The 72,089-nt window shown below is 35.8% G+C and overlaps 4 protein-coding genes and 1 pseudogene across 6 annotated transcripts; 1 reads left to right on the top strand and 4 right to left on the bottom strand.

Moving 5' to 3' along the window:
- Window positions 1-39,064: 39,064 nt before the first annotated feature.
- LOC143529328 (bax inhibitor 1-like) lies at window positions 39,065-40,952 on the bottom strand. 2 transcript variants are annotated; one of them, XM_077025150.1, is made up of 6 exons: window positions 40,853-40,952; window positions 40,049-40,192; window positions 39,877-39,968; window positions 39,566-39,752; window positions 39,320-39,475; window positions 39,065-39,221 (listed from the first exon to the last, which is right to left on the bottom strand). In XM_077025150.1, the coding sequence occupies exons 2-6, from the start codon at window positions 40,082-40,084 to the stop codon at window positions 39,171-39,173; spliced, it is 522 nt and encodes a 173-aa protein (XP_076881265.1). In that variant the 5' UTR covers window positions 40,085-40,192; window positions 40,853-40,952; the 3' UTR covers window positions 39,065-39,170. The 2 variants fall into 2 exon arrangements, with proteins under 2 accessions (XP_076881265.1, XP_076881270.1); XM_077025155.1 differs by lacking the exon at window positions 40,853-40,952 and having other exon boundaries at window positions 39,877-39,960; window positions 40,040-40,192.
- Window positions 40,953-45,329: 4,377 nt separating this feature from the next.
- Window positions 45,330-45,668, top strand: LOC143529657 (putative mitochondrial protein AtMg00860). The gene has a single exon (XM_077025403.1). The coding sequence runs from the start codon at window positions 45,330-45,332 to the stop codon at window positions 45,666-45,668; it is 339 nt and encodes a 112-aa protein (XP_076881518.1).
- A 6,204-nt stretch (window positions 45,669-51,872) lies between these two features.
- LOC143529636 (uncharacterized) lies at window positions 51,873-55,242 on the bottom strand (annotated as a pseudogene). The gene is made up of 10 exons (XR_013134700.1): window positions 55,161-55,242; window positions 54,994-55,087; window positions 54,821-54,904; window positions 54,653-54,742; window positions 54,505-54,532; window positions 53,263-53,712; window positions 53,119-53,180; window positions 52,440-52,549; window positions 52,241-52,328; window positions 51,873-52,158 (listed from the first exon to the last, which is right to left on the bottom strand). The product of XR_013134700.1 is annotated as an uncharacterized LOC143529636 (transcript).
- On the bottom strand, window positions 55,173-57,500 carry LOC143529627 (uncharacterized). Its single transcript, XM_077025382.1, has 5 exons — window positions 57,083-57,500; window positions 56,953-57,002; window positions 55,697-56,731; window positions 55,527-55,593; window positions 55,173-55,416 (listed from the first exon to the last, which is right to left on the bottom strand). Exons 1-5 carry the CDS (start codon window positions 57,498-57,500, stop codon window positions 55,304-55,306), a joined length of 1,683 nt encoding a protein of 560 aa, XP_076881497.1. The 3' UTR covers window positions 55,173-55,303.
- Window positions 57,501-59,136: 1,636 nt separating this feature from the next.
- LOC143529316 (vesicle-associated protein 2-1-like) lies at window positions 59,137-61,925 on the bottom strand. Its single transcript, XM_077025143.1, has 7 exons — window positions 61,871-61,925; window positions 61,366-61,436; window positions 61,188-61,269; window positions 60,848-60,963; window positions 60,632-60,745; window positions 60,360-60,434; window positions 59,137-59,484 (listed from the first exon to the last, which is right to left on the bottom strand). The coding sequence occupies exons 1-7, from the start codon at window positions 61,923-61,925 to the stop codon at window positions 59,320-59,322; spliced, it is 678 nt and encodes a 225-aa protein (XP_076881258.1). The 3' UTR covers window positions 59,137-59,319.
- Window positions 61,926-72,089: the final 10,164 nt, after the last annotated feature.

Genomic DNA, 72,089 nt, shown 5'->3' with positions numbered 1-72,089 from the left:
GTAATCTAATTTCAATAGATTTAAGGGATTTCATGTTCAATTGAATCAATTTTAATCTAGGGTTTATGTTAAGAACTAAATTGGGGTTTTTCGAATACACTACAAATTGACCTGAATTAGCTTATGACCTTTTTATGTTTTATGTTTGTAATTATGTTTTGGACATGTTGGTCCCGAATCTGAACTCATATTGACATTCGGACCAACTACGAACCTAACACTCATTTAAGTTGTAATTTCTTTATATTTCATGTTAGAACTCAATTTTGTTATTAATTCTTGTTCGTTTTAGTTTGATTTTGACTTTAGATTATTTACCTAAATTTTTGGGTGTTCTTGAGTTTGGTTCTGTCAATTTTCTTTTAATTATTCTGTTTCGCTCGCCGACTTTCTAAGGTGAGTAAATAACATCCCTTTTTTATTTTTATTGTTTTGGGGACACCATGTATTTTATAGACCTTATTGTTACCATTTCACATACTCAATTACAATTGTAATATATGTGTTTACGTACGTGTATTGCTCAATTATTTGTTACATGTAATGTGATTAATTGTTTTTGGTTTTATTGTTGGTGTCCTCAACCTCTCCTCATTCTCATTAGTAAGATCTTACGTCATATTAGTAGTTTGACTTAGTGTCATGATGACCAGACTTTAATTTTTAATTGTTATTGTTTCAAATTAATTGTTGTGATTACGCATCCGCATGAGAATTGAATTTTTATTATTATATATATCAAACTGTGAATTTGATTAGCAACCTTGTGTTGATCAAAACATCTATTTTCATACATGTTGCAGGTACTTACTTGAGATGAAGGAAGATCAAGCAATAAGATGTTGGACTTTAGGATATCAACATACTTAATAAATTATTGTTATGTTATTTTGAATTTTTTTTATTTGGATTATGTTTGTTTTGGATTTTGTGATGTACTTTGATTGTTTGAATTTAAATAATTAGATATTTTCACTTTAATATTAATAGTGTCTTGCGAGCTACTGTGTGATCAGTTGCACTCCGGCATTCTCGTCGTAGATTAAGGTGTGACAATACGCATATGTGTGAACGTATGGGATGCCCATTCGCTGGTGTCATATATTAGGTGTATGGTCTGCCTATAAATACACTAAACCCGGTGAATTGTCACACCTCAACCTAAGGTGGAAATTTCAGGGCGCGAACTATTGGTTCACAACTAACAAGACACTATCATACAATTTAAATGACAATATCTAAATTAATTTATTAAATTCAATCAAGTACACATCTTCTTAACTTGTTACCAATAAATCCAAAAACAAATAACCAAATTATCCAAACAAATTGTCTGTTTATTTAGATATCCTAAAGTATGTTCTAAATGATCATCACATTCATTTCAAACCATATGATAATCTGTAATATACGTACAAAATAGAATATATTTGTTAACAAAAGGTTGAGTAAGTAATCACCAGATTTTGACATTAAATATAATATATGATAAAAACTGCAAACCAATATTGTGAGTATCAACAATTAAACAATGAGAAAGTAATTGGTGTCAGTTGACTATTGCCTAGCAAAATAGGCTTTCGTACTATGACGGTATCATGGTAGAATGAGATTATGATTGACCTCTCTGAATGCGGTAAAGTAAATCAACTAGACAAGTAGCAAATAAGCATGTAAACATTTAATTGATCAATAACACAATAATCATGATTTGCTAGTTATGGATAATATATAATATGAAAATATTAATAAGCACACATAAAGTCCCGAAAACATTTTTAAAACGGTAAAAACAGGGAGTGATTACTCACCTTAAAGATAATAATAATAAAGAAAACCAGAACTTGAAACATTAACGTGTTGAGTGAGCTGACACGAATGAACCTGTAACTTGGAGATAATAAAGTAGAATTATAACCAAGAATAATGTCGATGGAATCAGATTAAACGGGCGTATAAAACTCAAGATATGAAGCTTTTAATATTTAAGCAAGCTGGTACTATTCAGAATCCGAACTTCAAATCCGGAGACGGGTTCTGACCAGTACACTCAAAACCTCATGACAAACGAAAGATTCTTCTGGTCCGAAAGCTAGTTTTTACCGGAAGATATGGTAATTGAAAAATCACAAAAGTTGACTTTTATGCTCCTTAACAGGCCATGGTCAAATTGAGTACCAAAACTCCCCTTATCACTGAAATTAATTGATGTATTTTGTTAAGTGAATGAAAACACACAAAAACGCATAAAACAACTTACCTAAACGATGATTAAAACTAGGAGATAATCGAGGTCAAAGGTGTCTGGAACACCAAAATCATACGAAAGCTTAAAGATCTTAAAGAAGCTAAAAGAAATTGCCAAGAGAGGAGAGGGAACTCATGATACAGAGATGGTGGCTGATGTTGCAGTAGTTTTTAGGGTTTTAATGACACGTTTTGATTAGATATTAAGGGTTAAAACTTGTATATTAGGTAAACAACTCAATTAGGAAACGAAATTACTAATTGATGATGAAATCGAGCCTAATAACCTAAAGATTTCGTTTTTAATAATAGGGGAACGAATTTGGACACATTATAACATCATATGACTTATCTTTGGGCTTAAATTTCTTGCTTTTTGGCAAAAAAAAAAAACTGTCCTTGTACTTCTATAAATGTAATGTTTAGCCGTTATAAGCGATTTTAAGGGTTGCTAGGAGTTTTTTGACGAGTTTAGAAGTTATAAAGAGATGAAATAAGTTAAACCAAGTTAAATACTATAAACTCAAGATTTTAATAATCCAAAAGATCCGATTTACATTCCCGAGTCGGGTTAAATGTAAACGAATACAAATACAAAAAATTTGAGATGTTACACGAATGAGGTAAAAATTCCGTGCATTTGCTTATCAATTTGTACCATTACCATCACGGATTCTCTCTAGGATGATAGGCCGCCTAAAGGTGCACATCTAGGAGAATCGAGCTTAGCCAAGTGTATGTGTGTGTGTGTGTATGACATCGTAATTATCCAGTTATCATCAATAAAATTTTCATAATTTCCATTTGCGATCTATTTCAGGGTTCCTAAAAGACCCTTCTGCTGCAAAACAAACGCGGTCGTCAACCCTCTATCCGCAAAACATCCACACAAGCCACAACCTATATTCACGACTTCTAGTGATCTTAATCGCATCTTATTTGCATCTCAGGCTTAAATTCTTCATTAGAATACAATATGAGACTTTGATCTAGTCCAAAGAATGTGACTTCTTCATTTTTTCCTCTTTGATTATGATTGTTGCATTATGTTAAGAACGAAATTACATATTCTTATAATTGTAAATTATACCGAGTTCTGATATCGAGACAAATTCAACCGATTCTGACCAACCAACGTTGGCACCGGTGTTATCAGAATAGCTATCCGTATTCATTTTTATGGTGTTCGATCAATGTAAAACACTTTTCGATATCCTTTGTGGAAAATCACAACTTTATTTTTTTGGGTTACGCTGGACAACTATGTGTAATTAAATTACTGTAACAAGTTATTTGTTTTCTAATACACATACTTTTTATCAAATCGAGATGAAACTATACCGCCTAAACATTATCGATACCATAACAATATTAAATTTTATAGCCTTTTGTTTTGATATGAGTCATTTTTTATATTTTTCACTATCAGTCCTATACCCATTATAACTCGCAATTTTACCATCAAGATTTTGTTTTATTAAAATGATAGGGATCACCGGTAGAAAGTTTCACTATTCGAATGAATCGATCACATTCTCAACACGTCATGTTAAAATAGTGTGCCTTTACAATTCTTTAATGTGTTACTATGTAAAGATAGTGAACTAGTACACTATGTCAAGGAGTTTTATCTCTAATAACAATAACTTTAATTCAAGACAGAGTTTCCAACCCAATACAATAACATTATATTTGCTAGGAACAAAGTAGTGCAATGGAACAACACACACGATTATCACCGAGTAAATAGAAATTAATAAACGGTTAACGACACAAGAATTTTAACGTGGTTCGGTCCCAATGGGGAACCTACATCTACGGGTTGTAACTAGATTGTTTTATCAATTAGGTGCAAAGATTACAATTATATAGCAAGGTTGTATATAGATATAAAACTATGATTAGTAACTTAATTAACAGGAAACAATTATGGGCCCGAGTTGTTCTCCTTGTCATCAATTTGAGCCCAAATCCAAACCTGGTTCAAAGCCTTCACAAACACAACAATATTGATGCTAGACTGTCGCAATCTAGTAACAATACTAAACAAGTGTCCTAATCACCTTAAGCTAGTTAGGGCAAGTATGGTTTCGAACCATGAGGAGTATGTGGTCAGTGTAACATGTAATCAATTTCTAACATTATGAAGTAGCAGTTAAAAGTGTTGATCACACTAACAATGATTTGAGTTTAGAATTAAGCGAACAAGTAATCAAGTTTTAAACAAATAACAAGAACAAATCACACCCGGGGTTCAAGCATGTAAAAAAAATAGTCTCATATCATTAACAGATTAATTGTCAATAATCAAATCAGGTTGGTTAGATAGTTGAACCTTAGGCATCAACAATCGGTAACACAGGGCACTGGTTATCAAACGGTCCATGTTATTGTGACCCAACTAAGGGCAACCGTATGCTTTATCACATTCAAACTGATAAAAAAAACCTATGAACAAGTATCACATCAACTGGAAAACTAATCGTTCTGATCGAAATATACCTAAGCTGACTGAACGCGCTATAATACCAAACATCAATGCTCATAGATTAATAACAAACAATTACAATTAGTTATTCATATACACATGAGAAAGACTATTAAAAATACACACTCTACATCCTGGGTATGACTAGAGAAGATTAGCCACTCATCGTCTTCATCTTCAATTATGATGAGGAAAGCCATTAGGATTGATCAAGATATGATTGGTAGCCCTAGAATTCACCCAAAACCACCTAACAGCGGCTGGAAACGTGATAATGGTTTAGGGTGTGTAAAATAGATTATATAGGTCAAAACCCCTTTTTTCAGTCGATCACGTATCGTGATGGCCATATACTCATGTGGTCGCGATACGCGACCAAAGATAACCTCATTTTTGGATTTTTTTTTCATCGAGAAACCCAAAATTAATATGTTATGGATCCCGTAACTCATTTTCCAGCCCAGAATATGCTCATTTTACTCCGTGGCCGTTTTTTGTCAACCCATCTTGTTAAGTTTTAGCATCGACTTCAGGTTTCTCATCCAAACTCTTCCCAAATCATTCTATAACATTCATTTTCACTTTCTTATGTTTCCTATATCTCGGGGCTTATTTATCATCGTCCTAATGGCTTCGGATTAACTCGTTTAAGCATCGAACACCTGCAATCTTAAAAAAAAATCAAAGTAATCGTGTTCACCATATTTAAACTATTAAAATAGATGTATTTTAATAGTACATGAAATAACACATATATATACATAATTTATACCCGACCATCAAATGTTAAGATAGTGTTTCCCTCTTAAATCATCAACTAGTGATATATAACTCACTTGTCAAATCACTAGAATAAGCTTTGACGATGACCCCTTAATAATACAAATTTGAATATATATATATAAGATAATGCAAATTTGAATAAATAAGATGAATAGCTTGAAGTTCTTCTTTTAGTTATTTATTGGATCTTATTCTTTTTAGCGAAGTGTTTGAATATTGTTTTGGATTAAGAGAAAGATCTTTTATGTGTATGTGTAAGTTGTTGAGCAAATGACTATGTGAGGAATCTTGTTTAGAAGACAAAGTTCAATCTCCACGCTCGCTACAAGCTACCGACAACACCATGCCCACTTATTTTGAGCTTTGTAAAGGTAAACATTGTATTAGTTCCCTTTTTTTTCTTCATTTTTGTCTTCTAAACAAGATTCCTCACATAATCGCATGTTGGAAAGGGTCTCTTCCACCTTTGTTTGACTTTACAACATAACCCCAAGTATTTCATTTTATGGGTTAAAACACTTATTGATTTACCAAAACCTCTACGTATTTCATTCAAGTCACATTAGGTTAATTTGATCATTATCAAAACAATTAAGATTGATTAAAATTTAAACCATTGCATTTCCAATAATGCCATTTGTTAATATTGTTTTATGTTTTTTCACGTTGTACGCGAAGAGATTCCACTAATTTTTATTGTAAAGAGGAGAGTGAATAAGAGGTTCACAAGAGTTGCATTGAAATTTAATGGCTTGCAAAACAAAGATGCTAATAACACCAAAATCTTTATCTTTGTGTGGGCAGGAGGACCTAATCTTCGGCGTAACCAATTATCTGTGACACGTCGTTCTTGTAAACTTTAATATTATTTATAGTTATAAACAAAAACTTTTGGCTTTTAATTTTGTTCAAAATGTCTTTTCACTCAACTACCCCACTCGGGAGAATTTACTTATTCTTTGTGTTTCAAAATGGAAATATTTAATTACAAATATTTAGAGTATCTTTAATAAAAAGAGGCGTGTGAATATAAATCAATGCTAAACCATATTTTGTAATTATTAAAGAAATGCAAAATAATACGTTGTTTTCCCTTTGAAAGGACCTAAAATAAAATGCCATATTTACATTTTATAAAGAAATTAGAGTTTGTTTGGTATAAGATAATGAAATGAAATAGAAAATTAATGAAATAAACAAGGAAATAAAACGGAATATTATCAGTCATTTGTCTTATTTGATCAACCAATGAGATTCAAATAAATTATTACATTACTAAGTTATGACCCGTGTATTGGATAAGTAATAGATTGCTTTTAATGAATGAATAAAATAAATTACAAATTACAAAAGACGAAAAAAAGTGCATGATGAAGTTATCATAAAAAAATGTCTTTATATACAACATTTGTAGTCTTATTTGAAAGTTTACCATCTTCATAAAAAAATAGTACTTTCAGTCTATCTCTGGTTTTTACTCTGGACAGCGTAACATATAACTGACCATGATAGAAAATTGGTTGTCTAAGAAATAAATTAACACTCGAAAGTGATTGTTAACCGTCATTACAGAACAAATACCAATCGGAAGTTGTCTCATTTGAAATTGAAACGAAATTATTTATATGATAGTATAAAGCTTGTTCTTGAAATAAAAATGTGATCTTCGATATTGGTTTAAGATATTACTTTAGCTTCCGTAACTCAACTTAAAGATCTTCTTACATGTACTCTTGTTTCTTTGCCTAGACCACTAACATTTCTTAGAAGCATGACTCAAAGTCCAATATTTAGTAATAATTTACGATTTGACACTCTAGAAATTTTTAATCCAATTAGATTATAATGGTTTCACCATCTATACACAGTTGCAGCCTACAACCTTGTTTAACCGTTATTAGTTTATTACAAAACAACTTACATTAGATAATAATTAATTATTTAAATATGCATTTTTATGCATTGCAATTTCATAGTATTTCATTTTTAAAATAACAGAATAAAGATATTGAGAAGTAACATTTAAAAAGCTAGATTTCATCACTACTAAAAAGCCATATAAACATGTACATTAAATCTTTCACATCATACTTCTCATCAATCTTGTAATCCATTGGTTTTCAATATAACAAAAAACATGGTAAGTTTCCAAATTAAGATCACAAACTTCACATGTGTTCAATAAACATATAGTAGTAATCTTCACAAGATGTTGTATATCCTTAAAAGCGTTATTCAACTTGATAAACGCTTGGTGTCAGAGTGAATGATAAAAGTCAGGCTCCGATATCTGAATCATGTCTAAAACATTTGAAATATGAAACAATTAAACATTAAGCTAACGAAACATAATAAAAAGAAAAGGGAAAAAAAACTAAAACGCCTTTATCATCAATTATAATATTATATGTAACAATTAGTGAAACAATAATCACATGATTGCAACAATGTTGATAAACACTCACATTTTCTTAATATTATAAAATGCCATATTCATGTTTACTCCAATAACATCATATGGGTTAAAGTTTCTCCAGGTGTTTAAACAAACAAAGCACAAACAGCGCAAGGACATCATTTGCTAGTGTTAATTTACTAAAAGACTTGATGTACACCACAAGGCATAAATCAAACAAGCTTATAACTAAACGTGTTTAAACAAACAAAATGGGCTAAAACTGAGTTTTTTTTCTAAAAATGAAATGAGCGGAAAAAGTATTTATTAAAATAGGTGATTCTAAAACTATTTTTTAAAATGAGTTTTTTTAATAGTCTATTGTAACTCATTTTTGTTTTATTTATTCAACCAACCTATTATATTTTTTTAATAGTTTTTTCTTCAGTCGTCTAATTATAGCTAATTTGTATGTTTTTTAGCTAACTATTAAAATGATTCTCTCGTTATATTTTATTTAAACCATATAGGAAACAATTAAAATCGTCTAAAATTTATAAAATGAGATAAGAAGCATACACAAATGTTAATAGGGTCGAGTCTGATGATAATTTAGCGTCGATCGAGCCCCAATTTTGATTATGTAATCAAGGAGGCACGGAAATAGTTTTTTTTATACACTGGTCGGTATGAAAACTGAATTTTGATACATTTAGTAAAAACTTGTTAGATACTTAGATCCATGGATGCATGGGATTGTAGAGGAAAACCAATGAATATGGAAACAAAATTAGTTATAGTAATTTCGGGTTTTTCTAACACACAAAATTGATTTTAATCTATACTATATAATAAATAAAACTTACTAAGTGACACATGTCATCACCAAATTCATTCATACAAAAATTTTCCCTCATCTCTCTTTCTCTTTCTCTTTCTCTCTCATATTAAATAACTTTGACAATTCTTTTTCTTATTAATAATCTTGTATTTCATTTTTTTTCTACTTTTCAATCTTTCATTTTCACTTTGTAATAATTCTTTGCTATTAATAATTTTGTATTTTATTTTTTTACTTTTTATTTTTTATTTTATTTTTTTAATAATACTTTCCTTATTTAAACAATTAAATACGAACATAAATATGTTTTTTTGTTTTATATAAATGTATTATATTAGTTATTATTATTACATTTTTTTAAGTAACCAATTTTCACATTGATATTGAATAATGATTCCAAAAATTAAGGTTTTAAATATATTTTATTAATTAAAGTTTTATAAGAAATGATATTATTAGATGAAGAGGCAAGATTAATTTTATAATTAAATTTCAATAAACTTTAACTTATTAAATATATATGATTATTTACTAAATTACAAGTCTTTTTCTTTCAAACCCTGAAAAGACAAATTCACTATTGATATATTCTTAGTGTTTATGTTAACTTAAACGAGCGGGTTTCTTTAGCCGGTTAAAATATCAAACATGGTTCAAGTCAAAGCAGTTTATGATTAAAATGAGTTTCGGTCCACGGGTTGGTTTAAAAAAGTAGTCATTTACAACTTCTTTTTAGTTAACTATTTAATCAACCAATCATTTATGTTAAGTTCATAATCTTAAAAATCCACAAAAATATTAACACTAGACTACATGTTTTGGTTTTTCAGGTGGATAAAATCACTTATCTTTGGAATAAACATATTAGACATTAGCACACTATTAATCATATGATAAATTGACTTTTTATATTCTTCTATTTTTAAAGATTTTAAAAATACAGTTTTCTTTAGTGAGTGAGTTACACATGCACCGAAAAATATGGTCGCTCAAGAAACTAGCAAGCGTTCGCTATCCATGTTCTGTCAGTCATAAAATGATACGTTACAAGAAAGTATTGGTTTCATGATGTTTTAAATGACCTTAAAATCTAAGGTTGTCAAGTTATGGATTAGTCCTAAAAATTGACGTTGAATTAATGTTGCTTAAAATATTAACTAGAAAATTAGTATATGCAATGAAACTAAACTATATGTGAAAATACAATAAGATAACCGTGTTATAGAAGCCAAAATCATATCCGAAAGTAATATTGGAACTCACATTTTTATTCTTAAAAGAAATCTTATACCTTTAGATAAAATGATTAATTTCAAAGTATGAAAATTTCACTTTATTTTTATTTTGAATTAAAGATTAATAAAAGCTAAGGTCAATTATTATATATGGTTGGTTTGTTTTTGAGACAATTTATTTTAACTTGTGATAGCTATGTGTTGCATTATTTAGAGTTATAAACAGAAACAATGTGAAACCACTATGTTTTTATATAGAAAATAAAGTTACAAATACAACCACAAGTAATGTGTACAAAGAAATATTTAGAGATTTATGAATTTCTAACAACTTTTTTATTTTCATATTTTGTGTAATGTGTAATTTATTCTACCATATAATATATCTTTATATTTTTTGAATATGTTTTTTTGTATTTTACATTGTGTTATTCTTTAAATAAATTTATTTATTCTAACCTGTGTGCTACACGGGTAACTAACCTAGTGATTAATAAACATAAAATTGCCAAGTGGCCTAATTTGTCCACATATGTGCCATGTGGCACAATCTTATTTTTATTTATTATAATAGTAGATGTTTGTTGTTTGGAGTCACGCAAAAAAAACAACAAGAATGAATTACAAATGACAAAAAATCCCTAACCTGAAATTTACCAAAGTAAAAAAAGGCAATGGCAACGATAGTGGTGGTGGTCAGGCGGTCACAGCGGTGGCGCAAATATTGGTGTCGGGGATGGTGGTGGCGATTATTAGGTGGTGATGGTGGCGGCGATTATTAGGTGGTGATGGTGGCGGCAACGATGGTGGTGTCAGGGTGGTGGCGCTGATGGTCAGGTGATGGTGATGGGGTCAGGAGGTAGCAATGGTTGTTAGGTGTTGGTGTTAAGAGAGTGGCATTAAAGAGGAATGAAATGAAAAGTGGAATGCTTTTGATTAAATGAGATTCCTTGTATAATCGTTAATTCCATTTCTCTTGTTATTCATGTGTAACAAACGCTACATGAGATTTAAAAATATATTTCCAACTTCCTCAATATATTCTTAGTTGTGATATTTAGTTAAATGATATATATATATATATATATAGAAAATGGTTCAAATAAAAAGTAGTTTCCTAAGAATGGTAAGAACCAATAAGATTTTGACATTTGCCATTAAAACCTATGGTGAAAGAATAATTCTAGGAAACTATGTCGGTTATAATGATGAAAGAGTAATTCTAGGAAACTATGACGGTTTTTGGTAATTTTAAATCTCAACCATTGATTGATATGATCCAATGGCTATGATTTATTTTTAGTCTTCCTAGAAAACTACTTGTTTTTAGGATAACCCTCCCCTATATATATAATATATATATATAGAGAGAGAAAAGGGTTAAAATAAAAAGACATGATTTTGTAGAAAGAGTAGGGATAACATAAAATTTAGAGTTAGGAAACTATTTAGCCTAAATCCTACATCCTAGGAAACTATTTGGTATTTTAAAAACTATCAATCTCAACCACTAGATCATAGATCCAAGGGCTTAGATTTATTCTTACTCTTCCTACAAAACCGTGTCTTTTTATTTTAACCATTTTCTATATATATATATATATATAGGGGAGGGTTATACTAAAAAAAAAGTAGTTTTCTAGGAAGACTAGGAATAAATCATAGCCATTGGATCATGTTAATCAATGGTTGAGATTTAAAATTACCAAAAACCGACATAGTTTCCTATAATTACTCTTTCACCACTATAACCGACATAGTTTCTTAGAATTGTTCTTTCACCATATGTTATAATGTCACTTGTCAGAAATCTATTGGTTCTTACCATTCTTAGGAAACTCTTTCTTTTTATGTGAACCCTTTTCTATATATATATATATATATATATATATATATATATATATATATAGGTGAACTTCATTAAAACACACAAAAACCACCCAATCTACAAGACGGAGAAAAGGGCCACCAAAATACATCACATCATATACATATTACACCAAGACTTCCGATCTCTATCTTTACTTTTGTGTCTATTACTAAACCATAAAAAACTAAGCGCCTTCAACAGTCCTAAAACTTCTTTTATTTTAAAGGTTAAAATTTCACATTCAGTTTTTTTCTAAAATGGTATGGTATTTATCCTTTTTTTATATATTTTTTTCATTTTTTAGAACAAATTCAACTCTAATTTTTAAATTATTACACTTAGGGAGCGTTTAGTATGCATGAATGAGAGACGGAATGGAATTGAACATTATTAAGGAATGAAAAAAAAGGTGTTTGGTTGGTCAATGAAATAGAATAACTCATTACCATGTTCATTTCATTTCTTCTAAAATAACTCAATTTCATTTCATCCACCCCCTTTGTTTTTTTATCTTATCCCTATTTCACACTATATCATCTCAACCACCCTCCCACCACCAGCACCCATTACCCTCTCACCGCCAACATCCACCACCGCCTTCGCCGCCCGCCACCACCATCAACCCTCCACCACCACCTACTGGTGTTGCCCACCGCCGCCACTACCAACCATTGCTCCCGACTCCCGCCCATCGCCGTCGACGCACACCACCACCACCACCCACATTCACCATTATTGCTCTCCGCCCACCATCACTACCCGCCGCCAGTCATTACCATTTTTATTTTATTCCTGCGTTTTCTAACTTACCAAACAACATAAAGTAATAATTCATTACATTCTCACATGGTAACTAAACATCTCAATGGAATGGTAATGATCTATTCCATTACCTCATCTATTCCATTCCATCACACATTCCGTTACCCTATTCCAAACAGGCCATTAAGACCAAACAATTACAGAACGTTAACCTTCACTGCTAGAAAACACAAATTTTATTCAACATATTGGTACCATTGAACTAAAAAGCCTTATACATTATTTATCTAGTGACATTTTGAAAGAAAAAGTATTTGCTAGACCATATAAAAAAAATGTTACTCAGTAATAAAAAAGCTCATTGTGATAAATTTTGCACCTTGTTAGAGCCAAGAAAAGTAAAAATAGAAATGTCAATTTATCTTTATTGATTTTTTATGTATGAGCGAATAAAATGACTTATGATGTGCGTTAGATTCTAACGTTGTTACAAGGCGCTAGGCAACATGTTTGTGTTTTAAATGATATTTTCATTTGTTGATGTGCATTAAATTCTAACATTAATACAAGACTAATGCTTTACAATCTTTTTATGTCGTTAGAGAAACTTACTGTCACACCCCGACTAAAGGCGACGGAACATGTCGGGTACAACGATTTGTCAAAATACACAAGACACTATTTAAAGTGACAATATTTAATAACTCATTTAATTTCACAAAATCATAACATCACATAACAATATTCATACGATAATCATAAAAAAATAGAGCAAATAATATATTGTTCATCTTTGCTAATATCCTAACGGTCTTTGATAGCGTTTTGTCCAAGTCTCGAGTCAACCAAAAGTCAAACCTGTAACATTGCATAAAATAAAGTTTATCAACACAAAGGTTGGTGAGTAATTCTTAGTATTGAACAAATATGTATATAATAGGAAATTCCACAACTTGTATACGAAACAATAAATAATAACAATAATTTGGATAAATGAGATCGCTAATAAGAATACATTAGCGACACCTCGCTAATAAATAATATCGGATTTTGATAATAACCCGATCGAAGATCGATTTTTGAGAAACAAGTTGTGCCTTGAAGTTGGTCAAAAAGATCATCGATTCGTGGCAAAGGATAACGTTTTTCAAAAGTGAGTTTGTTAAGCTCTCGATAATCGATGCACATACGAAACGAACCGTCTATCTTGTTCAAGAAGAGGATGGGAGCGCCCCAAGGAGAAGAGCTTGGACGAATGAAACCTTTATCGGAAATTTCTTGGAGTTGGTTCAACAATTCTTGCATTTCCGACGGGGCTAAACGATAAGGAGCCTTGGCCACGGACATTGCGCTGGGCACAAGATCGATTCGAAATTCAATTGGACGAACAGGTGGAACACCAGTGACATCATTGGGAAAAACGTCGCGGAAATCACGAACAATAGAAATATCTTGGATTTTCTTTTTCTTTTTGTGTTTTACCACCGCAAGAGTTAGGAACATAACATACTTTTGTCGTAAGTATTTTTGCGATTGAGAACACGACATGAGGTTAAGCCTTCTAGAAGTTTTGTTGCCGAAGACTTTAAGAATTTTACCGTTAACGAGCGGAATTCAAATGAATTTATTGAAATAAACAACTTCGGCACAGTGCAAAGATAACCAATCCATGCCTACTATGACATCGAAACTTCCCATTTGCATCGTGATTATATCGATGGAGAATTTATGCTTAGAAAGAACGAGAGTACAATCGCGGATGAAGGAGTTGATGGTGATGGAATTTCCATTGGCGACTTCAATGGAAAACGATCAGGAAAGCTTTGTTCGAGGCATAGAAAGTTTAGACACAAATTTCAAAGAAATAAAACTTCTATCGGCACCCGTATCAAATAAAATAGAAGCCAAATGAAGGTTCACTAAAAACATACCGTTCACAACATCGTTTGCCACTTGAGCTTGATTAGCATTCATCATGAAAGCTCGTCCTTGGTTACCGGGGTTTCCTTGAGGTACTTGAGGGGGATGAGGAGGTGGTGCTTGAATGGCTTGCATGGGTTGGATGGCTTGCACGGGTTGGGTGAGTGGTGCATTGAGTTGAAGAAATTGGGATTGGTAGGTTTGGACTTGGTAGGCTTGGGTTTGGTAGTAGGGTACGGTCAAGGTTTGGGCTTGGTTAGCGTAGGCTAAGCGAGGGCAATTTCTGCGGAAATGGTTAGGATCACCACAATTGAAGCAAGCTCGGGGTTGTTGGGGAGGATTTTGTGGGTATGGTGCATAACGGTTTTGGGGATTTTGGGGGTGGTTCTTGGTTGGTAAGGTTGGGTTCGTTGTGCGGATCGGCACGTGGTGTTGAGATGACCAAGACGGTTACAAAGGATACAATGGCGAAAAGGCAAGTGTGATGGGTGGTGGCGTTGACAATTGTTGCATAGTGGGAAAGTACCGGTATAGGGTTTTCGGGTTTATGGAGGAGCTTGGGTTTGTTGTTGTGGTTGGTGTTGGGTAATAGCAAAGTTTCGGTGATTGCTTTTGGGTTTCTTTTTGTTGTTGTTGTTGTGGCGGGAAGAGTTTTAGTAGTTGATGGCTTGAGGTGGTGGGTCAATTTTGGCTTGAGGTGCGGGCTCGGTCTTGCTTTTCTCACTTGGTTTATTGAGGGTTAGGGTACTCGCCTTCACATGATGTTCCGATAGCGCACCGGCTAGAGTGATGGCGTCCTCAAGGTTCACGGGTTTGCTACTCATTACTGAGTCCTGGATTTGCATAGGTATGCCCCCAATGTATTTATCAGGTTCACGTTCAACCGGGGTAACCAAGTGAGGGAAGAGGATGCTCAACTTATGGAAACGGAGTGAGTAGGCGACATTATCACCACTTTCTTGCTTTAGGTTCCAAAATTCCTCCTCGAGCTTTTGGAGCTCGTGTTTATGACAAAATATCTTCATCATGAGTGCCTTGAGATCGGACCATGGAAGATCCATAGCCGTTTCCGATCCTTGGAGGTGCATGACACTACCCCACCATGTAAGAGCTGTTTTTCTAAACATGCTCGAAGCGGAATTCATCTTTTTCGCATCGGGGAACTCATTGTGTCAAAACACACTCTCAATCGATTTAAACCATTGCAACAAGGTAGTCGCACAGTTCGTTCCAAAGAACTCAGTTGGGTTAGCACTGGTGAATTGCTTAAACAATTAGGATGCGAGTTTGGGTTCAACGGGTGCAAAAACGGGTGGAGGAGGTTGAGTAGCTTGGATTTGGGTTGTAAGTTCGGGAATCACCGCGGCCATTTATTTGACGACGAAAGCAGTCATGCGTCGGTTGGAGTTCTAGCGCGAGTGGCGACTTATTGGAGGCATGCTAAAAATTATAAAGAAATGAAATAAGTTTGAGGTAAAAAGAAATGAATATGAGTGTGTATAAAAATAAAAAAAAGTTTACGTTTGATTGTAAATTCCTAGAGTTAGTGAGGAGGAGATGTTAGTGTTAAATAAAATATAAAACTTTGTATATATATAACAATCCAAAACAAAATGTAAATGATTTTGAGAGATCGTAGCTTGAAAATTTGAGATTTTGAGATTTGTATAGTCGGGAAATCGTACATGAATCACCATGATTTGATACCCCGACACTAAAAATATTTATAAAACACCATATTGGAGTCTAAACATGTGCACGTACCACCGCGTCTTTTTCATGTTTTCGACTCAAATAACGATAATAACACATAATAAAACGGAGATACAACGAGATGTTAAAAAACACTTGTCCACGAACCACCGTGACTCTCGTGTTTTCAACACCAAAAATTAGGATGGCGATCGGAACGCTCGCATTCGACTACTTAAAGTATTGACACGTATAACACGGTTCGTTGGCCTAGAAAAAACGACCACTACAATTCAACCATCCCAGGTAAGTAAATCACCTACGATTCTTGGAATCTTTTTGTCAAATGGTCGTTTCATAGTGTCTCGCTTTCTATAATGTCTACAAACCCGATATAAATGCAATATTTAAGGGATTTTAAACAACGGGATCCAAGTTAGTCTTGTAATCCATAAAACACAATAAAAGTCTATTTTTGCGTTTTAAGGTAATGATACCTTGAGCATACTATGAAAATGTGTGTATGTCAACATTTATGATTTTTGTTGAATTAAATAAGTTTATAAATAAACGAGTGTAATAAACAATCAAGTAAAGTAAACATGTATAAGCACACGTATAGGGACCTTAGAGCAAAAACTATACTAGGTCGTTACGTCTAACCACCTATCTTATAGTCTTGTGGATTTGATACCAATCTGTCACACCCCGACCAAAGGCGGCGGAACATGCCGGGGTGCAACGGATTGCCCAAATACACAAGACACTATTTAAAGTGACAATATTTAATAACTCATTTAATTTCACAAAATCATAACATCACATAACAATATTCATACGATAATCATAACAAAATAGAGCAAATAATATATTGTTCATTTTTGCTAATATCCTAACGGTCTTTGATAGCGTTTTGTCCAAGTCTCGAGTCAACCATAAGTCAAACCTGTAACACTGCATAAAATAAAGTTTATCAACACAAAGGTTGGTGAGTAATTCTTAGTATTGAACAAATATGTATATAATAGGAAATTCCACAACTTGTATACGAAACAATAAATAATAACAATAATTTGGATAAATGAGATCGCTAATAAGAATACATTAGCGACACCTTGCTATAAGAGAATACCAAATAGCCTAGGACTTTGTATGAGATCGTTAATAAGCATACGTTAACGACACCGTCTATAAGAGAATACCAAATAGATTCGAATTTTATATGAGATCGTTAATAAGAATACATTAACGACACCGTTTATAAGAGAATACCAAATAGATTTGGATTTTATGAATCAACCAACCAAAAACGGTAAACACATTAGCATGTAAGCATATGAGCATATAACACCAAATTGAGCATTTATTTAAGTAAAGTACACAATAAAGTTTTGTGGTTTAAGACTCAAGTATAAAGCATTTAGTTTGAATAAGTATGCAATATCACCCCAAAACGAAAGATGGAAAACATGGTATGAAAGTACTCACATTCAAGTATTAAACTTGATCGGTAAAAGACGGGAAATCAGAAGGACGGAGTTTAACGAGCAAAGCCTAAATAAAAAGGAAAAGCCTTGAATTAGAAAGGTTGTTTTAGGAAAACTTTAAAATACAAGATAAGAAATGTAAACAATTAAAGTTTAAGGTTTAAAATGTAACTATTTAAGAAATTATAACAATAGTCCTTTAAATATATAAGTTTGCTCGAAACCGGGTTAAAGTATCTAGCCTTAATATTTTCTTAACCTATGTTAAGTAATAAGGTGGGTAAAAATGCAAGAATGCAAGTCCCTTTATAATATAGATACTAAAACGGGTTTTAACGATTGTTCGGGTTGTTGGTTCGGGTCTTGATAATTGGTCAAACCCAAAGTCAAATTTCCAAATAATAAATGTTATGAGATAACTCAATAAAACTTAATAAAACTTAACCAAGTATGTAGTTCTATTGTTTTAGAACTAACAACGTACGTTTAGCGAGTGTTCGGTTTGTCGGTCCAAACTTTGTTATGAGATCAAGTTAGATCTAACATTTCCAAGTACTTAAGATAATTATTAAAATCAGTTTCTAAAGTATTTTTTAAAGATTTATACAAGTCTTGATAGCTAGAAACACACTTGTGTGTCTTAAGCGAGGTTTAGTTCGGTTTGGTTCGGTTTCCATCTCACAATAAGTTCATAGATGGTTTCCACATGTCCAGATATCAAGGTACTTGTATAATAATTTATAAATTAAGATACTTAAATTTTACAACCAAAAAGTTAACAATAAAGTCTTTAAACGAAAGTTTGGTTTTCGGTTCGGATCTTGTTTCGGGTTAAGACCGAGGTAAGATTCTACAAACCCATAACCATAGAACTTACACAAATGATTTTAGAAACTTAAATCTAACAATAAGCATGTTTAAACAATTATTTAACAAAACTAGTAAACAAAGTTCGGTTTACGGTTTGGGGCTATTTATGGTTAAACCGAGGCTAGTCTCTTCAAACCCATAACCATGGAACTTAATAAATAAGCAAGATGAGCAGAAGTTAAGCATGGTTAGTAAGCATAATAAAGTTAGATGGTTAGATAGTTAGATATATATCAAGGACCACAAAAGTCCTCCATGAAGCCTTGCCTTACGAGGCCCGACACTCCACCGACCGAGACCGGGGAAGTGACCACCGAAGGTAACAAAGGGTGTATATTATATATATGTTGTGTCATAAGCTTCAAGTATTAAATAAGACTAAGTAAACTAATTAAAATGGAAAACTTGATCAGTTTGAATTTTGAAAGTCAAACCTTAAAGAATAATGAAAAACAACCTTAATGATCCTTGAATTTCAGTGATGGAAAGAGTTATAAGCAGGGATTAAGGTGGGAGAGGGCCTTGTATTTAATATATGCTTAAATGCGTTAAACAAGTGATTTAATGGGTAAAAACCGGATTTTGGTTAATAGAACAAACAAGAAAACATAATATGCAGATCTGTCTAGTGCCACCATCGCGATACGCGACCACATGGGGGTCTAACCCATAGCGTAGCGCGATGGGTTGGGCGGGTATAATTCTTAAAGTTTGATAAATGACAGTTTTGGCCCCGGAGTTCGTTTTAAGTGTTTTTAACGCGTTTTAAGGACCGAAAATGATGTTTTTAAGACCCAACAAGTGTAAAACAATATTTTAACATCAAATCCATCATTTTGATTATATCATAAGTTTCGTTTTACAAAACGGGTCGGTTTTCATAAAATTATTGCAAAACGAATACAAATCGGACCCGAATTTGACGAATGTCACAGTATCCCCTACTTTAGAAAATTTCGTACCGAAATTAAGATGAAGATTATGATGCAATCATTGTGTCTTCTCGTTCCCAAGTGAATTCCGCGCCACGCCGTGATTCCCATAGAACTTTAATTAACCGAATACGACTACGCTTGGTTTTCTTCTCGTTGCGATCCATAATCTCAACGGGCCGTTCAACCAAGATCATCGACTCATCGACATGCACTTCTTCGAGAGGTATATGGAGATTACCCTCAACTAAGCACTTTTTAAGATTCGAAACATGAAAGTCGGATGAACACCGACATGTTCTAACGGTAGTTCGATTCGATAAGCTACCTTCCCAACACGTTCAAGAACTTTGAAAGGACCAACGAAACGAGGAGCTAGTTTACCCTTCTTTCCAAAATGGACTACCCCCTTCCAAGGAGATACTTTTAGAAGGACAAGATCGTCAACATTAAATTCGATCGGTTTTCGCCATTTGTCGGCGTAACTCTTTTGATAACTTCTAGCGACAAGGAGGTTCTTACGGATTTAATCGATAACGTCGGTGGCTTCTTGGACCATTTCGGGTCCCGTGATTTGAGCTTCACCGATTTCGTTCCAACTAATCGGAGAATGACATTTACGACCGTAAAGAGCTTCAAAAGGAGCCATCTCGATGCTAGAATGATAATTGTTATTATACGAAAACTCGATTAAAGGGATGTGAGAATCCCAATTCCCACCGAAATCAAGAACACACACTCGTAGCATATCCTCGAGTTTTTGAATCGTACGTTCGGATTAACCGTCTGTTTGAGGATGATAAGCGGTGCTAAGATCGAGATGTTTTCCTAAGGTTTCTTGAAGAGATCACCAAAAATGAGAAGTAAAACGAGCATCGCGATCGGAGATGATAGACAATGGTAAATCGTGTCGGCACTCAATTTCCCGAACATAGATTTAAGCAAACTGCTCGACAGAATACTTTTCGCGGATCGGAATGAAATGAGCAGATTAGGTTAAACGATCGATGATCACCCAAATACTATCTTTTCCTTTTTGGGTGTTGGGTAGTTTAGTGATAAAGTCCATAGCAATATCTTACCATTTCCAAACGGGAATCGGTGGTTGCTCGAGTAGACCAAAAGTTCTTTGATGTTCGGCCTTGACTTTTGAGCAAGTATGACATTTATATAAAAAAAACGCTACGTCTTTTTTCATACCCGGCCACCAAAAGGTAGCACGAATATCTAAATACATCTTATCCGCACCGAGATGAATGGAATACCGTGAAATATAAGCTTCTTCGAGTATACAAGTACGAAGGTCATCGCGATCAGGAACCCACAAACAATTAAGAAAGTACAGGAGACCATCGGGTTCGGTTTCGAGTTAAAGTTCGGCACCATATGACATTTCGTCGTACATGTTACCTTCTTCAACGTAGGTACGCTGAGCTTGGAAGACACGAATTTGAAGATCGGTTTAAACAAAAACGCTTAGAAGCAGAATGGTTTTAACATTAACCTTTCGACTTAGGGCGTCGGCGACAACATTCGCTTTACCGGGATGGTGGCGAATCTCCCAATCGTAATCACTAAGTAATTTGGCCTATCTTCGTTGTCTCATGTTGAGATCTTTTTGGTCAAAAATATGTTGAAGGCGTTATGATCGGTAAACACAACACATTTTGTACCGTAAAGGTAATGTCTCCAGATTTTGAGAGCGAAAAAGACGGCACCAAGTTCGTGATCGTGAGTCGTATAATTCTTCTCTTTGACCTAAAGTTGCCTTGATGCGTAAGCAATGACTTGACCTCGTTGCATGAGAACACAACCAAGGCCTTGATGAGAAGCATCGCAAAATACAACAAAATCGTCGTTTCCATCGGGAAGGGTTAGAACGGGAGCATTGAAAAGCATGTCCTTGAAAGTAAGAAAGGCTTCCTATTGTTTTGATCCCCAATCGAATGGTTTTCCTTTATGAGTGAGGGAGGTGAGGGGCAAAGAGATTTTGGAAAAGTTTTGAATGAATCGCCGATAATAGCCGGCCAAATCAAGGAAGGATCGAATTTCTGTGGGAGTCGTTGTAGTTTTACGATGTCACACCCCAACCTACAGCGGAAATGTCGGGGCGTGAGCTGATTGCCATAGCTCTCAAGGTAATATTATGAAATTATAAGCGGCAATATCTAATTAATTTATTTATGATCAAACAACATTTAAATACAACAAAAAATAAAGAAAAATACAAATACAAAACCAACTATTCTTGTATATGTTTATTATCCTAAAGTCATCTCTACGTGAGCTGCAGTTCGATAAGCAATCCAAATCTATAACCTGCAAATGCGTACAAAATATATATTTGTCAACAACACATGTTGAGTGAGTAGATCACCAGTTTTGACACAAACAAACATGGTAATATATAATGATATAAATGAATAAAAAAATAGGAAAAACTGTTATCTGTGAGTATAAATAATGAAACCGTTAAGCAAGTAATGAGTGTCGGTGAAACCATTGCCAATGCGATCGGGCTCCGGTCACTATGACGGTCGTATGATCATACTATGTGGATGAGGAGGAAGATGAGGATGAAATACCAACCTACCATAAAAACAGTAAACACATAAGCATATAACAAATACCAAGCAGTCATTCAATTGATACATAACACAAAGATCACAGTTTGCATTTGAGAAATAATAGTGTAAGTAATTTGATAGTTGGTACGCAAGTGTCCATAAAACATTTGAAAACAAGTAAAAATAGGGGAGTGATTACTCACCTAATCGGATGAACGAAATAAAACAAGTGATGATGTGATAGAGATGAACCCTTCGGAATATACCATTAAGGATTCATAGTTAAATAATATAATATCAAATTAATTATAAGAGATATAACATGATTTAAGGAATTCAAATTTTTAATTTGATTAAGTTATGTTTGAGATTAGAATGGTTAATGATTGATCAATTAATCTCCACGATCATTGTTATTAATAGTCTTATTAATTATAAATTCTCCGATAATTACCATGATATAATACATAATTAAATACTTAAATAATTTAACTAATACAAGATATGCTTGAAATAACAAAATATAAATAGATAAATGATTAAATATACAAATTATATAAAATAATTTAATTAAATATAATTTGAGATATTCTTCTAATAATAATAATGATATCTAAATAAATAAATAAAATAGTTATAATAATGTGTAGAAAAATATATATATTTGTCTTAAATATTATAAGGAAAATCTGTTTAATACGTTTAGTTTATATAAAATAAATATAAGTTTATAAATACGCTCAACGACAAGAATCTCAAATGATGATGTTGGGTTTAAATAAGTTAAAGTCTATTATCAGTATATATGCTTACATACATATGTATATATATATGTATATATATAAATTAACGAGATTAATTGATATAAACGTAACCTAGCAACGTTGGTTTAATGAAATAATGTTTGTTTTATATTTAATAATAATTATAAATCATTGAAAACAATTAAAAAAATAAAAGAACAAAACTGTTCTGGCCAGGGATCGAACCTGCGACCCTAGCCGGCTCAGATCTTAAACATACACACACAACCAACTGCACTACCAAGTCAATTGGTTAGAGAATGAAAACAAATTAATAACTACAGAAGCTTGCGAAACCCCAATTGTTTTTAAACCCTAAAATCCTAAGTCGTTTAATCTGTTATTTGTAAGATCAAATTAAGTTACGGTTAATGTTATACGATACCAAAGGAACACAGAAGCATAACAATTACCTTTAACGAGGGTTGATTAATGGTGAACGGAGAGACAAGACGGACGGCTAAAACGCGAAGAGATTAGGTCAGTTGTAGGCTTGAATAACGTAATTAATCATAAGGTTTTGATGCGCGAGATATCCAGGAAGGTTGACGTAGGATTAATTGAATTATGAAGACCGTTATGGTGTCCATGAAAAACGGGTTAGGATGGCGATACAATTTTAGTTAATACATATAATAGTTGATCGTGTTTTCTTAATTAGACTGTCGGTGAGATTCAAAATACGCGTAAAAACGATTTGTTATAATCAATTCCATCTATAGAGCGAAGATTAGGGTGCAAGGCATCCAACGAGTTGCGGGTTTGGGTCTTGGATATGGGTTCGGGTCCTGGGTGAAGATGTAAAATAATAACTTTGGGCAGGTTTACAAGTAAGTCCCTGAAGTTTAAATATGGGTACAAAAATGGTTAAAGCTTGTGTCTAGGGTGAAATATGTATTTATCTCAAAGTTATATCTTAAAATTTTATTCATTAACAATAATAATAAAATGATATTAGCTCGATAAACACGATTTGTTGTTGATTAAAATTACCCGAAACCAGAACGGGTCGGGTATTGGTATTAATAAATTAAACGGAAAAGCCGAGTTGTTACATCCAATCCTTAACGGCCTCAATTTTAGCGGGATCAACATGAATACCTTTGTCTTTTACGATATGTCCCAAAAATTGAACTTCCTCGAGCCAAATTTCACATTTGGAGAATTTGACGTAGAGTCGTTCATTTCTAAGGAGCTCGAGAATGGAATGCAAATGATGTTCATGTTCGGCTTTGGTCTTAGAAAATATGAGGATGTAATTAATAAAAACAATAACGAATTTATCAAGAAACGGTTTGCAAACGCGGTTCATGAGATCCATAAACACCGCGGGTGCGTTGGTTAACCCGAAGGACATGACCAAAAATTCGAAATGTCCATATCGAGTACGGAATGCGGTTTTTGGAATGTCTTCTTCGCGAACATTTTCAATAGTGAGTTTTTTGAGAAACAAGTTGTGCCTTGAAGATCGATTTTTGAGAAACAAGTTGTGCCTTGAAGTTGGTCAAAAAGATCATCGATTCGTGGATTTGATACCAAAGGTAACAAGGGGTGTATATTATATATATATATATGTTGTGTCATAAGCTTCAAGTATTAAATAAGACTAAGTAAACTAATTAAAATGCAAAACTTGATCAGATTGACTTTTGAAAGTCAAACCTCAAAGAACAATGAAAACAACTTTAAAGATCCTTGAATTTTAAGTGATGGAAAGAGTTATGAGCAGGGATTAAGGTGGGAGGGGGCCTTATATTTATAGGATAAGCTTAAATGGGTTAAACAAGTGGGTAAAAACTAGATTTTGGTTAATAGAACAAACAAGAAAACAAAATATGAAGGTATGCCTGGTGCCACCATCGCGATACGCGACCACATGGGGGTCTAACCCATCGCGTGGCGCGATGGGTTGGGCGGGTATAATTTCAAAGTTTGATAAATGACAGTTTTGGCCCCCGGAGTTTGTTTTAAGTGTTTTTAACGCGTTTTAAGGACTGAAAAGGATGTTTTTGAGACTCAACACGTGTAAAACAATATTGTAACATCAAATCCATCATTTTGATTATATCATAAGTTTCGGTTTACAAAACGGGTCGGTTTACATAATAAATTATTACAAAACGAATACAAATCGGACCTGAATTTAACGAATGTCACACTTACACATATTTTATACTCTAATTATCTTATCACCCTATCATAACAAGAATGATCTGCTTACTTGTTATTGTTAATGTTTACCTTTGCTGAATGCTGACACAAATTATATGTTATTTTTTCAATATGTGGATCTCATACTCGGGTAAACCATATTCCTAGTGTTGATCTATTCTTGCAACTTTATGAAAAATGACTTTGATAAAAAGACAAATAAAAAACAGATCATCCATTTGCTAAAGATTGATTAAGGTTGTGTTTGTTTTTGCTTATAAGGTCTGCAAGAAGCCTATGTCTGCGGGCGCGCAGACATAAGCTTTTGAAGACTATTTGTTATTATTTTAAAAAAGATCTGAAAACTGCTTTTATGGTCTTAAAAGATAAGCTTTTTTCACCATCTTCACACATCTTCACACTTCTTAACATCATACCAAGTACCAACACGCCAATGTCCAACACCACCACCACCCACCATCCGCCACCACCACCACCATCCACCATCCAGCGTTTGCCGCCATCACCACCCACCACCACCGTCCGCCGCCACCACCACCCACCACCACCACCACCACCATCCACCGTCCGCCACCACCACCCACCGTCCGCCACCACCACCACCACCACTGTCCATCACCACCACCACCCCCGTCGGCCACAACCACTGTCCACTACCACCACCATCCACCACCCACCGTATGTCGCCACCACCATCCACCACCACCCACCGTCCACCGCCACCACCACCACCACACCCGCCACAACCATCCACCACCACCACCATAGTCCACCACCCACCACCACCCATTGTCGGCCACCATCACGGTCCACCACCCACCACCACAACCGTCCATCACCACCCCCCACCGTTCACCGCCTACCACAATCCTCTACCACCACTCACTTCCATAGTTCATACACCACTACCAATTATTTTAGCAGTCTACAAACGTTAAATGACTTTTATCTACTTTAATATATATGATACATTACTTAGTTAAAGCGTTACGTCACTCTCACGTACACCATAGGGCTTCAACTAACTCACTCGTTAACTCGTGCGTTATGGTTTAACTAGACATTAAATATAAATAATATGTGTGATTAGTTATTTGGGTGTGGCCCCATCATTTCCTTGTTAAAACGCCCCCGCTACCCGACTAACTGTCGCCCCTTAGCGTCCCAGCTATGTGGCTAGTGTTAAGGCCCGACCACCTCAGCTATGCCGCTTCCTTTGACTCCCCACAACAAGTAAGCTTATTGTTCAGGGGTGTCATAATGAATCGTATTTGTGCGATGAGTTAAACCCGACAAGAACTTGGAAACTTTGTTGTAACACAACATGAGTTTTCGAGAGTTGTCATGAGCACAATAAAAATAAAATAAATGGAAAACTTTACAAATTTTTTAAGTAGAAATTAAGAATAATATGTAACTGAACTTTTAAACGAGGTGAGATGGTGAATATACAACTAAAAGATATATAAGAGAAATATGTGATTGTCTCATAATCCTAATTTTGATCCACCATTGCAACTTCAGGAAAATGATAAAACAAGAAGAAAAAAAACAATTATCCATTTGGTAAAGATTGACTAAGTTGGCATTTGTATTTTGGGCATTTGGGAGGTAAGAGGAAAACTATTCTCCAAAAACATAATTTCCAAGAAAAAGACCAATGTTAACAATCACAGTCGAGGGGTGTTGAATGAATTGTATTCTTGAGTGGGTGTGTTAAACCGAAAAAGAACTCGAAAAGTAATTTATTAAAGTATGACATGAGTTTTTATTTTATCTTTTAAATTTTGTTATAAAATAATCTATCAATTCACGTTATGACAAAACATATTTTTAAGTATCATTAAATGGACTTAAATGGATTTAACTCGAACTCATCGGTTCAGCTCGAACACGCTATGGTAAGCTAAACATGTTCGCTGGTTCAAAAGAAAACGACTAAGTCCACACCTACTAATTTAATCTTTTCATACCCTTATACTACATAAGACGGCTTAAAAGACATGCCAAACGATACTGGGTTTAAAAGGATAATTTTATTGTGATCCTTAAGGGATCGTATTAGATAACACACTCAGATTTATAGTTTTCTTCATTTCTTGAATTTTCAATATAATTTAAGAACGTATTATTGATAAGATCTACATTCAAAATTTTGGAAGGTCGTTATCATTTAAATACACTACAAATAAGGTATTGTTAGTTTAACACATTTTATACCAAGTCTTCAAATTTAATTAACTTATTGTTATAAATTTCTAATAAAGACATATTTTGATATAGAGAAACTTGCTCGTAAAAAATTATTTCCTATGACTCTAAACCAGTGTTATAGAAATCACTAGGCGCCTAGGTGCTAGTCACGCGATGCGGTAGAGACTGGCTATTAGTCAGGATTTTCAAGGATTAATCGAGATTAATTGAATTGGAATTCATATGTAACTTTTCATACACACATATATGAATTGTAAAATTTTTATCGACTTTGACCAAATAGCAATTACTCGGCAACCAACCGATAGGGTACCGACTAACGATTAATAAAGAATTTATCGGCGCCTAGTCAGGATATTTACAACCATGCTAGTAACTATTTCTTTAATAATAAATTTGACTGGTAATTGTTAGTTTGTTGCATATTACATAAGTATATATTTTAATGATTATGTTAATGAAAGAATTTCAATTAAGAAATGGACATCGAAATTTATTAGCAAAGGACTAAAGATAATATTGCATGATAAACCAGGGTCTATTTTACTAATTTCAGGGAGAAATCCTTTATTTTGTTGTTCACGATAAACCCCTTTACGAAACTCGACCAAATTTCAATATCCAAATTTTACCTTTTTCAACATTTCAAACCGATTTTTAACTTTTTTTACTAAGTCGAACTGAATTACATATTTGATTTTCGATTCAGCTTAAACCAGATTATACAATCGGTTTTTGGTTCTAGAAAACTCAGTTCAGTAATATTAAGAAGCCCGGATTACATATACTTATTGATTTTCTTACTTGTACAAATTAGCTCGTTATAAAACCGGGAATTCCAACCAACAAGCACTAATCTTGTTAAAGTTTGGGTTTCGGTTTGAAACCGAAATGAATGGAATCGAGTTTTCGGTTCGGTTTTACAAACTTTGAATTAGGTTCGGTTTAGTTCTCATTTTCCAGCGAATAATTTTCAAATAAAACAATCAGAAACCCAGATCAATCAAGTCGTACATATTTGCTCTATGAATATTTACTCATTTGTATATCTAGCCAATATGACCACTGGATTAATATCATTATAGATTTATACTCAACAATAAGTCTATGATCTTCTTGGGGATCTACACAAATCTTGTATATTGTTCCCACGTCTGTCTGTTTGTTTATTGTATTTGGTTAATGTAAGGATATTTTAACAAGAAACATCAATTTTTAAATATAAAATATAGTCATGCTTCGTCTGTTTTGATGTATTTGTTAAATAATTATTGAGTGGAGTTTGGGTTGTACTTTGTTAACCAATTTTTTCCCATCTTATCTCTTTGTTATTAAAGTGAATAAAGAGAAGAAAATCACGACTGTATCATTTTTAAAAAGGTGTTATACCTCTCTAGTGTCACAAATATGTCTATGGTTTTAAAACTGTAACATGTGTTGGTGTTAAGCTTTTTAAGTAAAAAGTTTGTGTACTATATATCTAATCTATCTATATAATTATCTACCATGAAATCCTATCTGTCGCTCTCAAGTTGTTCCTCCTATTCTCTAGAGCCATCAGATTGCTTGATTTCTAAATTGAGGCTTCTCATGTATTTGACCCGAATTCACGGGTATGGGTCTTACCAAACCCAGATAGTCTTTTAATGGGTTATAACATCTCATATATTTTTGAAACTCTTTCATAATCAAACAATAATTTTTGCGGGTCACAGGACTCACCAAACCCGGATAACTCCTAAACGGATTATAACATCTCATTTATTTGTGAAATAACTCCTTAATCATCAAAGAATAATTTACACGGGTTATGGGTCTTACCAAACCCTAATAGCCCTCAAATGAGTTATAAGATCTCATTTATTGATAAACACTATCATTAAACCATAATTTAATTTATCTCCTTTACATGTTCTCTATTGCTGTCTATCATCTTCATCGCCGGTTAACTTCCGATACTACCCATCATTGTCAACTACATTAACATCCCCTTTTTCATTAGACAAATATTTGTGTTTATGTTTGTTTATTTAAAAAAATCAACATGTTCGTGTCCGTTTATGTTTGTTCTTAAAAATCTAAAAAACTTACACATCTCAATTGAAAAAACTCAAATGCTAAAAAAATATAATAACAAACTAATATTTATGTATTAAATTAAACTAAACTACGTTAAAAAATAAAATAAATCATCATAAAATAGCAAAATGATTCAAACAAAAACTTGAATAAATCCCCGTAACACGTTAACCAGTGTAACATGTTTAGGTACTAACACTAATGGATGGGTTAAAACTTAACATGTGAGGATATTTTCCACAATTTTATTTACATTTCCAAATAAATCATTTTTCATACAAATACACCTTTTAAAACTCAATTCTCCTTTTCACACTGGCTTGTAGTCACCACAATTTAAAGTCATTCAAGATCTAATCATACGTCAATTACAATATGCGGTTAACCAAATGGATTATTTCGATCAATATTTCTTTGTACAATTACTTTAAAGGATGACGGATACAAAAATAAAAGTTTTTGATAAACCATTAAAACAAAATATCAGTAACTTCGACATCCTTTAATGTAATCGCATAAAGAAATGAAAAAAAAAATTAGCCTTTTCAAATATAACCTTTTCAAGTATACTTAAGATTGTACTCGAAATCAAAATAACCCTTTTGAATTAACCACAAATATTATGATCATAATTGACGCCCAATTAGTTCTTGACGGCAGTTTGAGTCGTGACAAATACGGGCAGAGATATTGTAGACAGTTGGAGTCGTGACGAATACGAGCAGAGATATTGAAGAGATACTGTACATGAGGCGTCTTAGTTAAGTTTTAACGTCTGATAATGTTATTAGTGTGTTACAAGAAATAAAACGTAGTACTCAAACATTCTAAGTTCTAATTAAAAACTTTAATACCTAAGAGCATTCACATCCATTCCATCATCTCTAACCCTATAATTTAACAAAAAACCACTACTTTTTAAAATTTGCCTCTCATTTTAAAGAGCACCTCACATCCTATCTTCTATATATATCTCTATATTCTTTTTTTATTATTTTTCTCTTTCTGCTCATTTACAATTTCAACTACTTCCTATTTTGTCTTATTATATTTTTCTTATAAAAACGTCAAAATAAGCCTAAGCTCGGCTCAAACTTGTATTATTTTAAACCAAACATTACAATCAATATGGCCATATGGGTTGAATTTATGTACATGTTCTAATTAGCTTCATCTAAAAAAGTACTTAATTGAACAATTTTGTGATACCTGATGCAATTCCACATATGCAATTCAATATTTGAAAGTTGAAACCATGTTATCAACCAAATATGATCTCCATCACAAATTAAAAAAACAAAATAAAAACATATTGATTTTACTTCTTTTCCAGACTCATTTACTGAAGGTTGAGCAAGAGATCGTCAATATTCAACATGACTTTGTTAGACGAACTGTCATTTTTGCTGCAATTTCACGAGCCGCTTCAATTTTTCTCGGTGTTATAACTTATAAATGTTGGATTGTTGGCAAATGATAGACCTATCTGCAGGCCACTTTTCGCTACACCCTGTAATTATTACCCAATTCATGGGTTAATTGGTTAATACGCAAATAGCTAACATGACCAACAATTAACTTTAGCGAGTCAAACACTCAAACTTGCTACTTTCCGGATTTTATGTTCTATGATGAAAATTTTGGAACCTAGCAGCTAAGGTTTTGTGTAGAACTAACGAGCTACTTGATTTCAACTCAGTAAATGCTCAAATCGAGCCAAGCTTAAATGAGCTCGAGCCTAAATAAGTTCGCTTAATAAACAACGAGCTTTACTTATCAAACTCGAAAGCCAAAACGAGCATTATTTATATGATCTTAATTTAATATATTAGCATTATATTTAAAGAAAAACTAATATAATATATATAATTACAACAAAAATAACTAAATAATACATACTATCTTGTATTATAAAAACTAAAAATAAAAAAAAATCATATATAATATAAACATGAATAATTAGCAACTCGAGCTTGAAAACCGACTCATAAGCCAACCTTGAGCTTTAGAAACGTGCTACTTATATTACATTTTATTTGAATATATAAGATGGTGAATGAATATAACACACGTACACAGTGGCGTATTTAAAAGCTTTAGAAGGTTAAACAGCCATCACCAGCCCGTTATACCACTAAAACCGAACCGACCAACTTGCTTCGATACAACTAGTTTCAACAATTTATACCACTAAAGATTCCATCTTTCGTATGACATTTTCCAGAGGTGTGTTGATTTGGGCTCTTTTATAAATGATTTGATTTAGAATATATTTGATTGCAAATGAATATGACACACATATACAACTGTATATTCAAAATACAAAAACGCAATTTAGAAAAAATCACAGGAACATAGCGAATAACAGCAAGAGCAACAGAATGACAAGAATTTACCTTTAGCCAGTCAAACAAAGTGCAGTTACATAGAGAAGCATTAACCAGTCAAACAAAAGATTAACAAAAGCAATAGATTGTTGGGTCAAGCTGTAAGAATAAATATATATTATATATTTATTAATATGGTCATCATTATAATTTATATTATATTAGATCAAAATATTAATTATACCTTATTATATATTAGTTTGGTAATTGTTGATGGGCCATATTACCTATAATTAACTAATAAAGGGTTTCCCCTTGGATATATATAAAGAGAGATAAATATTAACATCATAACCTAATCACACACACATAACAATTTTGTGTGCCTCCTCTCTCATAAAACCGGATTTCTCTCAAGAACCCTAACCATCCTTAACTATACATCCTAAAGGGGAACTCGATCAAGATGACAAGCATGTCGGCTACATCATACCCTGCTGCGGTTACTACTCTTCATGCTGTAACAGGTTCATAGGTTATAAATTTATCATGCTTTCTATTACTTACATGAAGAACTGATCAACATGTGGCATCAGAGTGATGTTGATTAATCAGTTCTTCATGTTTTCCCTAAATCTGGAATTGAATCAGAAGACATGGACTAAAACTTGATAAACCCTAATTTTTTCGGTTTATTTTTCATGTCTATTACGAAAACAATATATGAAACTGTTTAAAATCGCTAAAATTCATATTTAGTAAACCATAATATTTTCGAAATCTGTTAAATTCATGTTTAAAGATTTCGATTCCAGGTTTTTTGCATGTTTAATTGTTAAAATTTTCGATGATGTTCTTTGTGTCCATCATTATTATCGAAAATTATACATATGTTGGTTCAAAATCTAGATTAAAATTTATTAATGATTATTTAGGGATATACTTTTTCAAATCTTGGATAGTTTAGAAGTTTTAATATTTTCTTAAAAGATTTGAATCCCCCTAAAATAGGAAACAAATATAATTGTTAATCATTAAAAAGATTTGAACCAAATCTTATCATTATTAATTTAGTTTAAAAATATCATGGGTTAAGGGCTTAAACCAGTTTATGGGTTCACGGGTTATTTAAAAAAAAATCATGTATTATGGGCTTAAAATAGCTTATGTGTTCTAAGAGTTTATGAGTTCCTAAAAAGGTTTGGGTTCATAGCCCATAAACCCGAAAACTCACTAATACCGGAATCAACATTTTTTCTAAAAACTCCATAAAATCATGTAAGCAACCAAATATTGAAAAACCTGCTAAAAGCCGGAAACTGGCAATTCTCGGGAACCCAAAATTTCCGAGAACTAATTCCGAAAAATAAGGTTTTACCGGAAACTTAAAAATCCTTACTCTAAACATTTTTTCTGCTATTAACTAATTAAATGTTTTGTAAACCTTAAATATTATAAAATTTTACAAAACATTAAGGCTTAACTTGAATGAACTTTTGATGTAACATTTCTGTCCAAAGGTGATGAGTTACATTTACCATATCATTCAAGTCTAACTGAAAGTTTTTGTTAGATTTTTGCCTAACATGATATAAATGTCTCACTTCTGCCCAAAGGTGATGTGTTACATTTTATCAAGCAAAACTAGTCTGTGCATAATTAAAATAATTATATCACTTCTGCCCAAAGGTGATGGGATACAAGTGTTTTGCACACATACTAAAATAAATTTTAATTCTGCCCAAAGGTAATTTATTTTTTGTTTAAGTAGAACTTTTAATTATAGTCTATTAGTTTGATGTTAATAATAGACATATCACATCTTCAATAAAATATAATGATCCTCACATTAAAGATCCTTCATTAATCTAGTGATCATAAATTTTAATATGTATTATCTTAATATCCCATATCATTACTCACTATAATTTTCTTCTATAAATAACTATCCCATCCAAATCATCCACTCTAATCTTAAAACACAATTGAATTTTGTCTCATAAAGAGTTTTAATAACATTTAGCTCTTCTCAATTTTAAATATCTATTAAGACATGATATGACTATCCTACTGCTCTTTCTAATAACAATTATTCCATTGAAAACTAGAGCCTAAGAAATGGAATGAGTCAATCATAATGTCTATTACGATAATGATAATCAAGAACTTATATAAATAAATGCTATCACTGGATTTATTCTTGATTTAGTTTTTCCTAAGACTAATCAAAATAACTCCCAAGATTCATGCACTCCTTAAAAATTCTAACTATAAGGTTAATGGTATTATTGAATACATCATAATGTACAATCATGACCCATAAATTAAGGGCTTACACATGATATTAAGTACAATATTCTAGTACATTGCATACTCAAATTTTCAATAGTACAATTTGGTGCCTTAGGAATCAACTATAACACTCTTAAGTACCAAAGGAAAATGAGTGTATTGATTAGCAACATATGTACAAGAAAAGAAACGTCTGGTACTGGAAATAAGATGTTATTCAACTCACTACCACTAAAACCAAAAAGGTGATAATTCTAAGGTTCATAGACAAAATACAAGTATTACTTCCAGCTCTAAGTTCTCTAAGGAGAAGTCTCATTGCAAAAATATGTCATTAGATTAGGCATAAGCAACAAGACTATTCATAATTAAAAGGAATAATTGGCTAAAATTGATAGTTGTATATTAATGATATTTAAGTCTGTTAATCCTAATATTCCCATTAACACATGACTGGTTGAGTCTAGTTCTATATTTTTACCCGAAATCAACAAATAACTAACATGAGTGTTAGTGACAAATTTAAATGTTAAGGTTATTAGAACCATGATTAACTGTCTTCTAATTACGCTTTATGATACCTTAAATATTCTGGAGATTAATCCGAATTTAGTATCAATACTTAAGCTACATTATGACAGTTATGAGGTTTGCAGAGCCAACATAAAGTCACTCTTAGCTTAAACTCTCATATTATTTGTTATCAATATCCGGATTGAAACATTAATAAAATAGAACAGGATGATACTATGTACTTCATAACTTTTGTTATCATGCAAATAAAAATTTAACAAAAGACAAATGAGACCAATAAAAAATTCATCCATTAAAACCAAATTTCATGAGAAATCATGACATGGTTGATGAGGGTGATTTTTCATAATCTCATTCTTAGTGATTTAAATCATGTGTTAGATGTCCTAAACATTACTTGGCTTAAGAAATATATATGGGTCCACCAAAAGTTATATTTCACGTACATTCGTGGAACTTATTCAAACGGAATATTCAGACATAATTCTTTTATCATTTAAAAAGCTATTTACTTGTATCTAATCTGACTTCTATGGTCCATGGTTTTAAGAGATCCATTCATATATACATAATACGATTTCTTCTAAATATGTCCCTAAGTTTATTATGACATCTGGACATTAATGAAATCAAATCAAATCTAACATATATAGAAGAAATTACCACATCACGTATATCATTGAAACTCCTTATGTAGTTTTTCTAGAGATATTAAAGACTAGTGGGAGCCTTAAGTGTCTCAATCATAACTTACAAGATTTGCAAGAGGTGGGGGAGTGAAAACTTGATATTATCTCAATTGCACCTCTTGTACATGGCACTGCTCCATCACAACACTATTTTATCAAAACTTATCTCTTTAGAATTTACTAATACTACTCTTACAAAAGTTTCATTGTTGCTAAATGTGGGCATATTCAGATTTCTTAATAAACTAATCTTCACCAAGAGAAACTACAACTTATATTATTAACTTGTTTCTGTATTAGAATCTATTGGTCCTTAAATATTGACCATAAGCCTGTAAATTTCCTAAAGGTTTCTAAGGCCAGTGGGAGCAGTAAAAATATTTATAATGAGTTGTTAGAAGTACAAGAGGCGGGGGGAGAGAGTTATTAAATTTTACTCCACATTTAACTCCAATTACACCTCTTGTACACCATACTGCACCAACTCTTACACACTTAGAATCCTAAAAATGATAGCAACCTAACCAAGAGCTAATCCTTAAAACCGAGACTTCTAAAATTACCCAATAATCAACTCAGAAGGCCATCTAAGTTTTAAAGCCTACAAAAATTGATGATTATGTAACATCCCTAACTAAAGTTGAAATGGATGTTGAAAAGTATAATGATCATACCCCTTCTAATTAAATCATTAGCATCAATCTGAACGGAATAAGCTATTATTAGCAAATTAAACTACACTTCATAAGTCAGAATAACGTTTTGAGATTTGGTTGAATCACCTAAAGGTGTTCATAAGTAAACTAAATCCTAACACGAACGTTAAGACATAAAGAAGAATGATTGATTGTTAAAGGTTATATTCAAGAGGGAATAAGTTATCAAAGAATCTTCTTACCTATATTACAAAAGATTTCTTTAATTATCATTATTGTTATAGTAGCTTATAATAGTTAAGAGCTACTAGATGAACATTAAAACAACTTTCCCTAACAATTGGCTTACATACTTATTTGTTCATAAAACAACCTAAAACTTATAAACTGAAGGTCAAAGAACTTTTAGTCTATAAGTCAATAAAATCCATAATGGGTTAATGCAAACATCAAAATTTGATGAAATCTTTATACATTTATTTTCATCAAATACCAAGTGGATTAATGTACCTACCTCAAGATGAGTGGGAGCAATTAAAAACAAACTTGTCCTTATATAGATGATATTCTTCTGACAAGTATATGTTACATATGTCAAAGCATTGTTCACACATACTTTGATATTATAGATCTCAGAGATATTCCTTACACGTGTAACATACAATACTGCTCTACTTTAGAGGATAATAGGATCACATAGATTATTTTCTTATGCTTCATTAAGTAGAAGCCTTATATAAGTTCAAGTCTATACTCTTTTAGATATTACTCAAAATTGCAACACACTAGATATGTCTAGTTAATGTGAAGCATCTAAAAGAGTATGAAGATATCATTAAAGGAAACAAAAGACTATAATTTAAAAGAAGAAGTGAGAATTCAAACCGTTAGATTACTCTAAACTTTGTCATATTCAAAGATAAGAAAATGTAATTTTCGGGATATATTCTTATGTCAGTAGATAAAATTTTCTCATGGAGGAGTCATAATGAACTGATAACAACAATCTAAGTTATAATGACATAATGTGTTGATTAATACCAACGCAATTAGCAATAAATGTTGTTGAACATTTATCAGTGGACTCATAAGTTTATTAACTCCATATAAATTATATATTGAAAATTTACAGTGATAAAGTCAGCTACCATATTTTCTCAAACAGTAACAGTTCGATAAGTGCCGCATTAAAATTTCGATATGAAATTAATTATTCGTTTATGAACGAATTGAGGAATCTAAATTTTCGTATCGAATGCATTCGTGATATGCTTAAGGATCCGATAACTAAAAGTCTCACCCATAAATATTACGAAAGCGCTTATAATAATGACGGGTTATTGATGACTATGCGCAACTGCATATCAAACTATGAATGATTAACTATTAAATTTCCTCATCAGTTTTGATTTGTATGTCTCTTAATATGTTCTGCATGCATAATGACATATAGACAATTATTATACAAATCAAATGTTTTAAGGGCTTACTTGAAAATTTTGATCATAACTACTTAGGTTTTAAATAAGGACTGCGGTATGATTATTGGGGTCTTGAGCTGATGTTCAATTCAATGACTGTATTTCTCTGCACCAGTTTAAGTTTAAAGCTAAAATGAGTGTTAACTCCTGATCAGGCTTATCTAATACTCATAATAAATGATTACTCGGCCAAGTGGAAGAATGTAAGAATAAATATATATTATATATTTATTAATATTGCCATCATTATCATTTATATTATATTAGATCAAAATATTAATTATACCTTATTATATATTAGTTTGGTAATTGTTGATGGGCCATATTATCTATAATTAACTAATAAAGGGTTTCCCCTTGAATATATATAAAGAGAGATAAATATTAACATCATAACCTAATCACACACACATAACAATTTTGTGTGTCTCCTCTCTCATAAAATCGGGTTTCTCTCAAGAACCCTAACCATCCTTAACTATACATCCTAAAGGGGAACTCGATCAAGATGACAAGCATGTCGGCTACATCATACCCTGCTGCGGTTACTACTCTTCATGCTGTAACAGGTTCATATGTTATAAATTTATCATGCTTTCTATTACTTACATGAAGAACTGATCAACACAAGCTGGATCGTATAGTATTTTTATCTATTATGTTTCCATATGAAAACATATTTAGGCCTACAGAGACACTGTCTGGTTATTGATGTCTTCAAAATGAACATTACAATCACACACAACCCTTTTGTATACACTATACATGTAACTTATTTTTAATATTTCATAATATTTGATGAAACAACTTTCGTTCTATTAATGATTATTAAAAATAACTATGTATTCAAGTAATTTATAATATGGAAGCTATTATGTTCTTATAAGAAAAGCTATATTCGTATACCGCTTAGGTATCAGTAAACCATTTAAAAAGATTATGCAACTGGTCCAAATTTTGAAAGCAAAACGTTAGTAATGGTTCGGGTTTAATTTTCAGTGGTTCGGTTCGGTTTTCGATAATACATAACCGTTAGACCTAAAAACCCGTTAAAACCGGACTATGAACACCCTTAATAGGCAGTACATAGATTCCTAATAAACCATCAGGTTTTGTGTTTTAGTAACTTATTTGAGTGTTGTTTTAGCTTTGGTGTTCCTAATTTGTGGTGGATGAGAGTAAATTTCATGAAGATAGTTGGAATCCTACAATAAACATAATGAAATTGAGAGATAAAGAGAGAGATGGGTACCTGTTGCAGCTTGTATCGGTGAACACGGGGACACCAATTGCTTCGATTCGAACCAGAATTCTTTGATTTTGGTGTTCGATTTGCTTCCCAGTGAATGGAGACGGTAGAGTGGGCTGACGATTTTGCTTAAGAAAGAATCAATTGCCTTTGCTCTTTGGTTTGCTTAGAAAGGCCGATAGAAGATGAGCGGGAGAATTGATGAGCCGGGTGAAAGTACGATTGCAGTTGAGATGGGGTGTGCTACAGTGGTTTTTCATATATGAAGAGTTACTGTAGCATATTTCCATTATTTAGAGATAGAGAACATGAATAGGGGATGGGATGAAGTGAACAATTGAATGGTTTTTTAAAATTATAAAGATAGAGTGTGTTTTGATGGAAGGAATGAGAATGCTCTAATACTTGTTATTTAAATCAGACCTTGAATACTAACTTGTCACAGGCCTATAGAGCAACAAATACTTGTTATGGAAATTCAAAACCACATACATATACTCATTATGTACCACAATATTAAACATAGTAAGATCACATCATCATTATCATTAACATTATTTCAAGTTCTTGCAAGTCCTAAACACTCTAATCTCTTCTCTTCTTCTTCTTCTCTTCCTTTTGGGCCGAATTCTTCAACTGCATCCGTCATGATAGAAAACAAACGAATCAGATTCCATTATTAACGAGTCGATAAGAAGAAATCAATGACATTCAATTCAAAAGTTAAAGCTTACCATGATAATAAGTATACGAACAAAGACAGCAATGAAGTCGGTAAACAGCGTAAGTGCATGCTTCACATAATCCAAATCTCCAAGATGAGCCTTCTCAATAATCTGCTGTGTATCAAATACCATGTACCCAACAAACACCAGAAGTCCAAAATACAGCTACAAAATAAACCATAATCATTAATTAGTACTAAAAATATTGTTAGAGTGACGGTCAATCCGTTAATAATTTAATTATCATTTTGTTACCTCAAACTGGAACATAGCCATAGAACCACCAAAGATAGATGAAGCAAAATGCAACCAGAACAATATCGATAAACCAGAAGACAGAAGACCACCTAGATAAAGATACTCTCTACGTCTCGCCAACATGGCAGCTCCTGAGAAGCAGGCGAACGCAATCGCGGTCCCCACAAACGCGCTCACTAAAATGCTGCAAAGAGCAAAACAAACAAAACAACATGAAACAATGTTCAGTAAACAAAACATAACTATATCATAAGTTCAAAATAACAGGAACATAAGCATAAGCATAAACATATTACATTCATGCATACCTTGGATCAAAATCGATGGCTAAATCGATTAGAGGACCGATAGAAGCTCCTTGAAAGAGAGCTGAAGCCATTAACAGTGAAACCCTTTTTTGCTGCATATCAAACAAGGCAAAATGAACATAAAGATAATAAAACAAGATACAAGCTTTGTCAAGCAAGCAACTAAATTTGCCTCTTCATACGGAGGAGTGGCGAGTAACCAAGACATGCATCCAATGGTTGCAAATGTGGTCAAGAGACCACCAATGTTCCATAGGATGTGAAGATAAGCTCCAGCAGCGGACGCTACCAGCGCGCAACATAGAGTCAGATAAACCTGCAATGATGTTTGTTGTATGGAGTCAATTACGATCAGTAGAAGAAATTAAACATAAAAAAATAAATAACTATGTCATATAGCATTATATAAGGTTTGGATCAAATACAAATACAAATTAAATTAATGTGCTAACTGTGAGAATAAAGTAGTGTAATTTTTTATACAGCATAGTGTAATTACACTACGATGTAATTACACTACTTGTATATATAATTACACTATTTGATTGGCATGTTTAGTACAGTTTTTTAGTTTGTACGTTAACTTTCCCCTCTTTATATAAGCATAAAACTAAATTGTTTTTAATAAAGTTGTAATAGTTAATTTCGAGAAAGCAACTGGACCAGATCAAATTCATCTAAGTTATTTATTTATTTAATTGTAATTGATGCTGTGGTGTAATATAGGGATTATTTATTGTACAAGACACACATTTTCAATTCGTTATTAGATTATGTAAGTGTCTGTACGTAGTATAAAGCTTACGAGCCTGAAAAAGATCAAGAATAATCGAACACAATTTACAGATGAAACCCTAAAAGAATCGGAAATTAAGCAAACACGTAACGATTAAAAGGTTTATTCCAAAATTTAAACTATGAATAGATGTATAGTAAAGGTAATAGAGAGAAATGAAATTAGGATTAGGCGTAGAACCTGTTTGAGATGAGTCTGGACAAGGGGTGAAATCTGACGGAAGTTTTTGAGAGAATCGTAAGTCCAAGTGTTACGAGAACCTGATTGTGATTGTGAATCCATTAATTTTGGTTATGATGAAACTGGATGCAGGTAAAGTAAACGGAGAGAGGTAGGTATATAATGTATGTAGCAGACAGGTTGAAGACGTCGTTAAGTTGACGAGGAATGTCCAATAGGAAGTACGACTTATTATTTTTATTTATAATTAGTTGTTATTATATTGTATTTTAATTAATGTGACCTTACCTGTATTGTATATATCCTATCCAACGAATTCATCAACTTTCTGGGTTATTTGTGGGAATTCTCAAGATTAGAGGCTATGAACAAGTAATGCAAGGGTTTGAGATAACTTTGATGGTTCCATGTAAATACAAAATAACCAGGATAGGAGGGTTGGCCGTGGTTTGTTGTTACAATTTGTAAGACTTGGTATAGACGACATGTATATATGTACTTACTTTGCGAGAAAAAAAGACAGTTATACGGGAATGTAGTAAAAATGTATAATATGATAATAAAAGTTGAAATAGGTATTCGCGCGTGCTTCGATGAGTGACACATTATCATACGAAGTCAGCTTGAAAAAATATAAAATCGAACGTAGATAAAAATATGAGCATTGTAATAGGACGTGGTAGCTGAAATGGTATCCACCCATGTAACAAATGAAAGAGAAAATGAAAAAATATAGTTGTTATATGGCTGAGCTCAAAGGGATAAAAACGTATTTGGTTGATTATTGATGTAGGGAGAATCTGTTTGGTATCGATTCGGTTCGGTTCATTGTTGATGTGGTGAGAATCTGCTCGGTATTGGATCGGTTTCACTATAACCAACGAAAGAGAAAATGAAAAAAGGATAAAGTCGTGATACTAGCCATATGCAATCACTATTATTTTGTCGGAATTATCTTGTTAAATTGTTTTCAGATATATTGTAAATAACACTAACGAGCTAAAGCATCTCGTTACATCCAAAAACCAACTAGGTTCATGTCATTTAGAAATTGTTATATCTCATAACATATAATCGAGTATGATGAAACATGTGAAAGCTTTGTACATAATTGAAGAGACTACGTCTGGACAAGCCCAAGAAAGAGGCCCAAGAAGTCAAACCCAAGTCAGCCCAGTCCAATTCAGTAGCATCACGTGCACCTTAGACAAGCCCGAGGTCAAACACCGAACTGTCCTTGTTAACCTGGGGAGTCCAGAGATGAAAGGGACAGAATCTTGGAGGGAAAACAGAATCCAGTGGATAATAGCTTGCCCTTTAGCAGAGTCAAAGACCCAGCGGATAATAGAGAGGGTCCAAGGAATAACGGTTGGGAGTGAGATCCTCCCAATACTTTATATATATGTATGTATTTCTTTTGTAAAGGCAAGTTGGATATGAGTAATAAAACATATTTCGTTCTCATATTGTCATTTCACTGAAATCAATCCAAAGTCACCTCACACACTCACATCTAACGACTCAAACACAAATAATCAACTTACGAACATCAATTGGGGTTTCTACATTGGCGCCATCCGTGGGACCCTTTTTCAGACGGTTTCACCCACAGTTTCAGGCGAGATGACCGTCGTAAACACGGACGGCGTTACGCCAACGCCAAAGCTCGTGTCCAATGACGGTAGTGCACCCACGGTAACTACGGTAGGAGGACCAGTCGATCCTGATAAGAGGCATCCACTCTCGGGTAATCTGCAGGACATGGAAGGGCCTGTGACAATCGAAGATGAAACAGAGGAAGAAGACCAAAGAACCGGAGGGGAAAGAAACATATAAGAGAAGGAGGAAATCACTCCTGAGTTCATACGAGCACACAAGGACGCTCTCAGGGCGTTCCTAGAAGAACACGAAAAGAAAGAAAAACTCATGGCGGTCAAAACCCGTCTGACGTTTGATACTCCATCACCGGAGAACGGTGCCAAGCCTGAAGGCACACGGACCCAGGATTCCAACACCCTCTTGTAATCATTGGTCACACTCCTCTCGGCGGCTAAAGAAAAAGAGAAGAAAAAAATCCTTACCGGATACCTTGGATACCCCATACAGGCCCTCTGACGCTCCTGACGTATCCAAGTTTACTCGGCGGATAGCAGAGGCTACCCTACCCCCCAAGCTTCGGTATCCCACTACCGTAGACAAGTATGACGGAACACAAGACCCAGAAGACCACCTCCACGCCTTTCGAGGGGCAGGGATGGTCGGCGGGTGGTCCATGCCGGCATGGTGTTTGATGTTTCCTCAAACCCTCACGGGGGAGCCCGGATCTGGTTCGATAGCCTTGAACCGGGAAGCATAGACAGCTATGAAGAACTGAGAGAGAAGTTCCTGAGAAACTTCAGCCAGCAGAGGAAGGCCATGAAAAATCTTAACGAGATCTTGCACATACGGAGAAGAGATGAAGAAAAGGTGGAACAATTCATGGACAGATACATATCCGAAAGCATATCATAGGGGTCCCGAAGGTTATGAAAATCAGTGGCTTCATCAATGGGGTGAGGTTTTCCCAGTTGACAGAAAAACTGGGAGAAGATTTCCCGTCTACTTTCGACCAATTAATGGACCGAGTCCGAGCTTTCGTTAGGGGAAAGGACACAGGATCTAAGCTCCGAGAGTGGGAACCAAAAAAGGCGGCCCCAAAGCCGCCCGGAGGGAGGGGAGCGGGAGGCCACAGCCCTGGAAAATTACGGGGTCCATTCGACAAGGCCCGCTTCACACCCTATCGCCCTCCCGGAAGCCATGTCGGGTACACACCCTCAACCACGTACCATCCTCCCCGGTTCCCCAGCCCTGTACGCCCCGAAGGAGGGCGATTCCGGCCATCTTACGGAGAAAGGCTTTCACCGGGAGGAGAAGACGTTCTGGCAGCAGATAAAGCCAGGTACCCAGCAAAGACCCCTAGCCCTTTCAAGCAAGCATATAATCCCAATCCACAGGGGTATTGTAATTACCACAAGAGTCACGGTCACGCCACAGAAAACTGCGTCCAGTTAAAGAAGTTGTGGGAGGCGACCTTGAAGTCTCGGCAACTGCCCCTGCCGGCCAGGGAATCCACCTCTATGGTCAAAGACGAAGACGAAGACAAACATTACGTCGACATGATTCGAAGAAGAGACCACGGTGAAGGGGATCCAGGAAGGGCCATGAAGGTGGGAAGGATGGGATCCTACACCTCGGACACCGCCTGGATGAAGGGGGATATGTGGTTCCCAGGAATACCGGAGGAGGAGGCTCGGGAGATGCCTTTAAACATATCCGCGAGCGTAGCGGGACATCGAGTGGCTCGAGTCCATGTGGATGGAGGCAGTGGAGTAGAGGTGATGTATGAACATTGTTTTGTGAGACTCCAAAAAGAAATTCGAAGCAGGTTGGAGGAGGACATATGTCCATAATGGGGTTCTCAGGGGAAGTAGTGGAGCCTTTGGGATCTCTAACTCTGCCGTTTACCCTGAGACGAAGACAAAACCCGAACGGTCTACTTACGCTTTTCCGTGGTTCGGGCCCATCAAAGTACAACATCATCTTGGGAAGGCCCGGGATGAAAACACTCCGAGCGGTCCCGTCCACAGTACATGGCTATATGAGGTTCCCGACCCCCAAGGGAGTAGCAACCATCCGGTCGTCAACCGAAATAGTGGTCGGCATTGGCAAAGGGGTCAAGATGAAGAAAGGAACGGAAGAATGGGTCCTCAATGGGGAATACCCGGATCAGACAGTCAGGATCGGATCCCAACTATCTGATAGAGGCAGGGCTGAGCTGAAGGAGGTATTATTACAAAACACCGACGTGTTCGCGTGGAGGCACGAATATATGACAGGAGTTCCGCGGAATCTGGTGCAACACAGTCTTGATGAGTTCCATTGGATGGAGCCGGTCTGACAGAAGAAAAGGAGTCTGGGCCCCCAAAAGAGCAAGGCAGTCCGGGAAGAAACGGCCAAGCTTATGCGAGCAAGGATCGTTAGGGAAGTCAAGTACCCGCAGTGGATCTCGAATCCGGTTATGATTGCGAAGTCGGATAACAGTTGGCGTATGTGTATTGATTTTAAAGACCTAAATAAGGCCTGCCCGAAGGACTCTTACCCCCTCCCGGAGATTGAAAAGAAGATAGAGTCCCTCGAGGGGTACCCTCTTAGATGTTTTCTAGACGCATATAAGGGGTATCATCAAATTCAAATGGACCCCAAAGATGAAGAGAAAACTGCGTTCTACACCAATGAGGGAACTTTTTGCTACACCAAAATGCCTTTCGGGTTAAAGAATGCGGGGGCAACGTATCAGCGATTCATGGATAAGCATTTCGACCAACAAAGGGATCGAAATGTGGAGATATATGTGGACGACCTGGTTATTAAAAGCACAAATGAAGTCCGGATGCTGAACGACATCAGGTAAACCTTCAACACCCTTAGAGGAGCTAACATGAAGCTCAATCCGGGCAAATGTTCGTTCGGGGTTGAGGAAGGGAGGTTCTTGGGAGTACTAGTAACTAAGGAAGGGTTCAAAGCCAACCCGGAGAAGGTCGAAGCTCTGATTCAGATGGATTCCCTGAGAAGTATAAAGGAGGTGCAAAGGTTAAATGGAAGGCTAGTTGCACTCAATCATTTCCTTTCCAAGATAGCGGATAAGACGCTTCCTTTCATGGCAGTCCTAAGGAGAAGCGTAAAGAAAAACAAGTTTTGTTGGGATAACGAGGCTGAACAAGCCTTCCAGGCTTTAACGGCGCACCTCTGTGAGCTCCCCACAATCACAGCTCCTTGACCAGGGGAAGTCCTGATCCTTTACTTTTCACACACGGATCGGACCATTAGTTCAGTACTGATGGTTGAAAGGAAATGAGTCCAGATACCCATTTACTTCGTTAGTCGCACGCTAAAAGGACCGGAAGAAAGATATTCTCCTATCGAAAAGACAGTGCTTTCCCTCATTTACACGGCGAGAAAGTTAAGGAGATATTTCCAGGCTCATGTTGTCCGGGTCTTGACAGACCAACCTCTCTAGCGAGTGCTAATGAAACCTGAGGTGTCTGGAAGGCTCGCCAAGTGGGAAATAGAGTTGGGAGATCATTCAATCGAGTACAAGCTGAGGGCGGCTTTCAAAGGCCAAGTGATAGCCGATTTCCTCACGGAACACCCGGCAGGGGAACAGGGAGAACTTCTTCCCCCAAAAGACCACCAAGAGGATGCGGGGGCTGATATGCCGGAGGGTCCAGAGGAACCTTATTGGAACTTGTACACTGACAGGGCCTCCAACGAAGATGGGAGCGGGGCGGGACTCATACTTGTCAGCCTCGAGGGGATAGAACTAACGTACGCGGTACAACTGGCCTTCCCCAGCACCAACAATGAGGCTGAATACGAGGCCTTGTTAGCAGGGCTGAGGATAGCAAAAAAGATGCCCGTCCGACGTGTCAAGGCTCACGTGGATTCGCTACTGGTTGCTAACCAAGTAAAAGGGGAATATGAAGCTAAAGACGCCAAGATGATACAGTATTTGAAGAAGACGAAGGAACTGTTGGAAAGTTTTGACAGAACCGAGGTTATACACATCTCCCGGTGTTTGAACAAAAAGGCAGACGCCCTGAGCAAGTTAGCATCCGTAGCTTTTGACCATCTGGCAAAAGACGTCAAAGTGGAAACCATCAAACAACCGTCAATATCGGAGGAAATTATAGCCGGGGTAGAGGCATCCGAGCCCTGCTGGATGACCCCATTGTTACGATACTTGAAGGAGGGGATCATCCCCGAAGACAAGAAGGAGGCACGCAGATTGAGAATTCGAGCTCTTCAATATGAAATAATTGAGGGGGGGCCTGTACCGGAGGTCCTATCTAGGACCCTCCCTCAAGTGCATCGATTATGGGGAGGCCGAGTATGTTATACGGGAAATACATAAAGGAATCTGCGTAATGCATATGGGGGACAAGATGGTGGCGGACCGGGCCATGAGGGCAAGATACTATTGGCCGGCCATGTTTATGAGCGCTTTAAGAGAAATACGGAAATGTGATAGCTGCCAGATTTATGCCCCGGTCACCCGGAAACCTAAATTGAATCTGGTTCCGGTGAGTTCTTCCTAGCCGTTCCAGAAGTGGGGTATCGACATAGTGGGGCCATTCCCACAGGGGTCAGGGAAAGCCAAGTTTCTGGTAGTGGCAATAGACTATTTCACCAAATGGGTGGAAGCTAAGCCACTAACTACAATTAAGGGACAACAAGTGAAGAGATTCGTATGGGAGAACATCGTTTTTCGTTTCGGACTGCCCCACACTATCGTAAGTGACAATGGAAAGCAATTTGCGGGAGGAATGTTCAGGGAATGGTGCAAGGAACTGAAAATCAGGCAAACCTTCACATCGGTGGCCCACCCCCAAGCGAACGGACAGGAGGAGAGGGCCAACCGAAGCATAGTAGAAGGAATAACCAGTCTCCTAGGCCGACAAGGAAGCTCGTGGGTGGAAGAACTGCCTCATGTCCTATGGGCTCATCGAACTATGCCCAAAGTCAGCAACGGGGAGACGCCTTTTAGCTTGACCTACGGAACGGAAGCTATGATACCTTTTGAGATCGGTTTGCCCACCGGCAGAACCCAGTTAACTGAGGAAGAAAATGAACGCGATCTTAGGCTAAATCTGAATTTAGCCGAAGAAAGAAGGGAGGCGGCTGCTAGGCGAGAAACCAAGTATAAGAAAAAGATGGAAAAATACTACAACGCAAGGGTAAGAGAGGTTAGGTTCAAGGTGGGAGACCTCGTTCTTCGAGAAAACGAGGCGAGTAGACAGGAGAACCAAGGAAAGTTGGGGCCACGTTGGGAAGGCCCTTACCAGGTCATCTGGGCCGGAGACAATGGCACTTATAAGCTGGCGTACCACAAGGGGAAAGAAGTGCCCCGTACGTGGAACGCAATGCAAATCCGGAAATATTATGTGGAAAATCCCTAGAAAGAGGGACACAGGAGAAACACGGTAAGGGCTACTCTGCGAAAACATTTTGAAGCGACCAGCCGCGTGTACTCGAAAAGGGTCTCCGGACCCCTAATAACCTCTCCGGGAGGAAGCCGAGGAAATAGATCATGATTTTCATTCTTTTTGTAACCCATTTATGTAACATGATTAACATGAATGACATATAACTCATTTTGTATAAAAAAAACCTCTCCGAGAGTCCCCACATAGGTCACTCGTGACCCGACGCTGAAATCGTCGTCTAACACACAACACCTCAAAGGAAACTATTCAAACAAACTCATGTCAATCACATACCTCCAGTCATGAAAAGGGAGAAGGCCTCGCCGATAGGCTATCCGGTTAACCGAAACTATTAAGCATTTTCTAAGTCATGCATGCATAATCAACATCTAAAATAAACATAGTACAACGTTACTTAATCATACATTTAGCCCCCAAGGGGAAAAAGGTGCAACATCCATACTTAAACCCTCATGGGGTTGACATCACAAACATACAAAATACTAAGGAAAGTCTTGATAAAAAGGGTACAACCCCCTAAAAACATCACAAACATACAAACGTCAACTACGGCAGTTCGGGAGGTGGAGTGAGAGGGTCAACAACAGAGGTTAAGGCTTGAATCTCACACACCGGCATATCCGGGGTAGAGGAAAGTTGTGTCAATATTGGAGGCTCAAGGGTATTGTAGGCAATATATGCCTTCTCTGTTGCCGCCTCTGCAGTCGTCGAAAAGGTAGGGACGTCGACGATGGGAATCCCCTTTTCATGGTTATCATAGCCCGATCGCAACCCGTGCTGGAACCCCGAAGAGAAAACAGCCCTAACCATAGCGTCCCGGGCCTGAAAAATCTCTCAACACGATCTAGCTCGCCCGTACACCTGTTTGAACCCGTCAACCATCAACCATGCCCGATCAGCTCTCAAGCCTTCACGATCTGACTCCCAACCATCCAGTGCCAACTTCAAGCTATCACGTTCCTGCTTTAGCTCATCACATTCCCTGAGAAAATCCTCTATTACCTGGTCCTTGTGAGCTTGGATCTCATCCACGGCACACTTCAAACTCTCGTGTTCTTCACGCTCCCGTTTGAGCTCAGCAATTGACTACAAACCGAATCAGAAACAATTCACTTATTAACGAAAGAAGGAGGAAAAGAGGAATTAAAAGGGGAAGGAATATGTACCTCCTGATATTTCTCATAACCACTTTTAGCCTCAGCATATTGGGCTTCCATAATAGCAACTTGTTCCCGGCGCGCAGAAAGATCAGCAATCAGGGAGGCGACCTGATCCTGGGATTTCTTCAGCTCTGCTGATAAACCGGATAACCTAAAAATTTTCTTCTCAGACAAAACAACTTTTCGGCCCAAACTCTGGATTTTTTGCTCCCCCTTTTTAACCGCCTGCTCCAGTGAGCTGATTTTCTCTTGATTCTGGTGCAAGACCTGGTCCGCGGCGATCAAAGACTGTCGGGTAACAACCACGAGAACCAGGGCGCGATAAAGATGAGTTCCAAATTCACTCACGAGGTTAGTCAACTTCAGAGACTGGAGATGAGAAAGATCCACTGGAGGAACAACCTCACTAAGGAAGTTATGGGCCTGTTGGGAAGTAAGCACCGATGAACAGACATCCAGGTTCCATTTGGGGACGAATGGAATAAAGTCAGATAAAGTCTCAGCCTCTGGAGGTAGCTGAACCGGAGGGGGAGACACCGACCCTTCGGGAAGTTTGCCTTTATGATCAGAACGGGTGGACCCAGGACCACGATCGCCACTTTCTGTAGCAGAGACAACAGTCGGGAAGGTAAAGTCATCACCTAGATTCACAACTTCTGTGGCCGATGCGTGATTCGGCGGAGACGAAAACGATTGACCAAAGCAGAGACGCTTCGAGCTCCTCAAACGATCCTTCAGGGAAGCGTCAAACACGGCGACCAACGCATCCTTTCGTTCAGGAGTCTCCTCAATATCACAGGACCCTTTCGGGGTGAGGACGCGTCAACAGAATCGATTCAGTTTCAGAGCTAGTCATCGATGCAACGGGAAGGTGAACGAAGGCGGCTGACGTCAAGGGCCCTCTATGCAATGCTTCCTTTAAACTCATTTCTGTAAAACAAAAAGGGGGGGATTAGCAAAAAGGGTGCTAAAAGCAAAAAAGAGGAACTCGATAAAATAAAAGAAGCAACAAGAGGATGAAAGACCTCGGCAATTTTCAAATATAGCCGGCCGAGTAGAAGGATCCGACCATATCTGGCTCATCCCCACCCTATACAACAACGGCTCCGGATAAGTCATGGCTTCGGTGAGATTGTTCACAAGCAAATCATATAGACCATCCTGATTCGTGGGCGAACGAAGAGCGATATCGCGAATGACCGAATCCGTGTGACGGCGGCCATGAAGACCAGGGGCAAAATTAGGGGAAACAAAGAAAAAGCTGTTTTTCCACTCCTTAGGGCTAAAACCAGTCGGCATTTTGCTATAACAAGGTGGTTGTTTGTTTGCAGGACGGCGTTCGAATGTAAACCAATCGCCGTCCACTTTTAAGCGATAAAACCTACGGAACAAGGGGACTGTTGCAAAACCTCCGTTAACTTGACAAGACACCTCGAAGTGAGTAACCCGTAAAAAACCCAATGGGTGAACTTGAGAAAACCCTAATCCGTGATGCTTTAACAAAGCCATTTGAAATTCAGTGAGAGGGTAACGGATGTTTGCACACTCTAAATTCTTCGTATACAAGGTGATGAGGTGAGGGCGGCTTACGGCGGTCTCATAGGGTTCAGGCAGAATAGGGGATAAGGACAGGGGGGCGATAACGGGCACACAGAGTAAGCATTTGTTCTTGTGTAAGAATGGAGGTGATCAAAGACAAGTCCTCACGACTCATGACGGAAGAAAAATGAAAGACAAAACAGCAAGAACTAACCTGATCAGAATAGGGGAGATGAAAGGCCGACGGGAAATGATGGATTGCCGGTTAAAGGAGAGAAGGAGTGGCAAGTTGAAATTATGATGATGTGATGGTAATCTCTTGGTATAAAGGTAGTGTGGGAAAGTGTGATTCAATTGGGGCCACAAGATTTACCACACCCATAGTTGGGCTAAATGGGCCAGTAACAACAGAGTTCGAAGAAAGGGGAAATAGAACCGGACTGTGTAAACAGGCCCACCAACCCAGCGCGAGAGAATGTTGGAAGTAAAAGTTGATATGGACTCGAGCTCAGTCTATTACCGTTGCCATAAATAACAACGACAATAGACTGGGGGACTTGAAGAGACTACGTCTGAACAGGCCCAAGAAGTCAAGCCCAAGTCAGCCCAATCCAATTCAGTAGCATCACGTGCACCTTAGACAAGCCCGAGGCCAAACACCGAACTGTCCTTGTTAACCTGGGGAGTCCAGAGATGAAAGGGACAGAATCTTGGAGGGAAAACAGAATCCAGTGGATAATAGCTTGCCCTTTAGCAGAGTCAAAGACCCAGCGAATAATAGAGAGGGTCCAAGGAATAACGGTTGGGAGTGAGATCCTCCCAATACTTTATATATATGTATGTATTCCTTTTGTAAAGGCAAGTTGGACATGAGTAATAAAACATATTTCGTTCTCATATTGTCATTTCACTGAAATCAATTCAAAGTCACCTCACACACTCACATCTAACGACTCAAACACAAATAATCAACTTACGAACTTCAATTGGGGTTTCTACACAAATAGCAAATCAGTTTCTAATTAACTAACATAATATGTTGATTTGAACAAATTTTTATAAAAGACTTTACTAATTTATATAACGGTTTTTTTTTTTTAAATTAATCTATTTTTAAATAACGGTTAAACTGAATGATAGAAAGAATGATAACCATGGATTAAACAGTATCTTAATCTTAATCTTTACAAATTTAGTAGATATAATATTCCATCCCCTTCAATTAGCAAGTAGAAAACCAACATGCCAAAGTCCCTTGTTAAACAAGTTAGCACGAATTCAGCTAACGTTTTTCACGGAAGAGCTTTGACAATTGAGAGGCTGTGAATTTGAATGAGCAAGTTTTTGCCTAAGTAGCCTCTGTTTCTCGAAAGCATGGCACAAAAAACTCATGCTTCAAAGCTTCTTCTGCACTAATCCTTGCCCGTGGGTTGACCGTTAAGCACTTATCCACAAGATCAATAAGCGAGCTCGGAATAACCTCAAGGAAATCCTCTCGTCTCGTGTTTTGTTTACACCATTCTTGTAGCTTTGTGGATGCCAGTGATTGTACTTGTAAAAGTTCCTATAACATCAAAATACATATTACTAACTACTAATTTACTTGTAGTAATATGGAATAAAATTTTATTAGTAGTATAATATACCGGTGGAAATGATGATTCGCGATCATGTAACTTTGCCACTTCCCATAGCTCTTCACTGCCACGAAACTTTGCAATCTCTTTTATGTTTCTGTTTGGTAACATTATCAAATTGAGAAAATTAATCAGCTTTTGATGACGTGGCAATAGAGGATGTATTTTGAAAAGGATTTGGTAATGATTAAGGAATGAAGAGACTCACTGATCCGGGTCACCAACAAAGGGCGTTCTTCCAATGATGAAGTAGAGTAAAGTGACTCCCGCAGACCATATGTCAACCTTTGGGCCTTGGTATGTAGATTTCAACAATACCTGAAATACACGCAGATTATGAATTATTAAGACAGGAAAGAAAATTATTAAAAATAAAGTGTTTTTCAGTTCTACATCCAAAGTACATATTTGACTTGTTTAGTACTTTTTAATTATTTTGTTTATATACAGATGCACTTGTTTTTGTAAAATACATTATAATTACATTTTTTTACATATAACATAATATACAGTAGTTCATTATTACTTGTCATAATTAAATATGTTTACTTTATTATGTAATATAGTAGGCTGGATTAGGCTCGCAAGTCAAGCCAAGCTCATTATATGAAGCTCCAGCTCGGATTCATTTATCTAACGAGTTTATTTTTATGTTCAAGCTTCTCATTGAAGCCCGGCTTAATTCGAGCTTTCACCGAGCCGCTCTCGCATAGCTACCGAGCAGCTCGGCTCATTTACACCCTATAAATAATATTGTATCCAATAAGATTACAAAAACTATGCCGTTTAAAAAATAATCTTTCTAGTGAAATGCTTTAGCTAATTTTCTATAAAGAACAATGAAATAATTGTACCAGACAATTACATCATTGCATAAAACAAATTACCTCAGGAGCTCTGAAACCCTTTGTACCAACACACGGTCCTTCTTTCTTTTGCTTCCCATCACCTTAAAAAACAGAAAACCACAATCAGCCCAACTAATACAACATTCTGTTTAAATAACTCAACAAATTAAGTCAAACTCACACCTTTGTTCTTAAGTAAGCCACCTCCAGTAGACTGCAAAGGCATAGGAGTAAGATACAAAAACTTATTATCTAACTTAGCAGGTGGAGCAGCAACCCGTTTTCTTTTTGAAACCGGAGTCGTAGTAGTAACCATTGCTTCACGAGCAGGACTTTGCAATGATTCATGAACCAGTTTAAGTAATGCGTGTCTTCCTACGCAAGGAATCGGTTCTCTGAATCTTTCTCCTGAAGGAACTCTAGAACTTGTTGCATCTTTTGTAGAAGTTATTCCAGAACCATCAGCACCTTGGCTTTTCATCACACCATGCATGTTTAAGTCTTTGTGGTCCTTTTTCTTTTTCATGTTTTTTGGGATCAAAAGTGTTTTACTAGTTCTTGTTGAAGGAAGAGATTCGGGATGAGGTGGCAAAACAAGCTTAGAACTTGTATCATTATAGGACTTGGATTTTCCTGAGAAAAAGATAATATGTTTAATCATTGAAATAATTATTCAGCTTTTTTTCATTGGACAAAATGCATAAAAGTCAAAACATAACCAACTTGCATATCAAAGTTTTAATTTTTAATTTTTTTTTTTCGTTTATGTAGGAAGATCTTCCAAGTCTAACCACATGCCACGCCCCACATTAGAAAAAGTCAGCATGGTCAAAGTTACTGACATGTTAGCTGTCACGTCACCGTTTTGACTAGGCTTGTAAATGAACCAAACGTTCAGCAAACGGTTTGTAAACCGGTTCAGGTATGTTCGTTTAATTTAATAAACGAACAAACATGAACACGCGTCTCGTTTGTTACTTTATGTCAGTTAATGTTTGTTTAAGTTCACTCGATTACGTTCTTTATTATATTCATTTAAATTTTTTAGGCCCGTTACAATATAGTCTGGTTCTAGTAGCTTTTTAGGCCCAACAACTGTTATTCACATTTACTTTAATTGGGTGAAGCTCAGTTATGATCGTTCATAATATGTTAATTTACATTCGTGAACCATTCGTTTAAATTGTTATCGTACAAACACAAACACACACGAACATGTTCATATTCAGTTGTTTGTTCTGGTAAAGTTAAAAAGGGAACACTAACACGCTCCATGTGTGTTCGCTTGGTTCATTTACAGGCCTAATTTTGACCAGACAATCATAAATCAATATTTTTGAAAGTCATGAAGGTTTGAGAAAAACAACAGATTCGGTTAGCTTTTTATTAAATAACTGAATTCAGACAACAGTAAAAAGAGCTCACCAGTAGATCCAAGCTTCTGATGCAAATCCTGTGAAAAAGACATTTTCAATCGATAAGTAGTATTTTAATGTTACGGTAAAAATCACATTATCAAAAAGCCTTAAAAAAACTATTAGAAAAAACCAAAAAAAAAAAACACATCACTTACAGTGGCAAGATTGAAATCTATGAGATATCCTTTAGAAGCCTTGCGAGAAAAAAGAAAATTTCCTGGCTTAACATCTCTGTGAACCACTCCCTGAAGCAGAAAATACAAATAAAAATTTGCATACACACAGACACACACACACATATATATAGATAAAACAAACAATACCTGTTTATGAAGACTAGCAAGCGCTCTAAACAAACAATAACCATACCACCTAAGCTGAAAAACATCTATATCTCTTTTCAAGACCTACATTAAAACACACAAAAATGAAGCAGACTGATAACACATGCTTACTAACTACATGATTATATAAAAACAAATGACTAAAAGATTACCTCAGGCCTGTCGTGTGCAACATGCTCGAGAACAAGACAATGAGAATTTTCACTTTTGAACGAGCCTTCAAATTTAATCACAAAGTTCTTACCCCTGATGTATAAAAGCAATTTGTATCAGCATCATGATAGAATAATTGTTATGAAAATCTTTACAATATCCTTACCCAAATCTCTCCAGCATTTTCAACTCATTATAAACATGTTGCCTGTTAGCATTTGCATGAGGATCTGCAAAACCGTAAAGCACTAAAAGTTAAATAATTATCAAGATGTTATCATAAGTAAACAATACATAGTGAAATAAACATCATATGTAAATATATAATGATGTGTCAGAAATAAATATCAGCTCCTTGCATTTAACAGCAAACATTGTTCCATCTTTTTTCCTCCGTGTCTTATACACTGTGCCATAACCACCTGTGTATTCCATAAGTGAAAAACAATATAAGATACTAATATAAATTGTCATAAAACAAAGACCTTAAGCTTGTAATTTAATATCAAGAATTCATCTTTACTTCAATTACCTGAACCCTCTTCTTCCTCTACAATATAAGATTCAAACACTGGGAATATTTTTGGCTCCGAATGACCCTGAAAATGAGGCATCAAAAGTGTTATGTCAATCAAATTATAAGCTTAAAAAATTATCAGCATATCAAACTAAAACCATAATCAGACAATATCTGACACTCACTTTCACAGAAATGACAGAAGCCTTTTCCTTATTTTCTTTTATGCTTTCCCTTCCGCTAGTGTGCATCGTTTGTTCACAAGTTGGTTTTAACTTCTGCTTTGTTTGAACTGACCTCTTGTCTTTTTTACTATACTTCTGCTCAGCAAGAGAACCAACATCATTTCCCTTGTTTGTTTTTATAGAAACTGTTTGCACTGTGGAATTTGTAACCTTTGGAATAGCTTCCAATTTTGCAGTGGATTCTGGCAAATGCTTTCGATCATAGGAAATGACACTGTTTTTCATTTTACAGTCATCTTTGCAAGTCACATCCTTACCCGTCAACAACTTTTCATGATCTTGTTCACCAATAAGTGAACAATCTAACTGTTCTTCTTTTCCGCAAACCGTTTTCTCTTCTTCTGTTGGTGGAACTACGTTATTATGTTCACCAGCTTCTTGGCAAGGTTTTATGTCATTGCAGCACAAAGTGTTCCTGTTTCTACTATTAAGCTCAGGTATCACGCCCTCATGAACAGTTTTATGTGTCGTATTTTCAAGATTGCCTTTATGGTTTTCAGAATCTAAAGTGTGTTCGCATTCTCTTCCCTCCACAAATCTCTGTGTTTCAAGTAAGTTGTTAGCAACCTTAGAAGAATCGTTATCGATCCATGCCTTCACCAGTGAGATTACCTTACTTTTATCATCTGCTTGGTTAGATGTTGCACTAGGTTCTTTACCTATCAAACACCTTTCATCATTGATATCTTCTATCCGCACAAGTGAACTTTCCGTTAGATGAGATAATGACCTAAACTGAAAATAATTCTTAAACCCTCCTGATATTGAGGTACTAAATCTATTGTTACTTCCAAGCTCTCTCATGCTCAAAATAGTAGCAGTCTCCTTTTCATCTTCATGTTCACCATTCAATCCATAACTAAAGTTTCCAGTATCAAACTTGATTTGTGAGAGCATCCTATCAATATCAGATATACCAATCGATCCTGTGTTCATGATCACACTCCTCAACATATCATCAACGCGAATGTAAACCTGTTATCAATAAATGTATACTAAGTCAACCACTTGACCACCATGAAACTAAACGAATTCTAAAATGAATACTTAACCAAAAGGAACTAATTTAGAACTTAAATTGATAAATAGAAGCTTATGTTCACAGTACATTATGGATACAAATACAACTACTATCACTTCTAAGTCTAAACAACTGTTAACTTGAACACGCTATAATTATATAGAAAATGAAGTACCTTCGCACAAGCATCCAGAATCTCGAAAGGAATAGTCAAATCTGCTTGATCTGCAGCATAATTAATCATTTTAAAACTCATTAATAATAACATTGTTTATCAATAAGACATAGATCTGTTCATCTATTACCGCAAGCATTCGACCGCAATCTTCTTCGCTTCCGTGTAAACGTAATTTCGAAACCTTCTCGTCCTCTCTTCCGTCCACCGTCTCGCGCCACCACCTCCATGGGAAGAAAAACCTTCAAACCTCGACTCGAATTCAGCAAAAACCTCTTTAAAACCACACAAACAGCAGAGGAGACCGTAACAAGTCCATCACTCGTCAACGAAATCGGCGAATTCGGTACCGAACAAGCGAATTCGACGAATTCCGAAGTGGCTTCAATAAAACCACAACGAGTTGCGAGTTCAATTGGAGGAACTGGATGACCAAGGGTTAATAAAACAGCAAACAAGTTCCATGATTTAATTTGTAACTCAGGATCTGTAATTCGAAGATCTGGAAGCTCATCTGAAGCGCGTGATAGCACCAGCTGGTTGCTCATTGAAATTGTTTGAATTAGGGGTTTGTGATTGTGAAGAGTGAAGAAGAAGAATGTGATTCAGATGGAGAAATGGTGGTGGATTTGGGAGTGAATTGGAGTGTGAGTATGAGTGTGAGTGAGGCGCCAAAATGGGATTGGGGTTAGGGTTTTGATTACTTTGGTTCTTTTGAGTTTTCCCGCCCGACTGATTTGCTTTGCTTTGGATCTTCATTTTCAGTTTTACATATTGCTCCAAATAACTTACTTTTGTTGTTAGTTCATCCTTGTACTTTTAAAGTATGCATATCATGTATATGCATCATACATCAAATTAAAATCTAGTATTGTTTTTATAAAAAAATAAGGTACATAATCTTTTATTTAACGTCCAACAAACATAAAATGTTTAGGTACTTCATACATGTTGATCCAATAGCAAAAGACCATCGCATGCTGGCCCAACTCAGTCGTACAGAGCCCTTAAGCGCCTACAAGTTATCTCCAGCTCCGGGGAAACCCACCCACCCGGCTGAAGACCCACTGGTGGTAAAACCCAGCCTCATGATTGAAATGGAGATCAGAAAAATCTCAGTCTTCCTTCATTGAGTCACTCATGTCTCCCCAAAATATTCTAAGTAGGGATTGAACTTGGATCTCCATTGAAAACCCGTAAGCTGCTTCCTACCACTACACCATAGTTTTACCAATAAAATTAAACCCAGTATTTCCTTTATTATAAATTGTATATATCGTGTATTATTTGTAGTGATATTTTTATAATGATAATAAGGGGGTGTTTGGGATTGCTTATTTTTACCAACTTATTAATTTAATGAAAAATTATAAGAAAGTAAAATAAGGAATCCCAAACACTCCCTAAATATTACTCACTTGGCCACTTATGCCTTCTCCTTTAAAAGTTAAAATACTTTTTTTCCAGTCGACACAAAACCTATGGGATATATTTACATGTTGGAAGATGGAACTTATTCAAATTTACTGAAGTCCAAAATTAAGTGTTAAATAAATTAAGAGCAACCATATTAGACTTTCCACAAATGGATGTCAGGTTGGCATTGCCCAACATGATTGTAAGAACGTGCATCGGACATACCATTTTTCTTCTCTCCTCTACGTTGGTCCAATAAAGACCACATATTTCTTAAAAAACAAGTCATTAGAGGTAAACCACCTTACTCTTATAAACCGAAAACCTGGACCATTCGTAACCACAAAACTAATCGGTTGTGGAATCTAAAAGCTAAAACATTTGTTACACGTACCAGACAAAACCGCAAGAACGTGCTCTTTTTTTCTCTCCTCCACGTTGGTCCCATAAAGACCACGGGTTTTTTATAAAAAAAAAACAAATAAACCATTTGAGTTGCTCTAACTGAACCACTTTTCCTTATAACCGAAAACCTTAACCATTTGTAACCAAATTGATCGGTTGTAGAATCTAAAAGCTAAAACACCTAATTTTAGATAAAAAAGAATCTTTAACATAATCCTAAAATTAAAGATTTTGAGTATTTGAAAATGAACATGATTTTAGTTAACTTTCAAGAAAACTATTGCAGTTTCAAAACCTATGACTAAAATATTGAGAATAGTAAAATAAGGAACAAGGTGAGAATACATGACTTTAGCATAATAGACATATACTTGTTGATAAAAGAACCAACAAAATAAACAAAGTTCAATGTTCAAATGTACAAAGACAAGGAATAAAACAAACAACACAACACAAAGCCATCATCAGCTTTGAACATAGACAAATTTACTTTAAAAAAATGAACAAAAGAATCATCATTAATAGATTTTTATACTTTGAACCGAATTATTCTGCTACCTCAACTGTTGGTGCAGGTATGGGTGGTGTTGGTGATGAACCTAGAACCATCTTTATAACCAACCCCACTATTATCCCAATCACTCCGGCAGCTATTGCAAGTTTCATTGAGAATCCAGAACTGTTGCTGTGGCTCCTTTTCTTTAGCGTGTCCTAAAGAGTAGATAAAACATATATGAATGTTTAGTGTTGATGACTTATTAAATTTCAAAGAGCATTAACTCAAGCAGAAGCGAATCATATATGTTCTAATATTATAATGGTAACTTGTAGGGGTGTTCATAAACAGTTGAAACCGACCAGACTGGGACCTTAGGCAAGTCGTGAGTTTAGGATTTATACGGTTTGGTTTGTTTAGCAGGAACCGACCATGTAAGCAAAACCAGCCATTTAACCTTATATCTACTCTTCACTTTTTTGAAAATATGCAGTCATGTATATTCAGGAACCATCTTTATCATTTTATAAATTTTAGAATAAATTACGATTTTGGTCCTTGTGGTTTGGCCCGTTTTACACCTTCAGTCCGAAAAGGAATCTTTTGACTATTGACATACGCCCTGAGGTTTTAAATCTATGGTCCTTTCAGTCCCTCGGGCTAACCCCATCCAGTTTTTATGTTAAATAAAAGGGCAATTTAATCAATTCACATCTAAGCACTATAATTCAGTCATTTCCTGTTAAATAGAAGGGCATTTTAGTCATTCTATGAAGACTATTTAACTACATTACATACATAGCCCTAAGACTATTAAATGATCTTCACAATTTACACAAGTCATAGACAATCCTTGGGTATAGAATGACTAAATTGCCCTTCTATTTATCAGAAAAAAATGGATGGGGATGGCATCAGGAACTGAAAGGGTTATATAATTTTGAACCTTAGGGCATGATATGTCAAAAGATTCACTGGGTTAGACCCCCCAAGTAAATTGTTTGACACTTCAAAATTGATTCAAATGCAGACTCGTTTTTAAGGATGGTAGAAAGTAACCAACTATCGTGAGGGTAAATAGTAAATGTACCAGTTCCTGTTGCAGCTGGTTTGTTTCTTTTATAGCTGAATCCCTAGCGGCTTTTGCAGCCTGAACTGCTGGATTCTGCATTTAAAGAAGGAACGAAAATAGCTCAATAAGCACAATCTGGTCTATATATATGTATCTGTGTGTATATACATATATATTGTATGTATATAGATAGTTGTTCAATACAGAACCAATTTGAATTTGAAGTCAGCAAAGATATAGTCAAATAAAATGAACAATAAAGCGGAAAAAAAAACTGTTAATGAACTCACAGAGTTTGGATCAGAGTTTTGTTTACTATCATCTGAATTTCCCGGATTGTTGCGAGGAATATAAACAACCTTAAGCTTGCATTCCTCTAATTGTTTACCAGGTTCCTTGCTAAACTGAATGCAACAAGCAATATATGTTAATAACTCGCAACCGTTATTAATTTTTTTAATGAAACTTAAGTGACTAAAATACAATCTATATTATACTATTCTTACAGTATTTTGTGGAAGATTTTCACTATCAGTTTCTGGTGAGACCGGGGTGCATTGTAAGAGAAATTTATCTTTGCATTGCATATCTGGAGGGTACTCAAGTTGAGCTTGAAGGGTAACTAAATATACACCAATAAGTTGAAGTTAGAAGACATGTAGTGAACTTATAATACATGATGGGAATCGATTATTTAACACTTTTGACTATAAATTTTAGATAATGAACTGATATCCTTAACTGTTTAATTGTAGTTCTTACTCAATATAAAGAAGATCATGATGTAAACTAGTTAATCTTTTCACATCTATCTAAATAAGATATAAGACTGACTTCATAATTTACCTCTTATGATACATGAACCCCGGGGCTGTATAATGCCAGTATTTGGGCGCACAAAGTATTTCTTGGGCGAAGTAGTTTTGACCTAGCATAAAACAAAAAAATGGTACAAAATTTATTTGTGTGAGTACACCATGAAGAAAGTTTTTACAACTAAATATTTAAGAACTGAACAGCATACCTTAAAGGCAACATTCTTGTCTGTGGAGTTAGAAAGTTTTAAATCACAGAGGCTCGGTTTCTCCAGTTCAACTGTTGAAATATGAGAAAGATAAATGATAAGAAAGATATGTAACAAAATGACTAAAATTACTGTTTGCTTAATCTCTGGCATGTTATTGACATGCCATTAAAAATTCAGATAATGCAGATAACTCAGTTGAAAAAACGGAACTTAACATGTAAACTTTGCTACCAAACATGAAACATGAAAGTATCACGGCATTTCCACATAAAATCCTCTATATTTGGGGAAAATGTTGTTATTATTATATCTAATCTCCTAATTCATATTCATTTGCATACATGTTACAACAAATCATCCATTATATGAAGATCTCCAAATAATTCAACATAATGCAATAATATATGACTCATTCTCTCCTACAATATACAAATTCATGAAAACAAATAACAGAAACTAAAAGTTTATGAATAACATAAATTATATCCAAAATCACGCTTACATGGAAACCTGAGCTCTTCGGGATCAACGGAGACTAACTTGTTGCCGCTAGCCATTGTATTAAATATGATCAACGATTTAAGTTTAATAATAAATATAAACAATAATAAGAAGGTAATCTATCATCCGTGAAATGAAAACGGAAGCTATGAATTTAGAAGACAACGCGAGAAATGAGGATTCAATTTGGTACCAACACGTGGCGTGGTGGAGAAAACAGAGCACAACCGTCGGAACTGGAATCCGAGTCCAGTGTGTGTGTTTGTACGTGTATCTGACAAAGGTGTTCATTGTTGTGGGGATACTCAAGGCACTAATTTACATAAACAGTCCATGGACTATAACTCTAGTGTCTTTATGCCTCTTGACTTTCGGTTTATATGTTTACGCACTCCTCATTCACAATACTTCAATTTAAAAAGATGGATCTTTTAAGATTAAAGTCACACTTGTAACATAAATAACAAAGGGTGGTTCATTTCATAGGGTTTAGAATGAAGATGGTTGTGTGTAAGTGTGCCGTCAGCGATTCAAATGGTAGTTCGAAAAAGTAATAACTAGTTAAGTACATTAACGTTCTGTTCTCGAGTTCATTTATGAAAAGAAAAGCAAAGAAAAGAAAATTTTCTCTTCTTATCTTTTCTTTTGGTATCTCCTCTCTCTTCAACATATTTTCCTTCCAAATCTTTCCAATTTAGAAAGACACAAATTCTTTTATTTTACTCATCATTTTTTCTACTCTCCCTCATTTTCTTTCATTTAATGAAACTCGGGAACACATCTTTTAAATTTTCCTTTCTTAAATGAAACTTGGGAACACAACATATTTTTTTCATTCCTCCTTTTCCTTCCATTTCCTCAGTTAAATGAAACTCGGGAACACAGTGTAAATTAAGTGATCATTTGCGTCATTTACTGTGATTATTTGAGTAAATTGCAGTCCCGGTCATTAATCTTTATTAACTTTAACTAAACCTTTTACAACTAAAGGGTCTGTAACAGTTTACATTTTTTACGCTATGTGATCTATAAATTTTAGAAAAGTTCATGTTAAATAAGTAGTATACCCTTATTAATACTCCTATAAAATGTTAATAAAAAGATGAAATTGTATAAACTAATAAATGCATGGGCCCATATATATATATATAAAGGGAAAATTCTCTACATAGTTATTTTTAAGTGAGAGATTTTGAAAATAGTCCAAAAAGTTTTGGATTCCTAAAATAGTATCACACATTGACACGTGTCATTTCACAGATAAAGTTTCATATAAATTTGACTTGGCCGATAGTTTTCAAGTCAAAATAGCTTTCTGAAAAACCATTATTTTGGAATGAAATTTGTCCGTCACGTGAGGTTTCAAAGTCATCGTTATCCGTGTTTTTTTGAAATTCATCTCCTCGGACGCATTCCAAATGAATTTCGTCTACTACGTGAAATTTCAAAAAAGATGGAAAAAAAAGATACTTTTTCAGTGAACTTAGTTTTTTAAGATGATTTTCAAAAAAATTTAAAAAACGATAATTTCCCAACGAATTTAACTCCTTAGATGATTTTTATAAAAATTTTAAAAATATAGCAAGTGTTAAGAATGTGGTGGGTGGTGGTGGATGATGGCGGTGCGTGGTGGTGGTGGATGATGGCAGTGGGTGGTGGTGATGGTGGTGGATGATGGAGGTGGGCAGTGGTGGTGGTGGCGGTGGATGATGGCGGTGGGCGGTGGTGGTGGTGGTGGTGGATGATGGCGGTGGGCGGTGGTGGTGATGGTGGTGGATAATGGCGGTGGGCAGTGGTGGTTGATGATGGCGGTGGGTGGTGGTTGATGATGGCGGTGGGCGGTAGGTGGTGAATGATGGCGGTGGGTGGTGAATGATGGCGGTGGGTGGATAAATTTACTTTTTCTAATATATATATTCTTTTTATGCAAAAACAGATAAGTTTAAAAAAAAAACCATCGAATTAAAATACTTTGTAATAAAATTTATCTTTTTTGACAACACGTCTTTTATGCAAAAATAGACGAAATTCATTTGAAATGCGTCCGAGGAGATGCATTTCAAAAAAACGCGAAAATCATCTTTTTTGAAACCTCATGTGACAGACAACTTTCATTCCAAACCTATGGTTTTTCAGAAAACTATTTTGACTTGAAAACTATCGGCCGAGTCAAATTTCTATGAAACTTTATCTGTGAAATGACACGTGTCAGTGTGTGATAGGATACCCAAAACTCACGTCACGAATCCCAATCTCACGTGGAGATAGATTTGGGAGGACTATTTTGGGAATCCAAAACTTTTTGGACTATTTTCAAAATCTCTCTTTTAAAAAGAACTATGTAGAGAATTTTCCCATATATAAATCCGGAGTACCCCACCCATTTTCAATAATACAACTTATATATAAATAAGGAAAATACTAAAAATGCCCATTTTACCATTTAGACTCAAGATTTTGTCCCTATGACTACTTTATTCCTTATATATCGATCACAATTTCATCAGTGCGCCCGTTTAACTACCAACAAATCGTCGATCCGACATCTTGGTTGCTTCGTTGTCTTCTCCACCAATGATCGCCATTTCGTTTAAAAATACATTAGCTCTCCCATTTAATCAATATCATCGGTCCGTTCATTTTGGGTGGCCAAAATCGTCGTGGCTACGCAATTTTAATTTTCAAGCTCTCTCCACCGCTGGTTTTCAAACACCACTGGTGAATTCAGTTAAAAACACTGGTAATTGTGAAAGAATTGTCAATAACAATGATATCTTAAACACGCAACATCATGTAATCTATATCTATACTATATATAAAGCATGAGTGAATGACAAAGTTAAGAGCATCATTTTAAGAGTTTTACAACTCATAAAGCATGTAATACAACTTTTAATAGGGGTATTATAGTCTTTGCAAACATAAGATACGGTTAAACAATTTAGTTTAAAAATATAATTACAATAATAGTCCTTTAACTTTAATCAATTTGTGTAAATTTATTGTAATGTTACAAATTTACCCCTTATTCTAAACCAACTACCCCCCAAGATTTTTTAACGGTCGTAACTTTTTCACACAGTAATATTTTTTATAAAAAAAATATACCATAAAAACGAGCATTTTATTCTCTTTAATTTGAGTATTGGTATTGCTGTACTTTTTTATTTTACAATGTTAACATATTACGTGATACCGGTAATGACCAAAAAAGATTGGGTCATGTGAGCTCGGATCATGTGTCGGAACAGATTAGGGTCAGAACGATTCGATACAAAAAAAAGTTAATTTGGTTTAGGTCGGGTCAGTATAGGTTTCTGGTTGAAAGTGGTCAACTCATAACCGGTTCGGGTTTGAACGATGTCTTGTCGGAACGGGATTCAACTTAAAATATGTTGGTTTAAGAAATGATTTAATTGAAATTTTTGTATATTTCAATTTTGCTTCTTGATTTTTGGCACTGGTTACGTGCATTCATGCATTAGTTACGTGGATGACATTGTTTGCACGTGCCACGACCGATCAACGCGTGTATTATGCCACATAACGAGCGTAAGGCAACCAGTTACGCATTTGATTGTGTTTGTGCACGCACGACGCTGCATCGCGCGGGCGCCTGTCTAGTTTACTTAAAAAATCAGACTTTTGATTGTGTCATACCGTTTGATCCGTCGTAAACATATATATCGGGAATAATAATAATAATAATAATAATAATAATAATAATAATAATAATAATAATTGTTGGGAGCAGATTTTTTATCCTCAAGATTGAATGTGATTTAAGGATTCTGACTTGTTTTGCCGATGCAAATATTATGAGGATTATGTTTGACTAATTCAATTGTCCTTTATTATTTTTCTTTTCTTTGTAGATAAGATCACGTGTTTAATGTGATTATAAGAACGTCGGTTTGCAACGGCTACTATTGAAACTTCATCAACTCAAAAGTGGGCAGCAACGGATCATGGGAGACCTAGTCTAGGGTTTATTCCGGATTTCTCGGAATTTCAGTTGTACTCTTTGCTTATTTAAACGAGCTGATAAGGTCGATTAGAACACGCACTTCACTACTTTAGCTACTAGCACTCATTGTAACACTTAGCATACGATCATTTATCAGTTCCACCAGTTGTAATCACCTTTTTGATATTAATAAAAGAGACGGTGATAGTTTTCACCGTCCGGGGGTTTTTTGTGCCGGAGATCCACACGATCAAGGGCTTTTTCCCTTGAAATCAAATCATTGTGTTCACTTTGTTTTCGTTCAAGCACTCTACCTCACGTACTAATTTGATCAAAGATTATTATTTTTTTTGACCGAAACAATTTGGCGCCCAACGTGTGGGCAAACGGTGCTTTGATCATTATTAACTCTCAAACTAAACCCTACTTTCAATATTTACAACATGTCTTCCCAACCAAAAAATGTTTCCTCTTCTGCCGCAGCTTCAGACTCCTCTGTGAGGCCGCCTATGCCTCCTCCTCCTGCTGGTGGTATCCCGAAGAAGCCTGACAACATTCAGAAGAAACCTGCTACTCCCGTGTTTTCAGGATCGAGGCCATCTCCCCAGGATCCCGTCATGGTGTTCAACAATGACCTTCTGTCTATGTATAGACGGATACAGGAACAAATGGAATGCCAGAACAAGACCAACCAGATGCTCGTGAGGGAACTGGAAGATCTCAAGAAAGCCAAGAAGCCTGCGGAAGAATTCACACCACTAGTCCCAAGATTTCTGGATTTCATTCCTTCAGGATCTTCCGGATTGGTGCGTCCAGAGTCTACCATGACATACAACTCTGGATCCTCATCTTTCCAGCACTCAGGTTTTGCGGGATTGCACTCATCTGGATCCCAAGGATACTTGTATGCATCCTCTGTTGGACCGTTTCAAGATGCAGGATCCTCAGGATTATCCCAGCAGGAAGGATCTCAGGATTGTTTCAACAGTTGGGATCCTCAGGATTGTTCCACCAGACGGGATCGTCAGGTCCTTATCAGCAGGTGGTATCCTCAGGATCTCAGCAACAGCCAGGATCCTCAGGAGTACCTTCACCAGGGTTCACTAATCCTCAGCAACCGTTTGCTCAAACTCAGTAGTTCTTAGGATCCTCTAAGGTGCACCAGGGAGACTTTATCCCGATGCAGGCTAACCCTTCTACCACTCCATTTGCTACTCCGGGAAATACTATGTTTGGGAATGCAAGCTACAACATCTAGACTGTCCCTCAGAATATTAATCAGGGTAACACTTTCAATACAATTCCCTTTAATGCTAATCAAGGATTTTTGCAGGATGCAGGCATAAGTTCAAGTTTAGCCCAGGAATTGCAGAAGCTTAAGGACATGATCTCAAATGTTCCTGGTGTAATTCGTCCCATAGCTGAAGTTCCCACTGATAGTCACAGGATATCCCGATTTGTGCCATCAATTGGTGACGTACAGATCCCAAAACGGTTTCAAACCCCAAATATGAAACTGTATGATGGTTCCACGGATCCTGAGGAACATGTTGCACAGTATAAAGAACGTATGGAGATCAACCCAATCCCTATGGAAATCAAGGAAGCATGTCTTTGTAAGTGATTTGGTTCTACCTTGACTGGAGCATCCATGAAGTGGCTACTGAGTATTCCTCCTAATATTGTCACTTCCTTTTCTCATTTAATTAACCTGTTCAATAACCAGTTTTCTTGCAGTAGAACATTTGAGAAGATGATAGGTGATCTTTACAGGGTTACCCAGAATCCTGGGGAATCCTTGAGAGATTTTATTACCAGGTTTAGTAAGGAGTCGCTGGACATTCCAAATCTAAACCCGGCTTCGGCAGTGGAAGCTCTTAAATTGGGGTTAGAGAAAAACTCCTCTTTCTATGATGATCTTGTTATGACTCCATGCAGGTCGTTAGACGAAGCAAGAAGCAGAGCTCTAAGGTTTATCAGACTAGAAGACATTAAGAAAAACTTTAAAAAGATCGATATCCCGAAGTATGATCAGACGAACAGGAAAGCCGAATCCCCGGGAAAATCATATCAAAACCTTACTATAAGCCTGATAACCCCAGGATTAATGCAGTAGATGACGAAGATGATGAAGAATATCCTAAAATCTCTTAATATTTTTTTTCCGTTGATATTGGTGGATTAATGTGTGCCATGCAGGATTTAGGTTAGAAAGCCAGGTGGCCAAAGAAGATGGAGAAACAAGGAGTCTGGAAAGATAAATCAAAATGGTGTGCCTTCCACGAAGATTTTGGACACTTGACTGAGGATTGCATTGCACTCAGAAGGGAGATTAGCTATCTTCTCAGCAAGGGCCACTTGAAAGAGCTACTTGGCTGAAACAAGGGAAAAGAGCAAAATCCTGAGAAAGTTCCTGAAAGGGCAACTCCTCCACCAACGGATGCAAAAACAACCCTGTTCATATCCGGAGGATCTGACATCTGTGGAACCTCTTATTCTGCTGCAAAAAGAAATGCTGATCAAAGAAAGTTAGAAGTGGCTGACAGACCAACAAAGACATCTATTCTCACTCAAGCAAAGACCATATCCTTTGATGAAAGCGACAGAGTCAATATTCAGGATCCTCATCATGATAGTTTGGTAATAACATTATATGTGGCTAACCATTATGTGCGCAGGATTTTCATAGATGGTGGAAGCTCTATCAACATTATTCAACTAGATGTGCTGAAAAAGATGAATATTCCTAAGGATGAGATTATCCCCAGTTCCTCAGTATTGGTTGGATTCAGTGGAGAAACTAAGAACACTATTGGGGATATCAAGCTCCCAGTATATGTTGAAGGGGTAAATAAAATGCAAAAATTTTGTGTTATTGACTGTTTATCTTGTTGCAATATTATATTAGGCAGGCCCTGGATACACGACATGGGAGCAGTCCCCTCCACTTATCGCCAATGTGTGAAACTCCCAAGTCCGTGGGGAGTTATCAAAATCATCAGCTATCAACAAGATGCAAAGAATTGCTACACCTATTCTATGAAGTGTACTGCCAAATCCCAGCAGTCGTAGCAATTACAGAAGCCAACACGAGATGTAATGGAGGCCAGGGAACAAGAAATTAAAGAAGTACTTCCTTATCCCGAGGATCCTGAAGTCAAAGTGCTGATATGAACGAGCATTCCTGAGGATATTGAGTCAAAGTTGCTCGATTTCCTCAAGTCGAGACTGTCAACATTTGCATGGAAACATGAAGATATGACAGGTATTTCCAAAGATATTATAACACATAAACTTGGAATTGATAATTCTTTCAGGCCAATCCATCAAAAAAGAAGAAAGTTTGCACATGAGAGAAACATAATCATCCAAGAAGAAGTTGAAAGACTCTTGAAGGCAAATATGATTAGGGAAGTCCAATATCCTCGATGGTTAACAAATGTGGTGGTTGTGCAGAAAAATAATGGCAAATGGAGAGTTTGTGTAGATTTCACGGACTTGAATAAGGCCTTCCCTAAGGATCCATTCCCTCTACCACACATAGATTCAATGGTAGACGCTACAGCTGGCCACGAAATGCTGACATTTATGGATGCATCCTCAGGATTTCAGCAAATCCAAATGGAGCCCTCAGATCAAGAAGACACAGCCTTCATGACTCCTACAAGTATTTATTGTTATATTGCTATGCCCTTTGGACTTAGAAATGCAAGTGCAACCTATCAGAGGTTAGTCAATATGATGTTCAAAGAGCAACTAAGGGACACGATGGAAGTTTATATCGATGATATGGTGGTGAAGTCCAAGAAAGCTGAGGATCACCTCCAGGATCTCAAGACTGCATTTGATATCCTCGACAAATATAACATGAAGCTGAATCCTGCAAAGTGCCATTTCGGAGTGAAGGCTTGCAAATTCTTGGATACATGGTCACGAAAAGGGGGATAGAGGCGAGTCCAGAGCAGATACAAGCTATCCTGAATCTGAAATCCCCAGCATCAGTCAAGGATGTTCAAAGGCTAACTGGCAGGATAGCGGCACTCAACAGATTCATATCCAAATCCTCAGAAAAGTGCAAAGAATTTTATGATATCCTGAGGAAAAACAAGAAGTTCGAATGGACTAGTAAGCATGAGGAAGCTTTAATATCCTTAAAAGCTTATCTTTCTTCTGCTCCTCTACTGGTAAAACCCGAAGAAGGTGAACCTCTATCTCTATATCTAGCTGTATCAAATAATGCTGTAAGTGCAGTTTTAGCCAAGGATCTCGAAGGTCAACAACATCCCATCTATTATGTAAGTAAAAGTCTATTGGATGCTGAAACCAGGTATTCTTATCTTGAGAAATTAATTTTAGCACTTATTATGGCATCTACTAAACTCAGACACTATTTTGAAACTCACCCTATTCATGTTAAAACTAATTACCCTATTAAGTCTGTTTTGAGAAAACCAGAAATGTCAGGTAGGATAGAAAAATGGGCTGTGAAGCTGAGTGCATATGATATAGCATATGAACCTAGGACTGCCATCAAATCCCAGGCATTAGCAGACTTTGTGGCTGATTTCACCAGGGAACTTAAAGAAGAGGCGGACTTAAAGATAAGTGGACTCTATACACTGATGGTGCTTCAGATGTTAGAGGAACAGGTCTCGGGATCCTGCTGAAATCGCCACAGGGGGACATTATACCTCAATCCATATCATGCGGATTTCAAGCCACAAATAATGAGGCAAAATATGAAGCTTTGATAGCAGGGTTACAACTAGCAATCGACATGAAAATCAGGTTTATTCAAGTACATGTTGATTCATTGTTATTAACTAATCATTTTAATGGTTCATATACTGTGAGAGGAGAAAAACTAATAAAATATTTAGAGCTAGTCAAAAAACTAGCAAAGTGTTTTGAAATGTTTGATATTTCACAGGTACATAGAGAAGAGAATGTTGAAGTAGATGCCCTAGCGTATTTAGCTTCATCCTTCAGGATACCAGAAGGTGTCAAAATTCCTATCATACATATCCTGAGTCCAGCAATAGGAGAGCAAGATATCAATGAAATATCAGAAGATGATGAAGACATGGAAGTCAAGAATCCCGAGGAAAATGAAAATTCTTGGATTATCCCAATCAGGAGATACATTCAAGATGGAGTTATCCCCAAGGATGAAAACCCAAGGGCTTTTCGCACAAAGGTAATCCCATATACTATAATGAATGATATATTATACAGAAATTCTTTTGCAGGACCATATCTTAGGTGCTTGGAGAAGGCAGAAGCTCAAGAAGTTCTCCAGGATATCCATGAAGGAAACTGTGGGAATCACACTGGGGGCAGAGCACTATTCTCCAAAATCCTGAGGACCGGATACTATTGGCCAACGATGAAGAGGGATGCTATGAATTATTCCCAGAAATGTGATGCATGCCAGAGACATAACAACATTTTGCACCATCCAGCAGAACCCTTGTATCTTATTATATCCCCTTGGCCTTTCATGAAGTGGAGTATGGATATTGTGGGGAAACTACCAAGAGCTCCAGGAGGAAAAGTCTTTATGCTGGCTATGACGGATTATTTCTCGAAGTGGATTGAAGTGGAAGCTTTTGTTCAAGTCAGAGAGAAAGAAGTTATCTCATTCATCAAGCGCAATATCCTGACAAGATTTGGAATCCCGGCAGAGATAGTGTGTGACAATGGCTTGCAGTTCATTGGCAAGAGAACCACCAACTTCTGTGCCATTTGGGGAATCAAGATAATCACCTCAACACCTGTCCATCCTCAGGCTAATGGTCAGGCCGAGTCAAGCAACAAAACCATTATCAATAACCTGAAGGAAAAGTTGGGGTCTAAGAAGGGAAAGTGGGCCGAGGAACTACCTTTTGTTCTTTGGGCAGATAGGACCACTTCAAAGAATGCTACTGGTCAGACTCATTTCTCATTGGTATTTGGAGCTGAAACAGTTATCCCGATAGAGATGGTTATCCCTACAGCTAGAATTAGTCATCAGAATCCCGAAGATAATACTCAAAGTCTACTTGAAGATCTAGATGCAGTAGAAGAGCTCAGGGATTTAGCTAAGATCAGAATGGCCTCTTATCAGCAGAAGATAGCAAAGTCCTACAACAAGAATATCAGGGTTCGTAGGTTTCAAGAAGGGGATTTAGTTCTCCGAAAATCTTTTCAGAATACTACAAATCCTGCGGATGGAAAGCTCGCACCAAAATGGAAAGGTCCTTACTTGATTGAG

This window comes from Bidens hawaiensis, unplaced genomic scaffold (assembly GCF_021521415.1).
Source record: "Bidens hawaiensis isolate Kalapana, Puna unplaced genomic scaffold, B.hawaiensis_p1.1 tig00000636_1, whole genome shotgun sequence".
NCBI classification, from domain to species: Eukaryota; Viridiplantae; Streptophyta; class Magnoliopsida; order Asterales; family Asteraceae; genus Bidens; species Bidens hawaiensis.
Note: the sequence above shows the minus strand (reverse complement) of the source record. Positions and strands in the feature narration are given on the sequence as shown.

Excerpts from the sequence above, each read along its gene's own strand:
- LOC143529328 (XM_077025150.1), bottom strand. The coding sequence starts at position 40,084 with ATGTCTTGGTTACTCGCCACTCCTCCGTATGAAGAG. Across the intron at positions 39,753-39,876 it reads GCCATCGATTTTGATCCAAG|CATTTTAGTGAGCGCGTTTG; the intron begins GTATGCATGAAT and ends TGCTCTTTGCAG. Across the intron at positions 39,222-39,319 it reads TTCGTATACTTATTATCATG|TTGAAGAATTCGGCCCAAAA; the intron begins GTAAGCTTTAAC and ends TGACGGATGCAG.
- LOC143529657 (XM_077025403.1), top strand. The coding sequence starts at position 45,330 with ATGAAGCTCAATCCGGGCAAATGTTCGTTCGGGGTTGAGGAAGGGAGG.
- LOC143529627 (XM_077025382.1), bottom strand. The coding sequence starts at position 57,500 with ATGAGCAACCAGCTGGTGCTATCACGCGCTTCAGATGAGCTTCCAGAT. Across the intron at positions 57,003-57,082 it reads ATTGCGGTCGAATGCTTGCG|ATCAAGCAGATTTGACTATT; the intron begins GTAATAGATGAA and ends ATTATGCTGCAG. Across the intron at positions 56,732-56,952 it reads TTCTGGATGCTTGTGCGAAG|GTTTACATTCGCGTTGATGA; the intron begins GTACTTCATTTT and ends TATTGATAACAG.
- LOC143529316 (XM_077025143.1), bottom strand. The coding sequence starts at position 61,925 with ATGGCTAGCGGCAACAAGTTAGTCTCCGTTGATCCCGAAGAGCTCAGG. Across the intron at positions 60,435-60,631 it reads AAAACTCTGATCCAAACTCT|AATCCAGCAGTTCAGGCTGC; the intron begins GTGAGTTCATTA and ends CTTTAAATGCAG. Across the intron at positions 59,485-60,359 it reads ACCAGCTGCAACAGGAACTG|GACACGCTAAAGAAAAGGAG; the intron begins GTACATTTACTA and ends TCTACTCTTTAG.